Source organism: Monodon monoceros, unplaced genomic scaffold, assembly GCF_005190385.1.
Source record: "Monodon monoceros isolate NGI ecotype Baffin Bay Population unplaced genomic scaffold, NGI_Narwhal_1 Super_Scaffold_12, whole genome shotgun sequence".
Lineage (NCBI taxonomy): Eukaryota > Metazoa > Chordata > Mammalia > Artiodactyla > Monodontidae > Monodon > Monodon monoceros.
Genome location: NW_021703768.1, coordinates 80,098,500 through 80,164,342, shown reverse-complemented (window position 1 = coordinate 80,164,342; position 65,843 = coordinate 80,098,500). Strand labels below are relative to the sequence as shown.

Sequence of the window (65,843 nt, the reverse complement as noted above, 5' to 3'; positions counted from 1 at the left end):
AATCAATTTTGTAATATTTTCACTACTCCCAAAATAAAGCCCATATTTTTTAGCTGCCACCCGCCTTTCTTCTATTCCCTCAGCCCTAGGCTACCACTAACCTACTTTCTGTCTCTATAAATTTGTCTGTTCTAGACATTTCATATAAATGGAATTATACAAACAAAGTTGAGCACTGAGGGTTGAACATAATATTCCTTTTTGCTAAACTGTAAGTTCCTCTAGGTAAGGAAATATGACTATTCGGACTTGAATCTCTAGCATTCAACAATGTTTTGAACTTAGTAGATACTCAGTATATGTTTGTTAAATGAATAACTCTTCCCTTTTATACTACACTCAGTCCAATTTTCCTACTCATTAAGATTCCTCTTCAATGTCAGTAAGTTATTTTATAAATTGAACTCATAATCCTACCCCATGATTGCCAAAGAATGTCGTTCTGATGAGTTGACAAGTTTTGGCACCTTTTTGTCAGGTGATTAGTAATGTTGAAACTTATGTAAGGTTTTATCAATGTTATACACATGCATATGTATTTATATAGGTATTTACACATTAAACAGACTAAACATTCTTTAATTTTTGACCCCGCTGATTCAAACAAGGATGATAAACTTCCTTTTTGTAATAATTAATTAATTATTGCTTAATTAATAATTAAGCAAAGTGTTTGATAAGATTACAGATGTACTATTTACTTTCTTATGACAATATTCTCAAATATTTTAGATGTCTTGTTAGCAAACAATTAAAATGGTAATTTGTAGTATTTACTATTCATAAAAGAAGGTTTGTTTAATAGGCTATTTAACCGGACTTTTTTAGCATTTCCTTTCAAGCAAGTACTATAATTTCATGTAAACCATACAGCAACAGTAAAACATTATTGGGCTCGAGCATCGTCTCACTGGCAAGTGTGGGCTTTCTGGTTCCAGTGAGCGTGGACGCTAATGAAAGCTCCACCCCCCACTGCTTGGTGATCACAGTCTAACAACTCCACCTCTCCCCTCAGTCTTCTCACATCTCATGGAGTTTACAAGGTGCCTGCATGGTGTCTGAGACATAATAAATGACCAACAGCTATTAGATCTCTGTTGGAGGCAGGATTAGTCCAGTTCTAGAATCAGCTCCTCCCCTTTCACACAGCCTCCACCTCGATATTCCTAATAGGTAAGTGTCAGAAAAAGTGGTTACCATAGCTTGAAGTCTTCCTGATTGTAATAATCACATCTGTCAGCTTATTCTCAACTCCTCTGTTCTTTGTTTCTTCTAATTTCAGTCCTAGCTCTACTCTTGAGGGATCACTAAGTTGAATTTCAGCATATCTTCCCCCTTTTCTCCCTCCCTCCCTCCCTTCCTTCTTTCCCTCCCTCCCTCCCTCCCTCCCTCCTTCCTTCCTTCTTTCCCTCCCTCCCTCCCTCCCTCCCTCCTTCCTTCCTTCCTTCCACAAATACTCTATTAATACATAGTGAGTGCCAGTCTTCTCTAGGGACAAAACAGTAAAAAAAAAAAAAAAATCTCTGCTCTTATGGAGTTTACATCCTAGCAGGGGAGACACAATAAACACATAAACATGAAACACAGTATATTGTAAGATAGTGAAGAAATAAACCATGCAGGGTTTGGGAGTAGAGAATGAGGGAGAGGGTATCATTGTGGATGGGGCAGTCATGGTGGGCCTCTCGAGGACTGAATAAAGTGGGCCACACCATCAATGCCCTAAGAGCTCTCAAGTGTCAAAACTTCACAGAGGCCTGTCGTGTAGTGGAGATGCCCGCTGCCATCCTGTGTTATGATCGCTTACCTGGCTGGTTTAAGCTGGGCCAAAGAGATCCTCAGTGAATATGAACTCTCTGTAGGTAGATGGAACCACAACTCTGTAGTTTTACCAAGAGTTCCTGTGAAGTAGAGGAATCAGCCTGCAGCGTGATAGAAAAGAAAAGGCATTTAGAGTCAGAAGCAGAGATGAGACCCTCACAACTTTCCAGACTCTGTTTCCCTCCTTGTGAGCCTGGCACCATTCCTGCCCTAGATCCATAAGATGCTCTATAACTTACAACAAGGCCCTCCTTTCCCCTTTCATGCTTGGTAGTTTGAATTAGATTTTGTTGATGAAATCAGGCTCTTGATTCCTTCTTACTCCCTCCAATGCCCGAGGGATATATAATAAAATGTAAAAGCAAATATATAACAGAAGGATGTGAAGGTTAATTTTATATGCCAATCTGATTGGGCTAAGGGATGCTCAGATAGCTGGTAAAACATTACTTCTAGGTGCGTCTGTGTGTATCTGGAAGAGATTAGCATTTGATTCAGGAGGCTGAGTAAAGGGATCCATCCGCAGCAATGTGGGCAGTCATCAGCCAATGGGGGGCCCAAATGGAACAAAAAGGTAGAGGTAGGCAAATTCTCTCTCTTTTCTTGAGCTGGGACATCCAACTTCTCCTGCCCTTGGATGCTGGAGCTCTTGGGTCTCAGGCCTTCAGACTCTGGGACTTAACACCAGTGGCCCCCGGTTGTTAGGCCTTCGGACTCAGACTGAATGACACTCAGGCTTTCCTAGGTCTCCAGCTTGCAGACAGCAGATGGTGGGACTTCTTGGCCTCCATAGCCATGACTCAGACTGAATGACACTCAGGCTTTCCTAGGTCTCCAGCTTGCAGACAGCAGATGGTGGGACTTCTTGGCCTCCATAACCATGTAAGCCAGTTCCTATAACAAATCTCTTCATATATGTGTTCTATTGGCTCTGTTTCTCTGGAGAACCCTAACTGCACAAGGATATCTGATTCCTCCATGTCACTGCTCTTCTTCATAACTACTTCAAGCACTGCCTGCATTTCTGTATCTCTATTCCATGTTTTTATTTGCTGTCTACAACTTTTCTCAGTCATCCCTCCTTCACCCTTTACTTCTTAGTCACATTTTCCATTTTCTCTTTCTTTTTTTTTTTTGCAGTATGCGGGCCTCTCACTGCTGTGGCCTCTCCCGTTGCGGAGCACAAGCTCCGGACGCGCAGGCTCAGCAGCCACGGCTCACGGGCCCAGCAGCTCCGCGGCATGTGGGATCCTCCCGGACCGGGGCACGAACCCGTGTCCCCTGCATCGGCAGGCGGACTCTCAACCACTGCGCCACCAGGGAAGCCCCATTTTCTCTTTCTTATTTCTATTATTTTTGTAGTCTTTTTCAACACCTTTTCTTTTCATTAACTTTTTTCTGTGTGGCCTTTTTATTGAGTGATTCATCTCCTCTCACTTCTTAACATTTGAAAAAAATCCTAACATCAGAGAGCAGAAGGGCTTGCTCAATCAAAGACTGCTAGCTGCCATGGTAGGTCTCTTCTCTTTCCTTCCTCCATTTTCTCCTACAAACAATTCTGAGAAGATAGGAATGTGTTAAATTGGCCTAGTCTGAACAACTAGAAGAGATCTGTGGGTAAGAGTTCAGTTTACGTGTGAGTACTGAAGGCCTTGCTAGCAAACCTTCTACATGCAACCCAATCTATGAAAACATGTCAGTGTCCTTTCCCAAAGTTGGATACTCTCTCCATTGGGACTCTTACTTGCTGAGATATATAACACATGACCAGAAATCTCTAGCAATTATTTCACTGGTAGCAGCTTTTCTTCAGAGTTCTTCCGGTCCCCAGGCCATCCTGAATCCCTGAGCTTGTGTCCAGGTCAAGTGGTTGCTCACGCGTCTGAATTACTCTCTTAGTAGAGTCCTGGAAGAGTCTACACTGAGATTTTGCGGGGGGACGGGTCTGCAGTGAGGAGGTAGACAGGAGGCATCTGGGATGCACAGCTCTTGCTTTTGGTCTTACCCATTCCCCTAGGAGCCATGGTACAGAGTTCATCACCCTCGTGGATGTGTCTAATCTCAGGCATCGGCAGAACTCTGACCCAGCCCTAAATTCTGGAATGTTCACAGGGGCCTACATGCAAACTTAGCTCTAGAAATAGCTCAAGAGTTTGCCAGTTCCTAAAAGTAAACAAACAATTCTCCACCTTAGGTACATTTTTATGTAACGTATGTTGAGGGCTAGGTCTGTACTAGGTGCTGTGCTGAGCACTTTAGATATGGTAACATATTTAACTCTCATAATGAATGTCTGAAGTGTGAAGTTCTATATGGCTTGGCAAATCTAAGGCTGCACCCTAGTAGAGTATGTGGATTTGAACTCAGAACTGTGTGACTCCACCATCCATAATCCTGACCGCTATGCTATGCCACCTCCTCTAAGGAAGAGTATATAAAACACATGTTTATGCACCAAAGAACCTGTGATAATGGCCCTGTGGCTGCAAATGTAATCAGGATGCACTCCATATTTGTCATTCGGGTTTGTGAGCTCTTCCTGTCCTGTTGCCATGTTTCCTCCCAGATCCCTAGATAAACTTTCACCTCTTTCCCAGCCTCTAACCATCACCAAAATTTCCATCTTGACAGGATACTGAGAATCTTATATTCTGTGCTATCCCAAGTTATTTCACCGCTCTTTCCTTTTCCTTCCCAAGAAGGAAGATGAACATCCATGCGGTGACTCTGGCACAGAATCTTTCCCGTGTACTTAGAGTGAGCCAATCGATAGCTCCCCACAGACTTCACTGCAGCCATGGCCAGCAACGCATAAACGACATTGTTATTTGGCAGATCCAAAAGTGCTCTTGGGAGAAAATGAATTTATCGTCCCCTTCATCCTCCCCTTCAATGACTCCTACCTTACTGCTTCTTGTTAGAAGCCCCTGGAAGCAAGTCCTTTATGCCATCAAATAGCATCATTTCCCTTGGTAGTGCTACATTATTGATTGAGATAATCCTGGTTTTTAAAACGTCATTTAAGGTAGGTGCAATTCATACTTGGTTAATTTGTGTGTGGTTTGATCTATATCCAATCTGATAGCAGAATGTTTACTTTTTTTCCTTCTTCTGGAGTTGGAGTTTTCATTATTAAAATAAAAAATGGGTCCTAGAACTGTCACCCATGAAGAACTCTCAGAAAACATTGCCTGGTTACTTTCTTCTGGCTAGAGTTTGATGGACCTACTTTAATACATTTTAGCTGACAGGACTGGTTTGTTCAAGTGGTTTGAACATCATTTTAACGAGGCCAATGGCATACATTCTACCTCTGTAGGATCTGTTAGTATATTCTCCTGGGGCTTGGATGTCCAGTCTCTTTGTAAATCCACACACTGCTCACAAGGGAGAGGACGCACACAGACATCCCCACTCCAAGCACATCACAGACATCACGTTTAGGGCACAAAGGACTGCGTTAAGCATCGTGCCTACGAGAGATACTTGGGGAAAGAAGAGAAGTAAATTCAAAGGAAAATACCATCTAAATAATAATGTGAATATGACTTGTCCATTTAAAAGACACACAGAAAATAGATGGAAGCAGAAACAATATGGTGAGCTAGGTAGTGAAATAACAAAGAACTGGGAACTGCTTGCTGTTTCTTGAATGTCTTTTTTTTGCGTTACGCGGGCCTCTCACTGTTGTGGCCTCTCCCGTTGCGGAGCACAGGCTCCGGATGCGCAGGCTCAGGGGCCATGGCTCACGGTCCCAGCCGCTCCGCGGCATGCGGGATCTTCCCGGACCAGGGCACGAACCCACGTCCCCTGCATCGGCAGGCGGACTCTCAACCACTGTGCCACCAGGGAAGCCCTGTTTCTTGAATGTCTTGATTACATTCTCTACGAGAGAGGGAGATGCTCCTTGGTTCACATACAAATAGATAACTGTTTATGGGAATAGGGGAAAAACTGTGGCAAAGTATCTTTGCCCAGAAAGGGCGGCAGCAATCCAAGACTGTGTTATTCCAGGTGATTCCAGGCAACAGGATGCTGCTAACTGCTTTGGGTACCAAAAAAAAAATTTTTTTAATAAAAAATAAACAAAAGAGAAAACTGAGATAACTAACAGGATTCTTAATATTTGTTAGTCACCATCTGCAGTTCAAGACAATAACGACCTCTTTTTAAGATTTTTGGACAGCTGCTCAAGTTTCAATCCCTGAAAAGCTGGAGGTCTGGACATGAATACAGTGAAGAATTTTTTATTTTTAAGCATAGACCTCATTGTGACAGATTATTTCGTAGTGTTCATTCAGTACAGACATAAGCACTATGTACTCAGTGGCTGCTAACACTGTCATCCTACTTCATGTGTGTTCAGTTGACATAATTTTCCTTTTCTATTTGTTCTGAACTGCCACACATAAACACTAAGTATAAGGATTAACTTTCTCTTTAAGAAATGATTATATATGTTTTCCCCAATCAGAATTCGCTCCATTTAATATTCTACCTAGTAGCACTAACAGTGCTTTGCTGTGCCTTCAGTTTGGGTTTAATTCTTTTTCAAGCTTTTCTACCCTTCGGCATGTTTCGTGAACAAAGACTAACTTACAGTCTTGTGATGTCTCTTTCTGGAACACCCAAGAAGTGGGGATTTACAGAAGTTTCCAAAGCCAGAAAATCCTGCCCCTCAAGATCCTCCCCACCAGTTGTTGCCATCCAGGCTGCCTTCAAAGAACCAAATGCAGGTCCCATGTCTGCAGGGGCCCAAAACTAATACTAAAGACAGACCTTTGGGATAATACTGACTTATCTGCAACTGCTTAAAATTTAAAAAGGAAAAACCACAGTAGTGATATAGTTTAGAAAATGAGTCTGTGTTCAAGTTGTACGACTTACTGTCAGTAACCATAAAGGATTTTGCACAAACACACCCTCACTCCCTTTCTTCTGCTATTTCTCGGCTCTTCCAGCAGGTGTCACTATAATCACAGAACAAACATTCCACAGGATGGTATGTAACTTTATTTTTCTACCATAATAATTTAAAGTATTTACACACTGCACACTCACTGTTTTACACAGATACTTATTCATATACCTATGAACCACATCTAAAGGTTTCTTTGCAAAGACTCTACACACTATGGGAGTTTCCAAGCATAACAAAGAGAAGGACAAAAAAATGTTTCGAGTCTTTTAAAGACAGCCACGTGGAGCATCTGTGAAAACCAGTGTTTTCCCACAAGTTTAAGCTCCCCCAGAAGACGTTTGAACAGCTACATCCTACCTATGTGTTAGTATGACCCGACACTCTTCTGGTTAAGGAGGATTTCAAAAACCAACACGTGCAAGTAGCATTTTCTTTAGACATTCTACGAAAGAAACTGGAGAAGATAAACCAGGCCCTTCTCTAGAGAAATACCTGTATTTCTGAAAAGTTATCTGTGGGGAGGGCCTCAGTGTCATACAGAGATACTGACTATAAAGGGAGAACAGCTAAATACACTGGTACTAATAGTGATGTAGGATGCTTTTAAGCATCCTTTCCAGGTAAATGATATGGCAAAACAACCCAATTTTCTTTTCCCAACTATTAGCAGAGGTGGTTGTTTTGCTTTCCCTGAAAAGGACAAAGGTATGTTAATCATATACACTCTAAACCCAGATACTGTAGAAAACTTCTACTGTTTTTACTTCACTTTTAGACTATTTGCACAAAAATAGTGGTTAGAAGTACCCTAAATATTTTTCCTTCATTCTACTCAAATTACGTCAAAATTACTAGCTAACTATAGCTTCTAACCTGGCACAGGATTCTGTAAGTGAACAAAAGAAGTCACGGCTCAGAGCTGATGGTAGGTAGGCTCCCGGTCCAGCTCTTATACAAGGATAACAGGTTTGGGTTTCAACCCTCTGAAAGCAGGATGCCTTCATGATTTTCCCAGACTGGCCAAGATTATTCTCTCATATACCAGAAGATGGTCGAGAGGAGGTTTGCCACCTCTGGATGAACCCACATCTCCATCCTATGACTGATATATCAGTTCACGAAGAAATAGAACTTCACAAAATGACATCCTCTTTCCTGCCAGTCTGGGCCTCTAGCAGTGCCACTCATCAACAGGACATGGCAAAAGGAAGAAATTACCTGGCCAACTAAAACTAAGCAGAATCTTGACCCAAATTGCTGTGAAATTTAAAGTTCACTAACTTTTGTTTGCATTTATGTAAATGATTAGGGTAAAGTATAAATATTACCACTAATTCTTGGAACCATACATTTACATTTTAGATGTAACAACATAAACCTACCTATCCTGGAGTTCATGTTCTCAGTTACTGTTCTTGCCTTTTGTTGGTGGTGTTTTCCTTTTGCAAGAGGTGCCAACAATGGAATTGAAGAGGCAAGGAGTTTCTCATGTAGCTTGGTGAAATTACTATAAAGTAAGATGACTAAATAATAGTCACCTACAGATGTTAAGAGGGAGAGTATCTGATTAAATCGAGAGGCCACCTGGGGTGCAATACTGCCCAGTGCGAATGTCTGGACTAACCAGCACCCAGAGTTAGCTACATACAGAGTCAGGCCAAGGAAGCGCTTCTGTCATGAGCGCCCCAGTCCACTCCATTATGCACACAGATGTGTCAAAGGCTGTGAGGAAGGCCTCAGTGTGGAGGGCAAGGAAGAGGAAAACTTTGTGATGGGATCTGGGCCTTGATGTTAAAGCAAGAATCTAACAAACCCCATTCCCTGGGGTCCTAAAGTGAAACTGAGGAGGGCTTACTGGGCGTGAACACAGGCAGCAGTGTGTTTCTGAGCCCAAACAGCCAAGGAAGAGAAGGCTAAGAATGTGGGCTTGTACAAATTACAGAGATAAGAGCAAGAGGCATGATCACTCAATTTATGTTTTTGCGTTTTGTTCGTTCAATGTACAATAGAGTTAAAAGAGGGAAAAGCTACAGTTTACACAGGGACACAGGATGACAAAATTCTGAGAGCTGCCGGGGTCTAGCAAGATGCCTGGTATTTATCTATGAAATTGTCATCACTAGCCCCTTCTGACCTATAAAAACAGCAGTTTTCATTCAACCTACCATACTATAAGTGCTCAGATATAACAATCCTAGTTAATAAGAACGGTACTAACATTCTCCCCACCCTCCGAAAAAGTGACAGCTGTAAGAGAGGGAGAGGGCCTAGAATCAGTGTTTAAACAGCCAAAAGCACCTGGAGGGGGGTTAACTGTCCTTCCACATCGAGCGAGGGCAGAAGAGGGTAAGGACCTAGTTCAAAGGAATGAGGCAGCTGCACCAGGAGGCGGCAGGGAAAGGACAGGAGGGCGCAGCCAGGAAGAGCTACAAACAACGTCGCCGGTCATCTTCAAAGGGAACGCTGCGTACGGTGTCTGTGCACGTGTACTATATACATACTAACCAGGTACACACATAAATATTTAATATATAAAAAATAAAGTGCTTTCTAACAGGTCCCCAGGCAGGGACATTATAAAACATTTCACAAAACTGCAAAACAAAATCGATACAATCAAAGAACACTACATCCAACAGACGTGAAAACAGTCAAACACAATATGTACAATCAGGTGGGTGTCCCAGGACAAACATCCTGTCATATACATGGTATATACATATATACTCTTTTACTCAATATATTATGACAATATATATTTTAAAATTTTGTTGTAGACAAAAACAGAAACAAAAGACAACCCCTACAAAAACACGATAAGGATGGAGCTCGCGAGGCCTAGACTGACAGACAAATGGCTGTCTCCACGGGGAGTCCCGAGGCCACTGCTTGGGAAAATGTGCCAGCGTTCTTTCCTGGGGTGCAGTGCTGCCACGTCTTCCAAGGCACTGTGGGCTGCGGCGGTGAAGTTGGCATCCCCCGTGGTGAGCAGGTCAAAGACACAGGACTGGAAATAGATGTCCTTCACCGGCATCTTCTCGTGGCATTGAGCGTTGGCAGTCTCCAGTGTGTAGCCAGGCCAGGCCTGGGCCGAGGACGTGTGAGGCAGGCTGTGTCCTAGGATGGCAGACACCTGGCCCTGCCCGTCATCGATGCGCTCGCTCAGGGGGCAGCCGTTCACACACAGCTGCAGGTCCTGGCTCTCCTCGTAGGACATGGCCAGGTCTTCAGGCATGCGGACGGCGAGGGTCAGGTAGCGACCCAGCTGCCGCACGAACACCGTGGTCCCTATGTAGCGAGCGTGCATCTCCACGTAGCGGCCGCTCTCCCTCTCCACGATACGCAGGCTCTTGATGTCGCCGTCCCCTCCACTGGTGCTGCCATCCACAAAGGCAGCTGGCAGGTCATCTGTCACAGCTTGGTATACTTTCTGGTCTGTACACTCGCGGTGGGCTTTGAAGATGATGGTGATCTGTGGGAAGGAACGCGTACAAAGTTTAACACGATGGGAGGGATACAGGGCGGTGCATCCTTGTGTGGCAAGAGCTGCTCTCCATTCTGGAGTTGAATGGCTAGAGGCAGAATCTCCAGACTAGGCCTCTTTGCTTCTGCCTTGCAAGTGAATGGTGTCACTGTTAGGGAAACTTTTAAAAGTCCTATGTATTTGGAATGATAATTTAACACAGATCCGGGGAATGTGCCTCAGGAAAAAATGTTCATTTTCCTAAGACAGAACAATGCTGTTGTTGGGATACAGGCAATTTTTATTGGTAATTTATATCTTGTCTCCTTCCAAAAACAGATGAGCTGTGGTAGAGCTCTGAGAAAAAAAGATTCCATTCTCAGTTATGCAGAAGCTCTAAGTGGCTTAATTAACAATAAACCTACCAGAAATTTTTTTTTTTGTAGTACACGGGCCTCTCACTGTTGTGGCCTCTCCCGTTGCGGAGCACAGGCTCCAGATGCACAGGCTCAGTGGCCATGGCTCATGGGCCCAGCCGCTCCGCGGCATGTGGGATCTTCCCAGACAGGGGCACGAACCCGTGTCCACTGCATCGGCAGGCAGACTCTCAACCACTGCGCCACCAGGGAAGCCCCCTACCAGAACTTCAGTTTCTAAAAGGTTTCTCCCTTGGAGGCTAAAACCATATCCCATGACTCATCACTACAAACTTACTTATAAACACTGAGGGAGGAAATGGAAAGCTGAGGAGGGGGCCATCCCAGCAACAGCTACCACTCATGTGCCTCAGGAAAGATTTCTCTTAAGTCCTTTAATCAAATGTTTCACATGACTGACTAATCGCTGTGACAGCAAACTCACTTAGCAAATGCAGCTCCCAAGCACTGGCAGACTAAATACCCTAAACCTAGTTACAGCAAATGTTTTCCCCAAACAGCACGATGGCCCTTCGACTTCTCAGAAATCTGTTCCCCAGTCAACTCTCAACCCGCCAAGTTAAGCAGACAATTCATGGAGAAAAAACTACTGATAATACAAAAGCTTCCCTTGAGTGAACCGATTTTATTTCCTTAATTAGAACAATTATTTAAAAAAAAGAACGTTGAGCACCTTTGTCTCAAACATCCTCAACATCTCTGCTGCAGGGGATGGAAAGAAGATGACGAGGAAGACACAGGGCCTTCTGGGTCACACAGGTGGGAAAACGGTCCCCAAGGGGGAAAAAAGACTATGCTTTGAGATCTGAGTTACTGTCAATAACTGAGGTAACAGCTTATTCTTCTTTTTTTTTTTCAGAGAACTATTTTATTTTAAATTAATTTTTACTGGAGTATAGTTACTTTACAATGTTGTGTTAGCTTCTACTGCACAGCAAAACGAATCAGCCATACAGCCTATCCCTCTCCTTTTGGACTTCCCTCCCATTTAGGTCACCACAGTGCATTAAGTAGAGTTCCCTGTGCTGTACAGTATGTTCCCATCAGTTTTCTATTTTATACATAGCATCAATAGAGTGTATGTGTCAATCCCAATTATTCTTTCTTCTTGAAGAAAAAAAAAAGTATCAGGTGACTTCAGTCAAGGAGGGAGGTAGACAAGCCAAACACTCTACAGATTACTCTGGATGGAGGGAACCTTCCACCTCCTGCAAGGGGGCTAATCAAAACAATAGACCCTTGTTTAAAAGGCCATGCCGGCCCCTCCCCACCCCGCTCTCTACAAGTCCTCACCACCACCCTCAAGTTTATGTCCGAAGGGCTTTTTCCCCAGCTCAGCCAGCATTTGCTCACACTATTTAATTCCACATGTTACCACCAGTGTTACCTGACTGGAATTTTCCAGCCTTTTCATTTCTCTTCAGCCAGTTATAAAGCCACATCTGAACCAGCTGCACTGTAGCAACTGGTTAAATTCATATCCGTTGTTTGCAGCTGCAACTAAAAGCCAGACAATGCACTAAGAAAATGGTTGGTTTTCTCCCTTCCTAATTACCCTGAGCCACAATTTAATTTCATGACCAGCCTTCTCACATTTCAACACCTTCCTAACAACCTGAAGGAGGTGTACCAGAGATGATTTCAGGAAATTTGTTGTGCATCCAACCATACGGCCTTCCAGAGAGTGGGATTTTGAGCTAGATATCTAATGGGACTATAAAATAGATTTATTTGGTGGCTCTAAAGACAGTTTGACAAGTGCTTTTTTAAGGTAAGCTGGGATCCCTTGGAGGTGAAAAAGATTTATTCAAGTAAATTCTGCACCTGAAGAGTTGAAAGTTAATACACACGGCTACAATAAGAGTAATAGACTTTTCATACAGCCACTCTCCTCATTTTCAACTAGAACATCCACACTCAAAGAGTAAATGAACTCTTCTACAACAGCTAGGCCATTTGTCCTTCCAGTCTAACAAAGCTCAAATTTAAACCAACTTGGCGTTATCTGCAAGAATTAAGTACTTTTTAGTTCACCTTAGTTGAAAAACACAGAGGAATTAGTTTTGTTGGGACAACACACCAGAGAGATCCAATTCCAAACAAGTTTCTAAAAAGGCAAGCAAGGGTCAATATTAAGATGAGTGGAATAGTTCCAGCTCTCACCAAGCCCACCAATTCCAACTCAGGAGTCATTTCAAACACTCTCACGTTATTGTCCTCTGCTATGCCTGTGACACTGACAGCAACTCCCATTACTTCTAGAAGATCAAGTAAAACTTAAAGCTTGACCGCTGCATACTATCTACACTTACAAAATATTCCAGTTTACCTAATGGATTTCTGTCTGTCCAATTTCCTAGGAGTGATTTTCTCTATGAGACAACAAAGCTGGTATTTCTCTTGTTGTTCCTCCTTTAGGTGAAATAATTCGCTCGGAGCATATGTATAGAATCAGCCCTTGAATCAAGATGCTGAGGGTAATGAAGCAACCTCAAAGCCTGAGAGAGGTTTCCTGAGTGGTCCTCTGTAGTTTAAGTAGGTACTGAAGAGATACCTAGAGATATAATCAATGTAGTAGAAAACACTAGGTAACAGTTTCACATGACTTAAGTTTTGTAATGTAATTTCATTCCTCATACAATTAATTACAACTCGAGGTCTTAAAAAGCAGGCACTCAGCCATGAAGGGCCAGAAATTCATTTCCAGATTCCGTCTCCCTCTTCAGGAAAAAAAAAAAAAAAAAAAATTTTTCCTCCCAAAAAATTTTAATTTTAAAAACACTCAAAATTTAATTGGAATGTTTGGTAATTCCACACGTTTTATATTTCCAACTAGCAGCTGTCAGAGGGTAAAAACAGGACATTCAAAAATGTATTCTAAAGCTCTCAAACAGATAATTTAAAAACACCAGCTATGCTGCTTACTTTCTCCCCTCTATGAACTGATCCATATGCTGTAATAACTCAATTGGGCACATCTGTTCTATGCCACACCATTTATTATTGATGGATGGCATTTCTGTGCATTTAAAACACCAGTGCCTTTTGTTAAACCTCCCCCGCCCAGCCCCTCCCAACCCTCACCTCAGACAAACTACTCCAGTCCCCTCATTCATTTTTAATGTTTCATTCCCTGAGATCTTTACCACCCAACGGGTCTCTTAGGAAGAGCAAGACAGCAGCTACAAATCAACCTTTCCACACGAGTAAGGCAATAAGTATTTAAGGTTTGCTGTGAAATACCAATATTTAGAGGGAGCTGCCTCTCCTTTCTACCAGGAAAGTAAAAAAAAAATTAAATGAAAACGACGTAGCCCAGAGAACCAGGCATTGCCTTGGCAATGCACAGACAGAGCTTCCTCAGGCTCGACAGCCTTGCAAAGTGCTGCACAGAAGTTTTCAAACAGTAGAATTCCCCACAGGCTGTGCACTTAACTATTTGTGCTTATTGTATTTTGGAAGAAACATTTATTGGTGTTTAATCAGGCCATCTGGCACTGCAAGTGCAGGACCTTACTAGATTTCTCTAATAGCAGAACTGGACTTTAAGATCAAGGGACTCCATCTCTTGGATTAAGATGGGCCCGCAAACCAAACTGAAAGTCACAGAAATCAGCCTGGAACATACAGAAACAATTTTGATATGTACCTAATTAAGATTCTGCTTGTGTTAAGGAAGCTAAAATTAATTTTATTTCATATAATTAGCTGATAAGTCTACTTCCTCAGATCCTCTGGGTGCAATTATAGGTTGAAAAAACAGGCGACTGTGGGAGAATAAGAGAACGCTGTGCCCATGGCCCCTTTGCTCTTACCAGATCAGTGGAGTACAGCCTCTACACTCAGTCCTCAAGGCTGAGCAAAACAAGAAACCATTCCAAAAGGAGCACATGCTTCAAAGAAATAAATACATGTGCTCTATCTGCAGCTCTAAAACACATAATCTTAACTTCAGAGGGTCAGTTTTTCTAAATGTTGAGGAGTCTGAGCCTAGGAAGCTCTGAAGCACCATAAGGAAGTATCTCGGCTGGACTGGGGAGAACTGGATCTCTCTCCCTTTTGTGGAGCAGGAAACAAAAGCATATTCATCTAGAATAACTTTCTGTTTGAACAGTTTCATACAAAACCTAGGAGAGTATATGTACCATACTTAAGGAAAAAATGTTGCACTGGTTAATAACTGATGTCATTGATAATTTTCCTGAAAAACTAAGAAAAAAAAATCTGTCAGGAAGGTGTGAACTCGATGAACCGAATGTAATTTTACCATTCCAACTCAGCCTACATATCAGCTATCTACCTACAGGAAATCTGAACTTAAGATCTATAAGAGTATAGTTTCTTAAGTAATTTCATTGGAGTAGGACAAGATACTAACAGGAAGACAGTAGTACATGTGTTTAAGAGGAGGGTGGCAGGTTAAAAATCTTACTCTAGACTTCTTTTAAGTCCTGAATGAGATTATAAAAATCTCCTACCTTCTAAGGATATCAAAATAGGTTTCTCTATGCTCATGAGTCTCTTTCCACAGAGCTCTGTTCTAGGAACATGTACAGGATTCCAGAGAAACGGAATGGATCAGACTTATTTATTCTTCAGTGTTGCCCTAGGTAATACATGCAGGAACAAGGGCTGCCTTGGCTGCTGGAGGGGTTCTTGGCAGCAGATGGAGAAAGAAGAAACCAAACCAGAGGGAAAGGACACCCACAGTTGAGGCTGCTAGGGTGGTCCAGGGGAGAAGCATTAAGCTCAGTGGCTGGAAAGAGCATGTGAGAGAGAAAGGGAAGCAGGCCCAGGGATGACACATAAAAGGGACAGGCAAAAAAAATGTCGACTTCCAAAGAGCAATTTCTGTACACTTAAAACAAGGAAGGCTGGAAGTAGAAATAGGCTCAGAGACAGGGAAATCGGCCAGTTTCCTTGTACAGACCAGAGCTGAGTTTGGGAAGGAAAGGCCTCTGGTCCTCACAGTCTTGGCACTCAGAGAACTCCAAAGGGAACTTCTTGTTTGTTGTGTTCGGACTTTGCATTGAGGAGGCCAGCAAATGTAGGAACTCACCACACTCCTAGATGTGAAGTTAGATATGTGTAGACAGTATTACAGGCGGAGGCTGCCACTGTGCTTTAGACCAGAGGCTAAAAATATTCTGAAAGGTGACAGCCAGGGCCAGAGGCAGTAACTCTAGGGGCAGGAATCTGCCCTAGCAAGTCTTGCTTTCAGGGATCTCCCTCCTAAGGGGGGGGGGGGGGGGGGGGGAGGGGGGGATGGGCACAGGGCCAGGGTTCAGCACAGCTGTTTCCCAAACCAATGGGGATTAGGAAATCACAGTCTCATTGATCATTTTTCAGTTTTGGTGATTTAAAATGCAAAAGGGCTTGAAGGTCTCTACAATACACTCACACTCTGTCACTTGGAGGTTCAATTGCAGGTTCCCAGGGGTATTAAAAAAAAAAAGCAAAGCCCAGGAACGAGGTGGTTACAGGCAGTGACCATATATTCCAAGAAACCAGTTAACTGGAAAGTTACAAAACAATATCCTTCTGTCTTCATTTTCCTGAGGCAGGGAGCGGGGAAAGCATGAACACCACATAAATGCACAGTGTGCTTATGTGTGTACTCACGCACACCTTTAGATGGAAAGATTAAACCCTGACCCCCTTTTCAGGAGCACATGCAGAGCAGATGGGAAGTTAGTATTTAAATGCTGTCACATCAATTCTATCCACAGTGTGTATACTAAGTTCCAACACTGAAAGAACCCACCAGCAGTAGCAAAGGTACTTTGGGCTCCAGCTCTTAAAATAACCAGCTAACTGGGACATACAGACCTCCTCTCTCCACAGACCCAACTTCACCTGAAGTTCTTTCTAGACCCGACAGCATCATGTTTTCACTATAAGGCTCTCCAGCTAAATTCTGCATCTTAGATGGGTGCTGCTATTCTTGTTAGTTATTACTTACTGACAAGCTGAGCAGTTTAAGAAGTCCTGAAGTTATCCCAGCCATGAGAACACAAAATTCAAAACAGTGGAAGAGCAAGTTCTACTACAGTCAAAACAAATAAAGACAAAATGGGTAAGGTAGCATTTTTCATTGTTCAACACTGTAGGTAACTATCCCACATTCCGCACAGGCAGAAACTGTTTGGTTAGCATTAATTGAAGCCAACAAAAAAAGTACCAACCATCCAATGTTTCCTTCTTGCCCCTTCCTCTCAAAATGTTAACTCAAAGAAAATTTAACAGGGCAGAGAGAAACATTTGGAAATGTGACAGAAAAACAAGTTCTAACTCTCAGCTGTGCATCAGACTTGGCCTCCTGCCTCTGGCTTAAACTATGAAGGAGTGTGGATTTGTTTTAAAGGAGTAGAGGCCCACAGCACTCGCATGGAATCCTGGCTGGCTCAGGCAGGCGTTGGGTTAATTTCCCTTATAAATGGGGGATTACGAAGGTCCTTTTTGTCCTTCCAAACCACATCTGGCACAGAGGGAGCGGCAGAGAGATTCAAAATATAAAACTGACAAGATACACAGACACAAATTTTATACATTTTTAGAGTTTCCACTAACATCTTCCGTGTTTCTTCATTCTATTCCAGAGAACAGAAAGATGATAAAAGACTCATTACCCAGAGTACATGAATCTGTATGAACAATATAAAGGTGTATCTTGTTTGGAAAGTACAGCATAAAGAATAAACAAGGCAGGCCCATTTTCACCTTACAAAATGATCTTTCACACTTACAGATACATCATGGAGCTAATAATTTCTCCTTCTTTTCCTTCTTCCTTTGCCCACATATACTTTTACCTCCAGGCAATCTGAAGTTTCATATAGTTCTATGAAGCAAAGCTGAATAGTTTCTGGGCCTGAGACCTTACAATCCAGTACAAACGAGAGCTATGCAGGAAACAGAAAAGGACAAACAGGAATACTACCACCTGCAATTATAGCTGATTTCTGCTTTTCTAAAAACTATTCTTTAATGTTTCAATATTATCTCTACAATAAATAAATTCAGGGAGGATAAGGTTATCTAAGACATGTTTTCATGTGTCTTAAAGATGAGATGGAACCCTGAAAAAATGATTTTAACTAAGAACTGGTGATACTGATGGTCAAATTCCCTAGAAAGCTTTCTGGTATTAAATCAAAGATCAATAACCTTTCAACAGTGGCAGCCAGGGTTCTAGAGCCTGCTAGGGTATACAGGAGTGAGGAGACCTGGGTGCAGGTGAGGGGCCACCTGAACAGTGGGAAGTGAAAAGGGAGGCTGTGACAAATCCTAGGAGTAAGAACATTGACCTGTGATGGTGACCAGCGGGGACAGTCAGGCCCTGGGTACAGCAGCCCATCTCTCTGGCCCAACCTCCTGGTCCTTCCTGACACCTGAGACAACTCGCAGCACTTGGAACCAGCTTATAATGTGGGCCACCAATGTTCTAAGAAGAAACCCTGCAAATGGCTTTTTCCTCCCCCCACACAAACCCCACAATTCTCCACTGACTGCTGCAAAGTTTAGTTATGTGCTTAGACTGAGGCAGAGACAACATTCACGTCTGCATCTCCCATGCACAATAGGCCCTTTAATGCTGGGTGTTTCAAATGCAGCACCACATTATACATTTTATCAGAGAAATGAATATAGTATACGAGCTGGGAGCTACAACTGCAAACTTCTTTCCCATCTGTTCTGCAATATGCCTCAACTGGTGTTACTTTTTTTTTTTTTTTTTAGCATTTCTGCAAAACAAGGACCATGACAAGATGCAAATCTTAAAAAGATGGCAAGAATTAGCTGCATAACAGATAATCGTAACAAAACAAAGAGCAACCTCAGATTTTAAGGATTAGTTACAATATATCTGCAAGACAGCTTGTGCTCTCTAGAAGGAAAGGGCTCTATATTTTCAAAGAAACTGCCACGTGTCCCTTCTGTAACAATGTTGCACGAAAGCACAGTGTCCATGTATTCAAAACACAATCTGGCAGAGGGAAGGATAAAGCATCTTCCTTAGTCCACAAAAATAAGAATGATCACCACTGTGTAGCTCACATTGTCTCCATGAAGATACTAAAAACATAATTGGTTACAAAAACTTGGCTACAAAAAAATGCACTAGGCCTAGGGTCAAGAGAGGACAGATTTCCAAACCTTGATCCAAAGATATGCCTAAAAGAGACAGTGGAAAGCCTCTGCAATGCAGGCGCGTCTGCTCTGATTTTGTAACCAACAGATAATGACCCAGAACATTGGTTTACATGCCCACATTTGGTTGTCGAACAACAGTTCATGCTAAGGGACATCAGAAAGGAGCACAGGATCCAATCATGCTCTAGGACTGTACAAGTGAAGAGTATTTTATCATCAGGGAACACCTCGGGTTATACAGTTTGATGAAGATAGTAAGCAAGAATGGGTCAAAGGGACTAAGTCTTCCTGTATCTCTAGTATCATCAACCAGTGGAAGTTTTCAGGAAATTTCCCAGAAAGCAGCTAGAGTTCGAGACTTAGGGATAATTATGGACTTTCAAAGACAGGGTCTCTTACCATGCTTTGGATAGGCACTGAAAGCTACTGCCCATGGGGTCACTGGGAGCTGGTGGCCCATGGCAGCAGCAAGAATTTACAAGGCACCTCAGAGTACCTGTTCAACAGCCACCCGGCTTGGTCAAGCACAAAGAACACACCTCTTCCCCAAAGTCAAACTGCCTGAAGGTAAACCACCTTCTCTCACTAAAGGATGAAGTACAGAAAAATCTGAAGATCTATAAAGGACCTGCAGTCATCTCAATCTCCCCTCCTACTTGCAGTTTTGTTTCACTGAGTTTGAAGAACAGCATACAAAAGCTAGAGTGATGAGAAAGGACATGATTACGTTAAAACAAAAGGAAAAACAAAGCAAAGGTATACCAATTATTTGTACAGAGTAATTTTTTAAAATATTGCCATTGTTTAGGTGTGTAATAAATTCATCCTTGAAATTTTTTGGTTAAAGGAATCATTTTAAATGCACCTGAGAGACTGGTGCTTTTAATACATGTTACTAGGAATACATTTGTAAAGTGCAGAATCCTTTCATAAAATAATTTATACCAAAATCACCTGTAATCATGGCAGATACAATTCCTTATTAAATCCACATAAACAGGGATACATAGATGCACAGAATGAAGTAAAAAGGAGTTGAGACTGAGAGGCTGGCAAAGAGAATGTGGAAGAGAAGGTACAGAAGCCCAGCATCCCCACAGATGACCTGGTTATTTACCTGTGTGAGGCCCAGGAGAGATACTGGCATTGTGTCCCCTCCCCCACCCCCAGCCCAAAACAGAAACTGCTTTTCTTCCCATGTAGCCAGCGCTGCCAGTTCTAAGCCTGCCCCCTCTCTCATCTCTCTCCTGCAGAGTGCCTGCAGGCCAGAAGCTGCCCCTTACAGCCAAAGGTGTAGAAGGTGGCCCAGAGCTGACGTGGATCTCAGCAGAGGTGTGCAGGTGTGCCAGGAACCCTGGCAGCCCCAGGGCAGGGAGAGATGAAAAAATAGCCCTGGTCTCCCCTTTAGGAACACATCTAGCTGGCAAGGTGGCCCACCATACAGACTCCTGGGAAGGGATCCCCAACAGGCTGGTGGAGGGCACGACATAAACCCAGTGGCCCTGAGAAGGCATACCTGCACGCAGCATGACCGACGTTTCCCAGGGAACGGGGAGAGAAAGTAGACAAGGGAAGATGAGGCCAAACTGTCAAGCACTGCAGGTCTTGCTGCCCTACACTCACTGCTTGCCATGTGGATAAGGAAAAGTCTTAGCTAATAAATGACCCCTTGAGTATACAGGTGACTCTGTAGTTTAGATTTTTTTCCCCCCAAGCTTTGTCTTTTCGTGATGAGGTTTGAAACGTGGGTGTTTAGGGGCAGGTAGAGCTCACAAAGACAGCCTTGAAGATGACTTGCTTAGGAAGCCAGGTTACCAGGACTGAGTTGCCTTAGGGACTTCCCTGAGCAAAACACCTGAGTCTAGTGCTTCAGTTTAGTGCTGAAGGTGGTGAAATGAATGTTTGCTTAAATACTATAATTTCGGCATTACAACCAGCCAGCCTCTATGATATGACATCATTGGTCAGTCTTTAAATCTAGTGACACTGAGCACATAGGTCATTAAAAATGCTTGACCACAGGATGACACAGTATCCGCAATGTGCAGTGCTGGGTTATCCAATGGCTGGTCTATGTATGTATTTAAGGTCTCAGTAAAGCTGGGACTCATATAAAAAATTCTTCTTAAAGGTTTCTTGAAAACAGTATTACAGTAGACATCAAGGAAAAAAAATTAGATCTTTTTTGGAACTTATTTCTTATGTACTTTTTTGTCTCATTGTTCTTATTTTTATTGCCATCATTTTTTCATTGCTTAGAATTTTTAAAAGGTTTCATTTTGGCCCTGGGTTGGTAAAAGGAAATTGCAGTGCAAAATTTTAGGCCTTTGTTTGGTTTCACCAGCAGAAGCCATACCAACATGGAGACAGGCCCTCAACAGTAACCTTCCAGATGCTTTTGGGGGCTTTGGAGAGAGTTACAAAAAGAAGAAGGAAAGAAACAACTACTAGAGGTCATAGAGTAATTTGTTGCTGAACAGCATGGTCACCAGATGTGGGGAAATACTTTCCAATAGTGCAATTAAAGACCAAACATTCTCACTGTCTGCTTGAATTTATGTTAGAGGATAATTTTTCCCCTCTCCTTTCTGGAATGGGTAAAATCTTTGATCCTTACCAAAGTGAGGGAGAAAACAAATTGTATTTATTTATTTGCTAAAAACTATGAGAGATTCAACCACAACTGAAATAGAATGATCTAAAGTCCTTCAGTGTCAACTATTCCATTTATATAATGTTAATACTCATAAGGTAACCAGTCGTCCCCAAATATTTTCAACATGATCAGTAAAAAGTATAAAATTTTGAAAGGTTGAACACCAAACAGAAGTGACATGTGACTGGATGGAAGGCTTGGAAATCAAAACTTTGGGCTTGTGAAAAGAAACAATATAGCTGACCCCTGAACAACAGGAGGACTAGGGGCAAAGACCCCTTTGCAGTTGAAAATTCACATATAACTTTATAGTTGGCCCTCTGTATCGAGAGTTCTGCACCCAAGGATTCAACCAACCATGGATCGTGTAGTACTGTAGTATTTACTACTGGAAAATAATCCACGTAAGTGGACTGGTGCAGTTCAAACCCATGCTGTTCAAGGGTCAACTGTATTTTCCCATGCACACAGCACTTATTAATCTCAAAAGTATCGTTTGAAGGATACCACTCCAAGCCCTCAATTATTTACACAATGATTTTGATGATTTTCTACATTCCTAATGGAACTGTCTTCTTGAATTTTCAGTGTTATGTCTTTCCAAAGATTATTCCCAGGTTTTATATCCTATGACTGCAATAATGATGGATTTTTTGCCCATGGCTTGTCTTATGACTTCATAATTATACTAACTTCATATCATAACATATAGCAAATACATATTTTAATATACAGATAGGAAAAATTACTTGCATACTTGTAAAACACAGAGGAAGAAAAGTTTGAGATATAAGATTTGGAAAGGTAAGCTTGGGCTTTATTGGGAGTTGAAGTGTAAATAGTTTTAAGTTCCCCTAAGATGTCTAGATCGATGTAAGTCTTTGTTCAGAGCAATGACTTCTAATCTTAGATCTGTGACACCCCCGGGGTGTCTCCATACATCTCTGGAGGTGCTGTAAAATTCCCTCCACAAAATGTGAAGTAAAATAATTTAAATTCACTTAATAACTATGCCACATATGTTTGGAGGCAAGGGAGGTGTCCTGGAATCAAAAGAACAGTCGTTAAGTATTATAAAAGCTTGTTCCCTGTCAATTACATTTTAGTCTAAACCAACTGATGAAAAGATAACCAAAGGAAATCAAGCAAGATGAGAAAACCTGTATGTGTGATTTTGTGGCTGGAGGAGACGGTGAAGGAGCTGCTTACTTGGGACACTATTTTCATGGACAACCCTTTTTGACTGCTTTATTTATTAACACCTGAATCAGCTCGGACTGGCAACTGGAAAGCCAGTCATAGCTCCTCTCCACCTACTTGCACTAAGACACTGGTGCCTTAAAATTGGCGTAGAGGATCTCTATTCAGTATTAGTTTCTTTAAAACAAACAAACAAACAAACAACAACCACATACACTGGCAGCTAGACAGGGTAAGTTTAACTTAACTATGTCAGTTTTCCCCTCAGGCTGACTTACATTTTTATCCTGAGATTACATGGGGTTATAAATCACTGCTCTGCAATATCCAATTCTTAACTTCCTTGGTCACCACTAGGTTAGGAACTAAAACACCACTGTGGGCTTGCCACTGAGAAGCTGGCTTATAGCCATTACATTTTACTATAGCTTCCAAGTTCCCAATAAAATTTCCTGATGGGTTACTGCCTCTGGCTTCACAGCGTTCTTTATTCAGAACACCCATTTCAGTCATCTGATAAATCTGAACATGGATTTCTTCAAGAGCCACGCACATCTGCACTTAAAAATGACACCACTGAAAAAATAAAGAACTTTTTTTTCATTAAGCAAGCCTGCCTTTTCCCTAGAGAAACCAACTTCAATGTTTACTTTTTATTTTTCATATCACTGCCTATTTAAATTTAGACCCACATTTTACATAAGCCCTAGAATTCCACTGAGAAATTTTTTACCAAGTAATTTTCATTTAATCCTTCATCCACCCTGCGTGCCAAGATGACCAAGAGAAGCTCCTTTTAAACTCGGTCTTTTGTATCACACTTCAAAAGTTGCCTGAAGAATCAAACTCTGAAAGTTATTGGAAAGAAGAAAAAAGTACACTTGCCTTATCTGTAGCAGTAGCACTGGATCCAGGGACCACAGGCACATTCGTCACTTGAACTGAAAGATAATTATTATCTATGAGTGGCCAGGCCCCTTCCACTTTGCATGTCTGGAAGTGATCCTTGAAAGTTCTAAGGTGAGGATCTCCGAACAAGCCACAAAAAAGGTAATTAGGAGGGTTCTGGTCCCCTCCCCTGTGTTCTCTGGCTCCCGCGTGGCTATGATAGTTACAAGGGTCATGGGTCACTTCAGGGTTTGTGGAGGATGTGGGTCCGTCCTTAGAACAGTTCCTCTGGCTCATGAGGTCACTGATACCCAACACAGCAGAATGGTATACTAGGTTACCACGGCAGGCTTTTGAAGTTCGCTGGGTGCAGCCGGCATAGGCACGCAGAGCCTTGCAAAACTCAGAGTCAAAGCCATCAATGGCAGAGTTCAGGTGTGAAGTCAGGGACACAAAGTCTGTGGTACATTTCTGGATTCGACATTGGGCTGGCTGTTGGCAGTCACCTATGAGAAAGAAGATAAGAACAAACATTTGTTAAATGCTTCACAACTTCTTGAGCTACATGAGAAAATGACATTCTCCTCTGGGAACTGCTTGTTCTATTTCATATACTCCTATTTTAAGAAGGCCTTCAGAAATAGGGCTGTATTGTGCTTCTTGGCCTCTCACAAAGTAAGCCACTGGGAGAAACACTGCATGCAGCTAGTTAACTTGAAACTAAAGCATGGGCCATTGTGAGTAAACCGGAGTCTAGCCCAGGGTTCTTAGGGTAAAATTACAAGGGAATGATAAATGAAATATTTTATCAACTTTGCTATTGTTTATAGATTTTGAGAAAGATGTCTTTGCTTTAAGACCAAGTCAAAGATATGAACTTTGTTTTGATTTTGAAAACTGCATAAGTAACGTGCTTTGGAAATCACCGTCTATGCACAAAACCACGAGTAAAGCCTGCACACCTCAGGGAGGGGAAACTCCTAAATTACAGCATGATTAGTTAAAACACCTTTACCCGATTCTACTATGGCTATAGGCAAAGAATATCAGGAAAAAGTCCAGGTACTAAGTTATTCTGCATTTCTTGAGGAATGTTTATCAACAAATTGCATATAAATTAACACTTAATCTCCTGGTTTCTATCAACACAAAGTGTAAATGTTCCCTTAAAAAAATGAAGTGATTGATTTGACCAAGCTAGGTATTCACTTATCCCATAACATCAACCACACTAGGATTCCAGCTCCTAAACAGTTCACCAGTAAAAGTACACTAAATCAAAAAGTACATAACACTGACAGGTGATCCCACCAACTATGTTTTTTTCCAGAAACAGAACCAGAGACAGAATTATTAGAGTATATATAAACTACCTTTCCCCTAAATCAACAATTCACATAAACTTAATGATTAATTCACATTAACTTAATGATTTAAGTCAAGCTAAGATGAATGAAAAATCATGTGATTACTGCCCTACTATTTAAAAAGTCAGTTTTCAAATTATGGTTTGCCCCTAGCTTCTCATATAAAAATTTGTAAAATCTCTCAAAGCACAAAAAACACAATGAACTGCCAAGACTAGGTCAGTGGTGTGCACCAATCAGTTTAACACTATATTCCTTAAAATGGGAACGCCAGGATTACTGAAATGAGAAACAATTTTCTTTATCCTCCACCTCAAATTTTATACAAATGAACTGTAACGCGTATTTGTATTACTTGCACATCCTTTATAGGTCTCTCAACCATGGAGGAGCCTCAATGTCAAGTCTTAGGTTCCTCATATGAGAAATGAGTAGGTTGTTCTACAGTAAACTCTGTGATCTTTTCTAGGCATAAAATATCTATTGTGGGGGGGCGGAAATCAGTCAGTAGAGTATTATTAAATGTATAATTATTCAAGATTTAGGCATAACAAAACTTCAGGATAATATCAAGATTTAGTAATTTACCTGATAAAGACTTAAAACTAACCCTAATAATCATCTTAGAAAGATATTTTAATCTTTTCAGTAGTAAACTGCTTTTAAATCTGAATAAAATAGCCTGTAATCTCTGCTCATGGCATCAGCTGGGGAAACAAAGGGTAGGAAATGACAACCTCTTAAGGCACTTCCCCAACCATTCTTAAATTTCAAAAACCAAAAAGGGAAAGATATAGTCAAGACTGGATATTTGATTTAACACAAGTAAAAGAGATTAAAATATTTTAATATTTTGGAGCTATGAATTTACAGCTATCACTAAATCGCACTTAAAAAAATCAAATACATCTTGATGTGTTTGGTCCCTTTTATGTTTGCTCATTCCAAAGTTGATATTTATAGAATTCCTCTCTATAAAGTAGATCAAATCATTTTTCAACTATTTTTACTCAAAAAAGCAAAAATGCGAACAAAAAAATACAACAACCCCCAAAATGGTATTAAACCCATTTTACAGATGGGAAAATCAAGACAAAGGGACACTAAAGGCCTTGTCCTGGCTGGATTGTAAACAGCTAGTTTGAAGCCCAGAGCATGGTGCCTTTCCTCAAATCCTGTTTTCATTCCTCCACATGTCACATCTCTACTAAATGCCTGATTCTCAAGACAGTACTTGATAGCTTAAAAAAAGACGTAACTACAGTATTTCTTTTAAAATCAGCTTCACAGTAAGCAGTAAGCAAGAAAATAAAATATGGGCCAAGATCACTCAGTAATGAACAGTTCTTGGACAACATATAAATGACAGCACAAGAACTTTCTGCTAAACTTGCAGTGCCTATTCTTTGTTATGGCCTACAAAATCTAGCCAAGCATACACTTAGTAATAATTATTTCAAATAGTCATAAAATATCAGAAGTAAGACCAGCATGGAAATGCAGATGCAACTGTTCAGAAAGAAAGAGAAAAGCAGAATTTAGATTCCCAGCTCCTTTTTTGTTCCTTTCCTTCCTCCCCCCTCGCTTTTTCATAGCAGGTGGGTGCCGATTCCTTTGAGAAATCTCACATAAAACAGAACTCCTTGGGTTCCTTTGTTTTGGATGAGGTTTCTAACAGACTTTTTGAATAGAGATGATGGGAGGGAGGAGGGCTAAATAGAGAGAAAGTGCATTTGGGTCAGCAGTTTCAGCCCCATCACAGACTCCTGTATAATGACTAATTTGCAGCATACACCCAGAAACATCCAGGCTTCATGAATTTATAATGACAATGCGCACTTTGCCTGTTATAGGCGGTAAAGTAAGCCTCCTGTCAAAATACCAAGACAATGCAGAGCAGAAACAATTTCAAGGATGCAGCCAAGAAGGCCATGAAGTGTATGAGTAAGCAAGGAACTCCCATATTGGATCTCCATTCAGAAAGCGCAGAGGTTTGCTTAAGGGGGGAAAAAAAAAAAAGTGAATAAAAGTATTCTTTTCATTTCCCAAGGGCAGAATTCAAAATCTGCAGCTACAGATCTATTTTTCAAATCAGGTCATCTATGATGTGACAGTATTTTCATTCCGGTAAATGAAACTTACTAAGGGATTTGTGGGTCTATAGCTTTCATTAATGATCCAGACATAAAGACCTCACCATTCAAGACAGTTTCCTCAATGTCCGGACTGCACATGTGAATCTGCAGCCCAATCACCAGTTTATAATAAAAGAAATCAGATATGCTGAAGTGAATTAAGTGAAATGCAGAGCCATATGGGGTGCAGAGGCAAATTATATGGATCCAGGCATCAAACAGATGGTAGCCCATCTGTAAAGAGCACTCGGCTAGGCTCCCTACTCTGAGGAGAAACAACCCCTGCATTTCAATAGCACTGCTCTTCAAAGAAATCTCTCAAAAAGGAGCCCTCTTTTCTATAACCAGATTAACTGCTCCATCCCAACAAGCTGTCCACAGATATCACTCACCACAGCAACTCTGGGTAGAATCTAATGGTGACTTCAGCGTGAGCACATTAGGATACTGAGAGGAGTTTCACATTCCAAGTTCTTGAACTAAGGCACCTTAATTTTCTAAACTTTTAAACCAACTTCTTAGGCCTTTCATGGGCCAGCGAAGAAATCTTCAAGGACCACATTCCAATCCTGTTATAGGACCCAATGGCAACTAAAGGAAACGATATCCAAGTAGTCAAGAGGGACACAGTCCTGCCTACCACTTCAATTTCCATTTCAAGAAACCTACAGTTTGACATTATGGACACTTATTTTTTTCACACAAAACCCTCCTGAGCAGATTTTTTGACACGTCATAAAAATTTTTCCATGTAACCATAAGCAAACTGACTTTATTTTCTAAGGTTCTAAAGTCACTAATTTAAAACCTTAATCATTGTAAACCTTGCCATTTACACTCTCTATTAAGACCTCGGTCTGTTTCCACAAGTGACAGTGTTAAAATGCAGCTGTTACATCACAATGCAAAGTTATGCAAAGTAAATTACGTTGCCTCCTCAAATGCCACATTTTTTCCCCATTACTTAAAAGACCTCCTGGATTTTTAACACTGCTGCTATGACTTAGTAAATAAATAAGAATTACTCCGTACAGTTGGGTGGCATTAAAGTTCAGTATTCTCCAGATCAGAGCGTTGTGACTGCTGTCCTACAAATACAGAAAAAGATCGCGAAGGAAAACTTACCTAATGCTCTAAGTGTGCTCAAACTACAAGATAAATTATCTTTCAATTTGGTATAAAAAAAATTCTTTGTCTAGACCTGCTCCTAGAAGTGGTACTTATTAGTAAAGAGGATCCTAGATTTTTCCCCCAGCTTTATTGAAATGCAACTCACATATAACATCGTGTTAATGAAACGATTTTAAAAAGAAAAGTAGGTTAAAACATGCTAAAAGGCTCATCTTCGCTAAGAAGAACGAAGAAGGCTTACATCGTTAAGAACAGATTCCTCACCGCTGCTTCCAAAGGGGAAGCGCCAAACCTCCAGAAGTCAAGACATCTGTCAGCCTCTCCTGGAACCCGAAAACACGCGGCTAGCCACAAAGCACGAGTTTTTCCAAAGAGGTTGAAAGCTGAATTAAAAGCAGCTTTCGCAAATATGAAAGAAATCCCAGTTTTAAGAAGTTTAAGTTACTTCGAGATTAACCCCCAGGTTTTCCAGCTCTGGTGAAAATCTTTCCATCTGGTGCGATTTCTTCGCCTCGCCGCCACCCCCAACTCCAGAGAAGCAGCACAAGGCTCCTAGTCACCCCACCGAGGCGGCGGCGGCTGCGGAAACCTTATCCCAGCCTGACTTTCAGTAAACACCAATGCAGAGAGCAATAAAGCATCCGGAACATTTGTCTCGGGTGCGCAGCCCCTGCCCGCTTTGATAAGTGGCTGCTGGAGGAGAGATTTATCAACGGTCCGAGCAGAAGGCTGGGAAGGCGGGAGGGAGGGGAAGAGGCCTCTCCTCTGCGCCCCGGGCGCTCCGCTCGGTCAGCGGGTGTGCTCCTGCCGCCGCCCCGCGAGCCCAGCTAAGGTGCATGGCAGGGGCTAGTGAGGCCTTTCCCGTCGCGCCACGCCGCCTTCCGCCCCGGCAAGCGCCTACGGGAGCGGGGGTGTCGGGGAACAAAGCACTCGGCCCTAGAGCTGGCTCCCCTCGCGCGCGCGCCTCATACCTGCGTGAAGCAGCCCGAGGCTGAGCAGCAACAGAAGCAGCAACGCCAGGGGCGGCGGGCAGAGCCGGGGGCGGGGGCGCTGCTCAGCCCCGGCGGCAGCGGCGAGGGCGGCGGCGGCGGCGCAGGAAGATGCTGCTCTCAAGCCCATGCCCGTCCATGCAGGTCTCGTGGGCTCCGGCGAGGGCGGCGGCGCGGGCGCCTTGGCGGGTCCCGGGCCGTGGCTGCGGCATGGGCCGGAGGACACGCCTCGCTTCCTCTTCTTCCTCCTTCAGGCCCGCGTCGAACACGGGCCGCCGCCACCGCCGCAGCGAGCAGTGCGCCGCGGGCGGAGCGAGTTGGCGGCGGCGGCAATAGGGCGCAGTGGCATCGTGGCGGCCGGAGACGGCGGCGGGCGGAGGGAGAAGGGGCGGGAGAGAAGACACAAAGACCGTGAGCGAGTGAGGGGCCCGACCTGCAGCGCGCGAGCGCCCTGGCCGCAGCCAGCGTGGGCTCACCAGGCGTGGAGCTCGGGTGTGGACGAAAACGAGGAGCACGCAGCCCCAAGCAGCGGCCACCGCCGGCCAGGATATCTTTCCGCGTCAGCCCAGCTCTCAATCAATCTCAGCCCCTCACTGCCGCCCCGCCCGTCCTACACCCACCAATCCGAGTCGTCCCCACCCCGGCCTCGCCCCTCCCTCTAGCTCCATTGGTTGAGAGGCGGACGCTCTGGGCCCAGCCCGCCACTCGTAGGGCCCAAAGCGCCCGCCCCTCCGTGCCTCCTCCTTCTTTCTGCCTGCCCAGTGTAGTTTGAGTTCCGCGTCCGCCCGCTGCGAGTCCTGTTCTTTGCGCCCGGGCCCAGCCTCCCTCCGGCTCCCTCCTCTGCTCTCCCTCCACCCGCTTCTGCGATTTACTGTTTCCTCGCGCGCAACTGAAACAGGCGACAGCAACTTTGTCCTGGCGTCGTTACAAAGGCACCGGCCTTTGACCTCTCCTTGAATTAATGTGATCAGGTTCAACCTCCCTCCATGACTTTTATTAAAAATTTCTTTTTCATCACCCTCACTCTGTCCCTCCAGCTCCAGCTACGGCTACGGCTCCTTGGAGGGAGCGGACGCTTTTACCCTGAGCCTTGCGGCAGGTCCCTTCGCAGCCAATCACATCTGAGGAACCGCGTTCCTAGCCTGTTGCGGACTTTTGGTAAAGCTAGCACCCAGTCGCGTTGGAAATCCGAATGTGACCCACGGTCCGGAACAAATCGGATAGGCTGGGAAGGTACCCGCCAGCTCCCGGCGGAGTTCGCTGGCAGCTGTGCGAGGCTCCGGTTCTTGTTCCTTTGACATTTCCCTTCCTGAAAGCTGCGGGGAGGGGTCTGAGAGCGGGCGAACTTCAACGTGTTCGGCTACAGTGTAATTAGATTAATGAGGCTAGTAAGTTTTTAATGCAGTGTAGAATAATTATGCCATGATCTCTTGTCGCTCAGTGGCTTTTCCACAAATTTTCATCGTCTATTAGCAAATTAACCCAATGGCAGGTCGGTTTCTACTTTTGCGATTGAATGGATCCCAAAATGAGGGAAAACCAATTGTCTGCCAGAAAAGAGGTTGCCAGTGGAGATATAGGAAAGCATGTTGTGAGATTGATGATAGGTTCTAATTTGTTATGAGTAGGTGTGAAGTGGTATCTAATCTCAAGAATGGCCTCAAAGGCCGGGAGCCACTTCGTACTGCCCTTGTCTTTGCCCTTCTCCAAACGGCAAAGGGCTGCCATTTTAAATTCACTGATATCCAAGTCACAGTCTGCAACCCTACCTGCTACATTACTTAGAATCTCTAATTAGGAATTTCGTATCAACCACGGACACGTTAATATTCCAACATGTTAAAAAGTGCTAATCAATGGACCAGGATAATTGAAGACAAACCTTCCAACGCTCCAGCTTACTCATTAGACGCATTCTGAATTATACAAACCACTAGGTCCCTAATGAAGGATGCCTATCTATTTTTACTGCAACTTTTCATTACTTACTTATTACGTACTATGATGACTCAAGTGGTAAACACACCTTTCACTGCCCAAGATATAATCCAAACCTTGTGTGTATCTATAATATGCTTAATAGTAGCTTCAGAGTGGCCTGGAGAAATGACATTTTGGGGGGAGTTATCTGATATGATTTTTAGATGATACTGTGTTGTAAATACTGTTAAATCAAAAATTTACTCTCTTACAATTACTACATATTACAAATGAAATCAAGTTAATGAAATACTGGTAAGTGTCTTTTAAATAGTAACCAAATGTGAACGCTATCTTTCAAAGTATTTTGCTAGCAAAGACTAACAGTAAGATGTTTCTTCTTCCTTAACCCAAGATTTAATTCGACCCCTATGAAAGAAGCATCCTACTTTATTGACCATACTTTAAAACATATAACCAAGAGTTAAGGATAAAATTCAGTTTAGTTTGAGTCTTTTCACTCCTGATTTTCTATGATTTCCCCGCCTTTCCTCTTCTCCCTCCTACATCCTGCTCCTTAAGTACACGGATGCTCTAGATTTTATCAACAGAGGGCACCCTCGAGTCACTGCAAATCCTGGTGTCCTGAAATGGAGCTGTTGTCCTTTAGAGGAAAAACTTCATTTTTTCTAAGGCACTTTACTGCTCCTCTGTTGTAAAATTTGACAAGCTTAATATTTATACGCCTAACAATTCACTTTTTATTGCTGCATAAGTGTTCAGCCTGCTAGAGGAAAATGTTAATTTTCACAATTAAACCACAAGGTGGTTCCTATTTTCAAGACATTAGTCTAGTTGACACATTGGCGGGGTAAATTCGGACTGTTAGCAAGATCCCGAATCAGCTTGGGAAGCAAGAGCGTAGTGAATGGTCACTTACAGCGCATCCACTCCCGCAGCTAGTATGCTGCAAGTTAAGGAGGATTTTAAGACTCTACAAAGAAAACTCTGGGGAGGGAGCTAGAACACAAACATAAAATCGATGACTTATAAAAGTTTTTACATTTTAATCAGAAAAAAAATCGTGAAGTGACAGCTTGCACAACTCACAAATCCACCCTGTTTCTTGCCACTTGTACTCTTTCCTCCTGCGTCTTTGTTTTCAGGGAAAAAAAGATGAGACTGGAACAGTATAATTAGGGGACACAGCAAAGCATCCGTGCAAAATGGGTAGAATTAAAACACATGCCAGCAACATTAATGGATTCTAAACAAGATGTGGTTCCTTATCCTGAACATTTACATGATGTCTTAACTGTTCCCCTGTTAATATACAGAATCTCCATTTCCAGAAATCTAACACGAGGTCTCTAACAGATCACCGGGGGCAGAGGAGCCAGGAATCAGACCCGGGGTTGCGATTTGCGCAACCCATTTTAGAGTAAAGGCTCCCCTGCTGTTCCCCAGTCCACCCTACGCAAGGCAGGGGTGAAGGAGCCCGAAGTCCGACAGCCCAGCGGCAAGCAGCTTGTGTATTGTACTTACATCATTCTTAACCCTTCCGTTCCTGGAGGGGGCTTGGCGGGATCAGAGGATCCCTGAGCTCCGGAACACGCAGGACCTGGATGTGAGAGGAGAGTTCCAGAGCCAGGGGTAAGCGCTGCGCCCCCGGAAGGAGAGGGCCTGGGGCGTGCGTGGGGCTCATCACCCGAGCGTATACAACCGGCCCCCGCGATCCCTTCGGGCTCAGCCGCGGCTCGCACCGCTCAAAGCGGCAGGTGCAAAAAGCATTTGGGAGTCGCTTGCCAGCGCGCGGAGGTAATGCGCTTCCTGTCCATTTATCTCAGGAAACCAGCGCAGCCTTCCCTTCCAAACAAAATTAACCTCTCATTACCCAGCCACTCATTCCCGAGAAGGCCTTAAAAGCTTTACCAGCTCGCTAATGTATTTAAGCTTTTCTTCCAGGCAAACAGCCGCTACCGCGACTGCCATCAGCCCCGGGGGTTCCTCTGAGCTCCGCCGGGAGCCAACCGCTTACTTCCCCCCAGCCTCCAGGCTGGGAAACTCTGGCCAACCCAAATCCCAGTTTGTACTAATGGGCTGACCCGACACCCCTGAACCGACTTCATGCCGGAAGCAGCCCAAACAAGTTCTCACTAATTTCACAAGAGCCCCTCGTATCAAGTCCTCAGCTCCCCTATCCTCAAGGAACGGGGGAGGGTACCCGGGAGGAACTTCAGTAGCAAGCTGTCCCCGGGGAGTGGGCGCTGACTCCCCTTTGGAACGCCAGCCCTGTTCGCAGCGGGGGCGGGAAGCACTGATCAGGGGCGTGGGGGTAGTGTTAGCTAGGATCCAGCCGATTCCAAAAGTGGAGAAGCAAAGGGGGTTCTAGGTGTACAAGGGGCAAGAAGGGGCCTTTTGGAGGGCTGGGGTTTTCTCACCCTGGTTCCCGCCGCCCCGAGGCTGGCAGATTTATACCACACAGGTGGACGGAGACCTAAACAAAATAGTCCCGGCCGCTGCCTGCCGCTCGCCCCCCACGTCCCTCTGGCCCACCGCAAACTTCAACAAAATAAACAACTCACCACAGGCATTCCCTTGTCTGCAGCGCGACGCTTGCCAGCTGGGAAAATAAGCCGCAAGCCACGCGGCCGGGGCGCTGAGGGGGGCAGCGCGGCGCCCGCTTCTCTTTCCCAGGTCGGGGCGGCGGTAACCCGAGGCAGGAGGGAGGTTCCACCTCGGGGGCTGCTGTCCCTGTTCCCCGACTGCTGCGTGAGCGCCCGGCAAGCGGCTGCGCCCTTCCGGCTGCCGCGACGTCTCCGCTACCTCGGGGAGGGGGCGTGAGGCAACCCCCTCGATTCCGTCTTGCTTTCTCCAAGCTGCTCTCTCTTCCCTCCGGAATCACAGACCAAACCCAGGGGCCTCCACCCCACCCCTCCACATCTCCCCCTGCCGGCACATCCCGGATCTTTCCAGCGCGGCTGCGGAGTGGCAGGTAGCGGTGTCCCAGAACCCCATCCACCGGCTCCCGCTCTGCTGGCGCCTCTCGCACGTACACCTCCACCCCTAAGGCCTGCACAAAGAGCCTTTCACGCTGCCAGCGCCACCCTCCGCGCCGCCCTCCAGACCGGCTGCATTGCTTTTGCCCACCCGCGGCACCAGCGCATTGCCGCTTGGTGAGTGTGCCAGCCTTCGCCGGGGCAGGGCGGCAGTGAACGTGTGCAGGTTGTTCCTGCTCTGCGCTTTGGCACAGGCACAGGTGCGGTCCCTTGTCCCCCCTTCTACCGCTTTCTCTAGCTGTCCACCAGCGGCCACAAAATGCATTCCTTCCTTTGCATAAATGATCTTTGAGTGTCTTCCTAGTATGTCTAAACTGGGGGAGGGGGGCAGTAGTGGTCCTCTGGATTTTCGCCGAAATAAGGAATCCAAAGACCTTTCCTGTCCATCTAAATGTGGCTTGAGTTTGCAGCTTACGAAAACCCAGGATAACGATTTGGGAATTACGAGGGGAGAGAGGGTTGAGAGAGACATCTAAGACACAGGTGAGGAAGTGTGTTATTAAGAACAAGCCCACGCAATGTTCAAGGAAAGAATCACTTGGGTAAGAGTAGAAGGTATGCAGGGCGAGAGGGAAGGGACTAGCTGATCTTCCAAAGTTGAAAATGAGCATCACAGGTATTCAGCAGTAGCTACTGTTCTGTGCAAGGCCTGGGGCGAGCGGGCTGCTTCTCTTTGTCCAGGCAAATAAATATTCAAGCGTCTTGACCTAGGTATTTCACTTTTTGCCTCCTTAGGAGTTTCTCCGACCCTCTCTAGCTTTTCTTCACCTTCTGCTGCCCCCACTCTTTATAGTTTCTCGGTCTAACGCTAGAGGCAGCATAGGGCAGGGTAAACAGGGAGGAGTGGGAATCTAGTGAGGAGGGTCCAGGAAGAACTTTGTGAATACAGTCTTAGGCAACTGATGTCTTTGGACCTTGGGTCACTATCAAAATGGGTGTGTTAGGGGCAATGGCCGGGTTCCTTCTGGTTCTGAAATCCTATGACGAGAGACGTCTCCTCGCACCCTCTCTGTAGGTTCCCTTTTCCCCTTTGAAGCGTTTACCCACCTTGCTTTATCTTCTCCAAATGCCAATCAAATTGAAAAAAAAAAAAAAAACTGGGGATGTGTCACGGTAAACGTAAGATACACTGAAAAATGCTCTTTTTGCTATTGAGAATTAAAAAAATAATAACCCTCAGCTCCTGGTCCACAGAAACAAGGAATTTTAATGTCCTCACTTGCTTGCCTTTGAAAAGCCACTCCAGCAATCAGCAGAGCAGCAGAGCAGATCTTTGATTTAGAACGTAAAGGCAAGTCTCCTGTGTTTTTCTTTTTCCTTCCACCAACACAAAGACAAGCTGCCACATAAAATAATGATGAACAAGAGTTCAAAGCAAGACCAGAGAGCCAGCCCAGAGGACGTTTTCTAATGCAGCCCCAGTCCTTCAACACTCCCCTGCTAAAGCTGGCTTTGGACAGCACATAAATAGTAGGCAGAAACTGCCAGAATCCCCTTCCCCACCCCCTTCCCATAAATATTGGTCAGTGGAATTTGTATTGTCAATCATCATGTAAATACATTCATCAAATGTTGTCAGTCTTCATGTAAATGCATTCATCAAATCAATACACTAAATTTTTCCTTAGCCTTATACTTTCCAGAATTTTCAATTCACTATTCACTTTGGAATCTTTAGCCTTAGTTCTCCTTCTGGACAACCTTGACTGTTTTGTGTGGAATCTTTTCTGAAACCAAGACAAAAAAAGGTGAAATTTCATAATGAAGTGCTAATTTTCAAACTACAAATCCCTTGCTTCTTCAGTTTTATCAAAAGAATTTTAGAATTGCTTAGCTTTCATAGCAATGCACACTTAAAAAGTTATATATTAAAGAGAATTCTTAAGTACACTTTCATTGGGGAATATAAATTATTGTTTAAACAATAGTGGTGGAGAAACATTTTTAGCTTTTTTAATTCTGTTGCTTTCACTTGTATCAATCACACCCACCCTCATAACTGTCCCATTCATATATGCTAAAAACAGTTATATTTCTTATTAGACACTGTATGTTCCACTAGTAAAAGAACATGGCTTATTTTTTCCTCCCAAAATTCTTTATCTTACTCAATGCTCCATAACTTTTTTTCTTATTTCATTTTAATCTCTTTTTTTTCTCATACCAACCAAAACAAAGACGGGAATAGAAAAGGGACAAAAAAGTTACCTTCATTGTTTGACTTAGCATTTCTCTACTGACTGTAAAGAAACTTTCTAATGATTCAATGTGTATTTGCACCATCCTCTGAATTTCCACTTAAACGTGATAGAACTTCAGCTTTTAAAATGTTCGGTTAATGTATACATTCAACTCTCCAGTTGTCAAGGTCATAGTTTGCTTACTTTTGATATTTCTAAGTTTTTCCTTTTGCAAATTGGAAGAGTCATCTCAATGATCAAGCACCAAATGAATCCATTTTTCAGTATTTGTTTTCCTTTTTATTGCATGTGTTGTACTTCTTTTCTAGTTTCAGATTAATTCAATTTAATATCCTTTATTTACTCATAATGTTTGAGAATTATTATTATTGCTAATAAATTACACTATTTTAAATGTTAGTAGCACCAATAATAAGATTGGTAAGGAATAGAACATATATAAAATAATGCTGGGAGAAAATGCTGTTACACTTTCTACATGTGATTAATTTAGTTAAATGTTATTGAAGTTCATCAAGATCTTTTTTATTTTACAGGATCAGTGTTTAAATTGAGTGAAAACATAAAGGATCTAAGACCTACTTCTGTCTGTAAAAGGGTGAGAATTTGCTTTGCTTTTTTCCCTCTATACAAAGATGTAAGACAGCTGTCTTGAACCATGAGCTCACGTGATGGTTGAAGTAAAGAATTCTGGTAAATTGTAAATTTTAAAATGAAACCCCTGGACACATAGCTAATGAACAAAGAAAAAAATTTTTAAAATCCTTCAAAAGATGAAAACTATTACATTCTATCAGCAAAGAAAGCCTGATTTTTTAGAGAAACCCTGCAATTCTAAACTATTCCTACATACATATACAATAAAGTAGATAAATGAATGTGTATTACATTAATAAATATTCCTGAAAACATATGTGATAAAAAGAAAGTAGACAACAATCTCCTTGAAGTTCTAGGGAAAAAGCTACAATTTTTTGTGGGCTTGCTATTAGAAAAGCTCTTGTCATGAATCGTTTAGCCATCCAGTACAGTGTAAGGTAGTAGAACATGGAACAGCAGGGACTGACCTTTTCCCTACTGTATTTGTAGATTTTTTTCAGTTGTAGTCATTATAGACACCCACACACACACAAATTTTCTAGATCTTGTAATATGTCTTTAACATTAAAAAAAAATTTTATACAATTTTAAAGGTTATTTTCCACTTACAGTTATTACAAAATCTTGGCTATATTTCTCATCTTGTACAATATATCCTTGAGCCTGTCTTATACCCAATAATTTGTACATCCCACTCCCCCACCCCATATTGCCACTCCTCCCATCCTCACTGGTAACCACTAGTTTGTTCTCTATATCTGTGAGTCTGCTTCTTTTTTGTTCTATATAACATTTGTCTTTCTTTGACTTATTTCACTTAGCATAATGCCCTCCAAGTCCATCTATGTTGCTGCAAATAGCAAAATCGTGTTCTTGTTTATGGCTGAGTAGTATTCCACTGTATGTATATACCACCTCTTCTTTATCCATTCGTTTATTGATGGACACTTACGTTGCTTCCATATCTTGGCTATTGTAAATAATGCCACTATAAGCGTAGGGGTGCATGTATCTTTTTGAATTAGTGTTTTTGTTTGTTTTTTGGATGTGTACTCAGCAGTGGAATTGCTGGGTCATATGATAGTTCTATTTTTAGTTTTTTGAGAAACCTCCATACTGTTTTCCACAGTGGCTGCACTAATTTACATTCCCACCAACAGTGTACGAGAATTCCCTTTTCTCCACACCCTTGCCAACATTTGTTATTTGTGTTCTTTTTGATGATAGCCATTCTGTCAGGTGTGAAGTGATATCTCATTGTGGTTTTGATTTGCATTTCTCTGATGATTAGTGACACTGAGCATCTTTTCATGTGCCTATTGGCCATCTGCGTTTCCTCTTTGGAAAAATGTCTATTCGGTTCTGCCCATTTTTAATCAGGTTGTTTGTTTTGTTTTGTTTTGTTTTTTGATGTTGAGTTGTATGAGCTGTTTATATATGTTGGATATTAACCCCTTATCAGTCATATCATTTGCAAATATTTTCTCCCATTCAGTAGGTTGTCTTTTCATTTTGTTGATTGTTTCCTTTGCTGTGCAAAAGTTTTTAGGTTTAATTAGGTCCCATTTGTTTATTGTAATATAAATCTTAAGAGACAAAGTATATATCCCCCATATATTCACTTTCTTTTACATTACATTTGCTCTATAAAAGATAAACTTCAAGGAGCTGGAAAAGAACCTTTTAAGAGAGGTAAAAAATTGTAAAGTTACTCTTCTGTGAACCAATTTAGACCTACCATGGTAATTCATAACTTCTTTTAGAGATGAAGTCTCTATTCCCACACTCACCTGTATACAGAGTGGCAAGAACATTATAAAAATATGACAGAATGGAATATGCCAAAATCCTTAAAATGTCATGAAATCTATGACATTTGGGAAATTGGATAACCTCAATTCTAATAGCCAATATTACCAATTAAGAGTTTAAATAATAAAAAAACTAAGTGTGTTCTAATATATGAATGTTATGTTTATACCTACCAATATCAGAGAAAATTTCAAGGAGATATATTTTAATTCAACTTAATAAATTGAAAAAATAATGGGACCAAAGAAATCAGTGTTCAAATAATCACAAATACAAAAATAATAAGTATTTTCCTTTTTCTTCTTTTTTTCTCATATTTCATCATGCCATCCTTTCAAGTTGTCTAAGCCACACAAAGAGACTCAGGCAGTGTTTGTGCCAGAAGTAAGGTTAGATTGGAGCCTGAGAATGAACCCAGGGATAAAAACAGTGCATGTTCATCAGATGTTTTAGTGAAATAAATCTGGCTGAATTCAGGAGTGGGGCTTATTTCACAAGAGTAGGAAAGGATTCTCAGAGGTCAGGCTCTTGCTGTTGAGTTGTTAATGTGCTCTTCAGCTGTCCCAGCTGGGACTGTCCATCAACTAAGAATGTGAGGAATGCATGACTGGTGCAGGGATCTATGTGAAATAGATGAAGTTTCTCTTTCCCCTGCCCCCTGGTAGGGGTGCCACAAGGGAGATGGGGGATACAACCCCCCCTCCAGACCCCCCGGTAAACAATCAGCATCCAGGATACGTACTCCTTGTTACAGAAAGGATCATGCACAAATATAATTCCTTTCTTTTAATCCTTCGGTTAAGCAAATGATTTTTGGGCACCCACCAGTGAGGCTGGCAATCCTCTAGATCCCGGGGATACTGCTGAAAATAATTCAGACAAGGCTCTGAAGAATGTACATTCAGATGGTGGGAAAATAAACAGGTAAACAAATCAATAAACAAAATAACTTTAATAATGCTATAGAGTTTAAGGAACAGGGTGCATGTTAGCAACAAGGGTGAGAAGGAGTCACCATTAATGGAAAGGGCTTTCTGAGATATCATGGAAAGGCCTGTAATAATATGGGGGAAAGGGTTCTAGGCAGAGATCAGGGTCTCAAGGTATGAACAATCTTACAGTGTTCAAGGAATGGAAAAAACTATGGCAAAAAGTATTTTACCCGGGAGAATTTTTAGCAATCTAAGGCAGACTTCTTTGGCACTTGAATGAGGGAGATTTCTTGGTTGTTCCCAAACCTCAGGAAGGTAAGAAACAGAAGAAGCATTTATTTAATTACTATTAGGAGTGACACCTTGTGTCTGACTCCGACGTAGGTGGGACTGGTTGGGCTCTAAGTGCACTCTCATAACCTCCCTCTGAAGCACAGATTGTTCTCATTTTGTAGATGAGGAAATTTAGATCAAAAGATTGAAAAACCTGCCCAAAGATACATAATAAGTGGGTGGTACAGGGTTTGAACCAAGTTTTTCTGATTCTAAAGTACAGTTTTTTTCCATTAGACTTCATCGCTCTATGTTATTTATGGACAGTCCTGGCGTTAGAATGCACAGAGATTCATCATAAAGTTTTTGCGCCCCTGACAAATAAAATGAGTGTAATTAATAGGAGAATTAAAAGGTGAACTAATTGGGAAAAAACATTAAGAATTACTTTTAGAAATTTAAAATTAAAAATGTAGTCCTCTTCTAGCCTAATCAAGAATCTCTCCTCAGTAGTGCAGAGAGCCAAAGATTTTCTCAACTCATACTCTGCCGCTCTATATAGCTCTTGTCAAGACTTGAATGAACTTTCTTCACTTGATTAAATGTCCAGTAGCCTATGGCTTGATCACAGGAATACAGGTTTGATGCACACGCTTTCAATGGGATGCCTATACGTTTCTAGGGAATTCACAAGCAGAATTATCTTACGAACATAATCGTGCCTGTTTCACAACGTAGCTCGTGCCATTTCCTTAGTAAGGGCTGTGTGACTATGGAAATGCATGAGTGGTGTCCATGGTGCCAGGTACACAATAATATTAGTGGTTTCCTACCACATCCAGAGCCTGGAAGGAACACTAGAGGTAATTATGTGGAAAAAGTCTGATATAATCACAATGGAAAATAATCCGAGTTATCAATGCACAACTTCATTAGTGTACCCATTATTACTTTTAACAGAGAGCTAGTACTGTTTTATCCACTGTTCATTCATTCAGTCAGTTGGTTATTGAGCCAATCATTGTTTCCATAAACATTTATTGAACTACCTACTATGTGCCCGTACTCTTCTAGGCACTAGGCATATATCGGTGAAAGAAAAAAGAGTTAAGAACTGAGAAATATATCAATGAATGAATCATAAAAATCCTCCCACCTAGAAGGAGAGACAGAAAATAAACATAAACATGAGGACGTTGTAGAGTATATTAAAAGTAGTAACATGCTCTGGGAAAAATAGAACATGATAGTGAGATATGGAATGCTGGTTTGTATGTATAATTTTTAAAAGGGTGGTTAAGGTGGGCTTGGCTGAGAAAGTGACATTTGAGCAAAGACTTGGAGGAGTTGATTGACCCACGCAACTATCTGAAGGCAGTTCAAGGCAGAAGCAACAGCCAGTGCAAAGATTCTGAGGCAGGAGCATACCTGGCATTTTTAAGAATGAGAAGAGAGGCCAGTTTTGTCAGAATGGAGTGAGCAAGGGAGAGTTATGAGTTTAGATACATTAAGCGGCCCCAGATCACAGAGAACTTCAAGACAATTGTAAGGAGTCTAACTGAATTTGGGAACCCTAGGAGAATTCTGAGCAGATGAACGATTTGATTTGAATTTTAGGAGTTCACTCCTGTAGTTTTGCTGAGAATTTACTATGACCAGGCAAAGGTGGAAGCTGGGAGTCCATTGAGATGGTTATTTCAATAATCTGTGTAAGAGACGATAGCAGGTCAGACCAATAGTGGTAGCAAAGGAATTGCTTAGAAGTGGTTTGATTCTGGATATATTTGGATGTTTGAATCAAAAGGCTTTCTTGATAGATCAGATGGAGATGTTAGGGAGTAGTCAGGGATCCCTCTAAAGCTTTTGGCCTGAGGCACCGTCAAGATGGAATGCCATCAACTGAGCTGAGTTGGAACAGGTTGGAAAGACAAAATGCACCAGTTAAGGAGATGATGTTATTCAGTCTGTTGCAGTAAGGAGAAAGTTCATTAATGAGGACCATCTCAAAAACAAGGAAGGGGCCTTGAGGGAGAGGCAGGTACAAAATGGAGCCATCAGGTCATCTTATGGGAGTCATGAGGAAGGATGGAGAAGGCTCTTTCTCATCTGATTCATTTGAGGAAGAGTGGAGGTGAGTTATCTTGATATATTTGAGAGCAGGGTGGTGCTTCATGGTTAGCCATTTCTTCGAACACAAAAGAGTGGGAGCAGAGGGCTCAGGTAAAGTTAAATATTGTCTGTGAGGAAAAGCAAGAGTTTAGTTTTGGACTTATTAGGTTTAAGATTTCTGTTAGATTTCCTGGTGAAAATCTCTTCAATATTTCCTTGCCTGACATCAAGATGTTTGCTGTATCCAGCCCTGAATTCTCACACTGCATGTAAAAACATGTAATTTGAATAATCAATTTTATTTCATTTCAGTAAACAGATGAAGTCTATGAATTATTTTTTTATTGTATAAGTGTTTTTGTTTTTGTTTTTTGTGGCACATGGGCCTCTCACTGTTGTGGCCTCTACCATTGCGGAGCATAGGCTCTGGATGCGCAGGCTCAGCGGCCATGGCTCACGGGCCTAGCCGCTCCACGGCATGTGGGATCTTCCCGGACTGGGACACGAACCTGTGTCCCCTGCATCGGCAGGCGGACTCTCAACCACTGCGCCACCAGGGAAGCCCAGTATTTTTGTTTTTAACAGACTTCATATTACTAAAATTATTTTAATGAAATTGGAACCAAATTTTCCTTTATCTGACACTTCAGATATTCCACATCTCAGCGATGGGATCCATGGATCACGAAAGACTGTAGGGTACTGGTCATGATTGATTTCATATTCACACCTACTTATGTGTATCATATGTTCTTTCCCCTGTAGGTCCAGTAAATTAGAAAAAACATACCTATCTTTAGTAAATTTGCCTAAAGATACATGAAAACCTTTTTGATATCTATATACAATAAAATACATAAAATGGTTCATTTGATTATAGTGTTAGAGGTTAATGGTCTGGATTTTTCTCACATGTCCTGCCAACACCTAGAGTGCCTCATGTTTCATATGAAATTCAGGACAGCCAATTTGATCAAAGCAGTCAGAGAAATGGTAGGAAATGTAGGCCTTTTGGGGAAAAGACTAGAAAAAAGTAGATTGTAAATTATATGTATATGGAATGAGAAAAGAGTGACGATAGAGACGTTTTAGGTAGGAAAGAACATGTTGAGTTTAGAAATCTTAGAAGTTAAATTTAAGGAACAAAAGATAAAAAGAGTGAGAACAAACTATACTTTGGCCCAAGGACAAAAGGCACTTGTGAAATGTTATAAAATATTATAAACAAGCTTTGTTTGCAGGTTTGGGAATCTGATTTAGACTATCCCCTTTATTCTGGGGAAAGAATGACTTGATTTTAAACTAATCCATACTTGGGATATCTTTTGTATTACCTGTTTTTGGCTTTAGAAAGGCAATAATTGTAACTATAACTAACATAGGAAATTAGCTCAGAAACCAATATAAACTTCACTATTATCTCAATGAATTCTCATAACAATCTTACAATCTGATATCATTATTTTCTGCATTGTACAGATAAGAAATTTAGAAGGTGAGGTAACTTACTAAGTCATGCTACCCACCCTCCCCTCACCCCACCCCCCGCGCCAGGAAAAAGAAGGAAGTTGAAGAGGTAGGATTCAAACCCACGTCTATGACTCTAAAGTCTCTTATAGAGCTGCCATATGATCCAGCAATCCCAATCCAGACAAAACTATAAGTCAAAAATGTGCATACACCCCTATGTTCATAACAGCACTATTTACAATAGCCAAGACATGGAAGCAACCTAAATGTCCACCAACAGAGGAATGGATAAAGAAGATGTGGTACACATATACAATGGAATACTACTCAGCAAAAAAAAGAATGAAATAATGCTATTTGCAGCAACATGGATTGATTTAGAGATTATCATACTAAGTGAAGTAAGTCAGAAAGAGAAAGACAAATACCATGGTATCACTTATATGTGGAATCTAAAACATGATACAAATGAACCTATCTTCAAAACAGAAATAGACTCACAGACACAGAGAACAGACTTGTGGTTGCAAAGGGGGAGGTGGGGTGGGAGAGGGATGGATTGGGGGTTTTGGATTAGCAGATGCAAACTATTATATATAGAATGGAGAAACAACAAGGTCCTACTGTATAGCACAGGGAACTATATTCAACATCCTGTGATAAACCATAATGGCAAAGAATGTAAAAAAGAATGTATACATAGGTAAAGCTGAATCACTTTGCTGTACAGCAGAAACTAACACAACATTGTAAATCAACTATACCTCAATTTAAAAAAAAAAGCCTCAGACATTACAAGTCAATCTTTCTCTTTTATTTTCCTAAAAATAACTCAAGAGAGGGCAGACAGCAAAAGCAAGAACTATAATCCTGCAGCCTGTGGAACGAAAACCACATTAACAGAAAGATAGACAAGATGAAAAGGCAGAGGGCTATGTACCAGATGAAGGAACAAGATAAAATCCCAGAAAAACAACTAAATGAAGTGGAGATAGGAAACCTTCCAGAAAAAGAATTCAGAATAATGACAGTGAAGATGATCCAGGACCTCAGAAAAAGAATGGACGTAAAGATCAAGAAGATGCAAGAAACGTTTAACAAAGACCTAGAAGAATCAAAGAACAAACAAACAGAGATGAACAATACAATAACTGAAATGAAAACTACACTAGAAGGAATCAATAGCAGAATAACTGAGGCAGAAGAACGGATAAGTGACCTGGAAGACAGAATGGTGGAATTCACTGCTGCTGAACAGAATAAAGAAAAAAGAATGAAAAGATATGAAGACAGCCTAAGAGACCTCTGGGACAACATTAAACACAACAACATTCGCATTATAGGGGTCTCAGAAGGAGAAGACAGAGGGAAATGACCCGAGAAAATATTTGAGGAGATTATAGTCGAAAACTTCCCTAACATGGGAAAATAAATAGCCACCCAAGTCCAGGAAGTGCAGCGAGTGCCATACAGGATAAACCCAAGGAGAAACATACCGAGACACATAGTAATCAAATTGGCAAAAATTAAAGACAAAAAAAATTATTGGAAGCAGCAAGGGAAAAATGACAAATAACATACAAGGGAACTCCCATAAGGTTAACAGCTGATTTCTCAGCAGAAACTCTACAAGCCAGAAGGCAGTGGCATGATATACTTAAAGTGATGAAAGGGAAGATGCTACAACCAAGATTACTCTACCCGGCAAGGATCTCATTCAGATTTGATGGAGAAATCAAAATCTTAACAGATAAGCAAAAGCTAAGAGAACTCAGCACCACCAAACCAGCTCCACAACAAATGCTAAAGGAACTTCTCTAAGTGGGAAACACTAGAGAAGAAAAGGACCTACAAAAACAAACCCAAAACAATTAAGAAAATGGTCATAGGAACATACATGTCGATAATTACCTTAAACGTGAATGGATTAAATGCTCCAACCAAAAGACACAGGCTTGCTGAATGGATACAAAAACAAGACCCATATATATGCTGTCTACAAGAGACCCACTTCAGACCTAGGGACACATACAGACTGAAGGTGAGAGGATGGAAAAAGTTATTCCATGCAAATGAAATCAAAAGAAAGCTGGAGTAGCAATACTCATATCAGATAAGATAGACTTTAAAATAAAGAATGTTACAAGAGACAAGGAAGGACACTACATAATGATCAAGGGATTAATCCAAGAAGAAGATATAACAATTATAAATATATATGCACCCAACACAGGAGCACCTCAATACATAAGGCAACTGCTAACAGCTATAAAAGGGGAAATCGGGCTTCCCTGGTGGTGCAGTGGTTGAGAGTCCACCTGCTGATGCAGGGGACATGGGTTCGTGCCCCGGTCCGGGAAGATCCCACATGCCGCAGAGCGGCTGGGCCCGTGAGCCATGGCCGCTGAGCCTGCGCGTCCAGAGCCTGTGCTCCACAATGGGAGAGGCCACAGCAGTGAGAGGCCCGCGTACCACAAAAAAAAAAAAAAAAAAAGAGGAAATCGACAGTAACACAATAATAGTGGGGGACTTTAACACCTCATGTACACCAATGAACAGATCATCCAAAATGAAAATAAATAAGGAAACAGAAGCTTTAAATGACACAATAGACCAGATAGATTTAATTGATATTTATAGGCCATTCCATCCAAAACAGCAAATTACACTTTCTTCTCAAGTGTGCATGGAACATTCTCCAGGATAGATCACATCTTGGGTCACAAATCAAGCCTCAGTAAATTTAAGAAAATTGAAATCATATCAAGCATCTTTACTGACCACAACGCTATGAGATTAGAAATAAATTACAGGGTAAAAAATGTAAAAAACACAAACACATGGAGGCTAAACACTACATTACTAAATAACCAAGAGATCACTGAAGAAATCAAAGAGGAAATTAAAAAATACCTAGAGACAAATGACAATGAAAACACAATGGTCCAAAACCTGTGGGATGCAGCAAAAGCAGTTCTAAGAGGGAATTTTATAGCTATACAAGCCTACCTCAAGAAACAACAAAAATCTCAAATAGACAATCTAACCTTACACCTAAAGGAACCAGAGAAAGAAGAACAAACAAAACCCAAAGTTAGCAGAAGGAAAGAAATCATAAAGGTCAGAGCAGAAATAAATGACATCAATAAACTGATCAATACTAAAAGCTGGTTCTTTGAGAAGATAAACAAAATTGATAGATCATTAGCTAGACTCATCAAGAAAAAGGGGGAGAGGACTCAAATCAATAAAATTAGAAATGAAAAAGAAGTTACAACAGACATCACAGAAATACAAAGCATCCTAAGAGACTACTACAAGCAACTTTGTGCCAACAAAATGGACAACCTGGAAGAAATGGACAAATTCTTAGAAAGGTAAAACCTTCCAAGACTGAACCAGGAAGAAATAGAAAATATGAACAGACCAATCACAAGTAATGAAATTGAAACTGTGATTAAAAATCTTCCAACAAACAAAAGTCCAGGACCAGATGGCTTCACAGGTGAATTCTATCAAACATTTAGAGAAGAGCTAACACCCATCCTTCTCACACTCTTCCAAAATATTGCAGAGGAAGGAACACTCTGAAACTCATTCTATGAGGCCACCGTCACCCTGATACCAAAAACAGACAAAGATACTACAAAAAAAGAAAATTACAGACCAATATCACTGATGAATATAGATGCAAAAATCCTCAACAAAATACTAGCAAACAGAATCCAACAACACATTAAAAGGATCGTACACCATGATCAAGTGGGATTTATCCCAGGGATGCAAGGATTCTTCAATATATGCAAATCAATCAATGTGATACACCATATTAACAAATTGAAGGATAAAAACCATATGATCATCTCAAAAATGCAGAAAAAGCTTTTGACAAAATTCAACACCCATTTATGATAAAAACTCTCCAGAAAGTGGGCATAGAGGGAACCTACCTCAACATAATAAAGGCCATATACGACAAACCCACAGAAAACATCATTCTCAATGGTGAAAAACTGAAAGCATTTCCTCTAAGATCAGGAACAAGACAAGGATGTCCACTCTCACCACTATTATTCAACATAGTTTTGCAAGTCCTAGCCATGGCAATCAGAGAAGAAAAAGAAATAAAAGGAATACAAACTAAAAAAGAAGAAGGAAAACTGTCACTGTTTGCAGATGACATTATACTATACATAGAGAATCCTAAAGATGCCACCAGAAAACTACCAGAGCTAATCAATGAATTTGGTAAAGTTGCAGGATACAAAATTAATGCACAGAAATCTCTTGCATTCCTATATACTAATGATGAAAAATCTGAAAGAGAAATTAAGGAAACACTTCCATTTACCATTGCAACAAAAAGAATAAAATACCTAGGAATAAATCTACCTAGGGAGACAAAAGACCTGTATGCAGAAAACTATAAGACACTGATGAAAGAAATTAAAGATGATACCAACAGATGGAGAGATATACCATGTTCTTGGATTGGAAGAATCAATATTGTGAAAATGAGTATACTGCTCAAAGCAATCTACAGATTCAATGCAATCCCTATCAAATCACCAGTGGCATTTTTTACAGAACTAGAGCAAAAAATCTTAAAATTTGTATGGAGACACAGAAGACCCCGAATAGCCAAAGCAGTCTTGAGGGAAAAAAATGGAGCTGGAGGAATCAGACTCCCTGACTTCAGACTATACTACAAATCTACAGTAATGAAGACAATATGGTACTGCACAAAAACAGAAACATAGATCAATGGAACAAGCTAGAAAGCTGAGAGATAAACTCACACACCGATGGTCAACTAATTGATGACAAAGGAGGCAAGGATATACAATGGAGAAAAGACAGTCTCTTCAATAAGTGGTGCTGGGAAAACTGGACAGCTACATGTAAAAGAATGAAATTAGAACACTCCTTAACACCGTACACAAAAATAAACTCAAAATGGATTCAAGACCTAAATGTAAGACTGGACACTATAAAACTCTTAGAGGAAAACATAGGAAGAACACTCTTTGACGTAAATCACAGCAAGATCCTTTTTGATCCACCTCCTAGATTAACGGAAATAACAACAAAAATAAACAAATGGGACCTAATGAAACTTAAAAGCTTTTGCACAGCAAAGGAAACCATAAACAAGACAAAAAGACAACCCTCAGAATGGGAGAAAACGTTTGCAAACAAAACAATGGACAATGGGTTAATCTCCAAAATATATAATCAGCTCATGCAGCTCAATATTAAAGAAACAAACAACACAATCCAAAAATGGGCAGAAGACCTAAATAGACATTTCTCCAAAGAAGACATACAGATGGCCAAGAAGCACATGAAAAGCTGCTCAACATCACTAATTATTAGAGAAATGCAAATCAAAACTACAATGACGTATCACCTCACACCAGTTAGAATGGGCAACATCAGAAAATCTACAAACAACAAATGCTGGAGAGGGTGTGGAGAAAAGGGAACCCTCTTGCACTGTTGGTGGCAATGTAAATTGATACCGCCACTATGGAGAACAGTATGGAGGTTCCTTAAAAAACTAAAAGTAGAATTACCATATGATCCAGCAATCCCACTACTGGGCATATACCCAGAGAAAACCATAATTCAAAAAGACACATGCACCCCAATATTCATTGCAGCACTATTTACAATAGCCAGGTCACGGAAGCAAGCTAAATGCCCATCAACAGACGAATGGATAAAGAAGAAGTGGTACATATATACAATGGAGTATTACTCAGCCAGAAAAAGGAACGAAATTGAGTCATTTGTTGAGACGTGGATGGATCTAGAGACTGTTATACAGAGTGAAGTAAGTCAGAAAGAGAAAAACAAATATTGTATATAAATGCATGTATGTGGAACCTAGAAAAATGGTACAGATGAACCAGTTTACAGGGCAGAAGTTGAGACACAGATGTAGAGAACAAATGTATGGACACCAAGGGGGGAAAACCGTGGTGGGTGGGGATGGTGGTGTGCTGAATTGGGCAATTGGGATTGACATGTATACACTGATGTGTATAAAACTGATGACTAATAAGAACCTGCTGTATAAAAAAATAAATTTAATTAAATTTTAAAAAAATTGAATAAAATGTACTTTGATGGGATTTTTTTCTTTCTTTCTTTCTTTTTTTTTTTTTTTGTTATCCTTCAGAGGATGTTTCTAATCAGGAGGGTTAAAAGCCGTAAAGTAATTTGACATTTTAAATTGGATAGAAGAAAGAACTCTGTTATGTACCTTTTATTACTGTCCTTTGTTCTGAGAATAAGAGGTAATTGACAGAACACTTGAAGCTTTCCAATCATCTACCCTCCCATGTCTGGTTTGATAAGTATGTAGTTTGCATATACATACTATAACTTAGAGCTGTAAGAATTCATGCTATATTGAGGTGACTTGTGTCATCATTGTTTTAGGGTTTTTGTTTTTGTTTTTGTTTTTGTTTTTGCGGTACACGGGCCTCTCACTGTTGTGGCCTCTCCCGTTGCGGAGCACAGGCTCCGGACGCGCAGGCTCAGCGGCCATGTCTCACGGGCCGAGCCGCTCCGCGGCATGTGGGATCTTCCCGGACTGGGGCATGAACCCGTGTCCCCTGCATCGGCAGGCAGACTCTCAACCACTGCGCCACCAGGGAAGCCCTGTTTTAGGGTTTTTAAAAATAGACTTGATTGTATCATAACTATAAATTCTTAACTGATTCACAGAAGAGTGCTAAGCTTGGTAGTTTTTTATATCTACATTATAGACAGTTAATCATGTATTATTTTGTAGTTCTTGGACATAAACAAAAATTTTATTTATTGACTAAATATGTTTATAGGGAAAGTAGAGACTTTCTGGTTTATTATGTTAACACATCTTATTAATAAAACTAAATAATCACAGAATGATAGAGAAAGGAAATGAATGATGTCACATCAAAAATATATGCAATGTAATATATCTGTCAGCTTTTTTGCTATGGGTCTGAAGGATGAGTCTGAAGGAAAGATGTTATTCAGAAAAATGCTTATTGAGAAACACTTGGTGCTGGAAGAGCAATTCACTTTATTTCCTGTTTATTGTTCTCAAGTCTCCACAGTTTAGTAGCATATATTTTTATTAGTTTGCATTATGCAGCATGTTCACAAGAAAGAGACACAAAGATGCACTGAAACAAGCAAACAGGAAAGTGGATAGGCAGATATACAATAGAAAAAAGAATTCAGAACATTTGAGATTTTACTAAGTAGGGGAACTGGTTGCATGCTGTAGCTAAAATCTATGAGAAAGAGATAATTCAAAATTTAGCATAAGCCTCTCTTTGTGATAAAACATATCAGGGCTAGTTTCAGTGTTCCAGATTAATTTCCCTCTCACGAAAGCATATTTACCGGCCTGCCATTGTCATAGTTCTCCTTCTCAAAATTAAATTCCTTTTAGCTAGCATTTTCCTGTGGAAAATATACATAACAGTGTGCCTAGATGGAATTCAGGGGAGAACAAAAGATGAAAAGTTTTCCAGGTCATGAAAGTCAAACATAAAGACTGTGCTCTGAACTTCAGAGCCTATAATTCATGTGTTTTTTCCTCATTAGGTAGCTCAGTGGATCGCAAAGTGAGATCCTGCTTGTATGAGCAGCTTCAGTATCACCTGAGAACTTGTTAGAGATGCAAGTTCTCTGGCCTCACCTGGGGTCTACTGAATCAGAACATCTGAGAGTGGGGTCCAGCAACCTGTGTTTTAACAAACCCTTCAAATGATTCTGGTTCATGTTGTGAGAACTTTGGGGTTGGGCCCTTGCTACTTCACAGTGTAGCTCTTAAAACAGTAGCAAAGGTACTAGTTGGAAACTATTAAGAAATTCAGATTCTTGGGCCCTGCACCAGACCAGGGAATCAGAATATGCATTTTAACTAGATCCTCAGATGATTTCTCTGCATGTTAAATTTTGGGAAGTGCAGGGCTAGCCATTCTCTCATGGTTTTCAGCCTTGGGTGCATAATGAAACCACCTGGGGATGTTTAAAAACTACCTCCAAGGCTTCCCTGGTGGCGCAGTGGTTAAGAATCCACCTGCCAATGCAGGGGACACAGGTTTGAGCCCTGGTCCGGGAAAAATCCCTACATGCCGTGGAGCAACTAAGCCCATGCACCACAACTACTGAAGCCCGAGTGCCTAGAGCCTGTGCTCTGCAAGAAGAGAAGGCACTGCAATGAGAAGCCTGCTTGCCACAACTAAAGAAAGCCCACGTGCAGCACCGAAGACCCAATGCAGCGAAAAATAAGTAAATAAATTTATTTTTAAAAAAAGGCTACCTCCAGAGATTCTGATTTAATTGTCCTGGGATGTTGTCTAGACACCAGGGATTTTTTTTCAAAGCTCCCTGGGTGATTCTAGTGGGCAGGCAAGGTTGAGAACCACTCCTTTAAGCTCTCAAACAGAGTGTACTTACTTTTGTTTTTGACAAGCTTCTTTATATGATTTTCAACTTTGCGGGATATCTTAATCTTCAGCTACATAGTAGAAGAAGAATATCCTGGGTAAGAGAAGTGATTATTTCACTTTACTCTAAATGATCATATCACACCCAAAGCACTGCCTTTAGCTCTGGGCTCCCTTCTGGAGAAGAATGTAGAAAAACTAGAGCATGTTTAGAGGGGTTGGACCAAGAGAAGCAATGCAAATCATTCCTCTGAGAAATGGTTACAGGAATTTATAATGTTTAGGCAGCCGGAATGATCTTTTTAAGCATAAATCAGGTTTTATCACGTTCATGCCTGTCACTTGCCTTTGGATTTGGAAAGAAATCTAAGCCTTCTACCAAGTCCCTACATGATCTGGTGCTGCGTACCTCTTCCACCTCACCTCACGCTCCTTGCTCCTCTCATTTCTCACCTCTCCAGCCACTGTTGTGCTCCTAGGTCACTTTGAGAGTTTTCTCATCTGAGAGGAAATTCACCTTCTGTTTCTTCTGCCTAAAGTGATTTTCCCTTGGCTTTTCCCATGGATGGAGCTTCAACTTTCAGGTCTCTACTCAGATACGGTGCTTCCTCATGTACTCGGTCTCTCCTAGTACCTTTCCGGAACAAAAGCCTAGTTAGGTTCTGCCTGATAACTCCTGTGATCTGTAATTACCTTGTTTACTTATTTACTTTCTTGTTTATTACCTTCCTTCCTAGAATGTGAGTTTGATGAGGACAGGGACCTTATTGGATTTATTCGTTACTATAATCCCAGTGTCTAGAGTGGTGCCCAGCACAAAGTAGGGGGTAAATAATAATTCACTGAATGGCTGAAAAATGAAGGAAAAGAGAAAACTTTGGGTACCATGATAGTTATTTTCAAATATTTAAAAAACTGTAACTGGAAAGGAGTCCAGATTTGAATGGCTATCACTAAAACCAAAAGATGAACATTGTAAGGGGACTAATAGATTAAAAAAATTCACAAAGCTGAAAGGAGCAATAGGCAGCCAGAGGAAGAATTAAGTTGTCATAGTAGATGCGTACAGGATTCATTCGACAGAGTTGTCAATGAGGAGAATTGAACATTTGCAAGGTGACTGGTTTCAATGATCACTGATGTCCTATTCAATCTCATGACTCTAAGAAAAAGAAAATGAAGGAGGGCTGCTAGGGACAGGTGCAATGTCAGTGTTGAGAAGATAGAGCAGATGGAGAAAGGCAGGAACATTTCAAAAGTCAGGCTCAAGACTTGAAAAGGACTATAATAGAGCCTGATTTTTGTGTGTGTGTTAGAGCAAACAGCTCTATGCTCATCAGTAGCTCTGAAGGCTACCACTACATCACTGCACAATATCATTCATAGTAACATTTATATTTTCCTTTTTAAACAGTGTGACATATTCATTGTCATTTTTCACTTTGTAAAAATACTGTAAATGTTGCATATTTTATTCATCATTTGCCTTTACTATTTCTATGGCTTTTGAGTATACATCATATAAGTAATCATTTATGAAACCAATCTTATATGAATATCTTTGAAGTGAAATATTCGTGCACCCTTATGATTAGGCTATAAAGATAAATTACTAGTAATGAAAATAATAGTTTCATGGGTATTCAAGTATTTAAGGCTTTAATAATTGTTATTTATAATGATAAATTTGAGTCGTTAATATTCTTTGTTTAAAGAGTCAGGTAAAGTCAGTGATTTATTTTGGAAAGAATTCTACCCAACATAATTAAAAGAGTTTGGGTGTGTAAAATTATGAAGTCAACTTTCAAAAAAAGTCAATTATCCAGCTATGTCTATTCACCAAGGGTCCCATAGCCTAGATGCTACACTCTTTGTCTAAATTCTTTTTTTTCTTTTGGCCGCACCGGACAGCTTGCGGGATCTTAGTTCCCTGACCAGGGATCAAACCTGGGCCATCGCAGTGAAACTGCTGAGTCCCAACCATTGGACCGCCAGGGAATTCCCTTGTCTAAATTTGTTACAGGGATTTATATTGATTGAATAGAAATGTGTTTAATACTATAGATAATATACATATAATCTCATTGGCCTTATTTGCACTGTCTACTCCATCGGTGGAAATGCACTGTCATAATTAAGTTGAACTCTTTTCTAGTAAGGAAAAAGAGATTATTGGGCTAAAATATTTCACTCATTGCTCTGTACTGTATCCATATATTGAATAGATTTTTCAACCTTCACTTCATTTTTTTTTTTTTTTTTTGCTGTACGCGGGCCTCTCACTGTTGTGGCCTCTCCCGTTGCGGAGCACAGGCTCCGGACGCGCAGGCTCAGCGGCCATGGCTCACGGGCTCAGCTGCTCCGCAGCATGTGGGATCTTCCCAGACTGGGGCACGAACCCGTGTTCCCTGCATTGGCAGGCGGACTCTCAACCACTGCGCCACCAGGGAAGTCCCTTCACTTCATTTTGATATTTAGACTTATTCCTCATGTTTCCAGTCAGCAAATCTCATCAGAAGGGTTCAGTGGAAATTCCATAGGAAGACATGGTACCAACCAAATATTAAGTTTATTTCTAAGGGTAGCTTTATCTCACTTTGGATATTCATCTGTTTCTTTTTTGTTGTTGCCATATGCTCTGTGTTATCATTAAACTTTTTTATCAATGAGCTCAATGCTTACAACTGAATTTGGGCAATTAGTTACTGGAATGGCTGATGGAGGCTCTAACAGAGAATTGGAGTCTGACTAATCAACAGGTTTACAGCAGTTAAATTACAGTTTACCATTGCAACTGCCAATTACCTTGTTCGAACTTTGGAGGAGATTTATTAACCAGCTGATAACATGGCCTGTGCTTTTTTTTTTTCCCTATATCATGATGAAATCATCAGGGATCTCTCTGAATCCTCACATCTTCTAGGTTACATTTAATTATCTGTGTTCTTCACTCTATTTAGTCCTTTGCCAAATTTATTGTTTTTACTTTATGTTATCTCCTGAATTTGGTGTTTTTTCCTGTAACTATATCCTGTAACTATAGTCCTCTGTCTCATTCTCATTACCTCTTGCTTGAATTATCAATTAATACAATGTTTACTGGGAATGGAGTTGAAAAAAATAATAATTATTGAGGACTTTCTGTAAGCTAGGCATCATATAGACATGTTTCAAACATTATCTAACTTTTACCAGAAATTGTGGAAGTTAGATTATTCTTCATATTTCACATATGGGGAAACTGAGGTGCCAAGATGTTCTACGCTGTAGACAATATCTAGTTTGAACCTACTTGTGCTTGCTTTACAACTCTCTCCACAGCACCACACACACTATCTCCACAGTTAGTCTAAGTGCCTACTATGTTCCAGAAGTTAAACTGTGTAGGATCTGTGGATATGAAAAGAATAAGATACAATCCTTTTCCTGGGTGAGCGCATATTTCAGAAGGGAAGCAGGCTTATACACGCATAATATAATTCTGAAACACAAGTATATTTGGGAAGGGGTAGAATGAGCAGACTCAGAAAATAAGGAGATGGTTGTGAGGACTGAAGAAAAGAGGAAGTGGTCCTTTTCCTTTGCTGAAACCTGGGTTTCAAAGTAAAAACTGACTGGCGGACATATGGTCCAGCTGGATACAGGGGCTCAACCAATGCCAAGTGGGACTGTGGTTTCTCTATCTCTCATCTCTACATTGTCCTAGTTGACTTTGACCCCAGGAGAACTCTCCCTCATGATCAGCAGCAGGTGTTAATTTTGTGGTCTGTTCTTCAAATGCCTTGCAAAAGAGTACAAACCTTTGTCCTTGGATTCCTAGTAGTGTCTCTTTGTCTCTAATTGGACCAGGGGCCCATCATTGAGTCAATAAGTCTTGCCCAGGGTAATGTGCCATGCTGATTGGCTTAGGTCTGTGTCACACACCATCCCCAAGCTATCTGTGGCAGCTCACCTGGAACCCATGTGCTGAGAGGGAGAATTAGCATCAGGGCACTGTTACCAAGAGAAACACATGAGTCCTGGGTGGTAAAAACAGCCATTCACTAATGTCATTGTTCTCTGCACATGCTGGCTTTTCCAATGTTCTTTTTTCATTTCAGACCCAGTTAAATGCACCAATGCCATCTTAATTCAATTCCATTCAACAATCAAGTACTGAGTACCTGTTTTATGCCTGGACTTGTGTTAGTCCCTGGAGAAATATAACTGAAAGAGACGTGGATCCTACTTTCGAGAAGCTCATAGGCAAGAAAACATTTAACCTCTCTTCTTTCAATAACTAATTTATATTTTCTTGTATTTTATTGACATAATTTAATCTTTTGGCTTCATCAGTAGTAGGTTTATCTGCTTTAGATAGTAGGTTTCTGGAAGACAGGAACTTGCCCTTTTTAGCTTGTTTTGTACTAATTCTCATCTTTTCAGACAACTACTTCCAATGGACATTACTTTTTCAAGGGCTAAAAGGATATTGAGAATTCATGAAGTTTATGTTTAGCTTAAAGTAGTGTCACACACATTGGTAACTAACAGATCAAAGTAATGGGCAGGAACTCAACAACCTTCTTTGTGAACCGTATTACTATTTAACTACTTCTGTTCTTAAAGCACCAGAGTATCTATTGATACTTTTTCCTTAATCTGTCATATAAACTGTCAGATTTTACATATTTTTATGATGCAGCTCATTTTGTCTTCAAAAATTTAAAAAGCTTCTACCAAAGCATGTGCCTTGTGGCATGACCTCCTGATAATCCAACCAAACCTTATCATTATTATTTTTTTTTTAAGGAGACTTCAGGGGCTTCCCTGGTGGTGCAGTGGTTAAGAATCCCCTGCCAAGGGAGGGGACACAGGTTCGAGCCCTGGTCTGGGAAGATCCCATATGCCGCGGGGCAACTAAGCCCGTGCACCACAACTACTGAAGCCCACGTGCCACAACTTCTGAAGCCTGTGCGCCTAGAGCCTGTGCTCCGCAACAGGAGAAGCCATCGCAACGAGAAGCCCGCACACCGCAATGAAGAGTAGCCCCTGCTAGCTGCAACTAGAGAAAGCCCGTGCACAGCAACGAAGACCCAATGCAGACAAAAAAACAAACAAACAAATAAATCTATAAAATAAATAAATAAAAATAAAAGACACTTCAGGAGACACTACAGAGCCAAGAATTACGCGTTTTCATGTTGATAAACTATTTATGAAATAGTCAAGAATATTACTTGTTATTAATTATGTAACTTAAATAATGCAAGCTCTCAAAGGAAATGTATTTTCTGTTTGCCTTAATTATTATTTGTAGCCCCCTGGATCCAGATCTTTGTAATTAGTTCTTACATTCTTTCCAATGTCCATCACGACATTTTTTCCCCCTTGTGTTTGTTAGTATCTATAGGTATAAATATACATATATACATATGTCAGTATGTATTTGTCTATTAAGCTTTATCTGGTTAAAACAAAAACACTGCAAAAACACTAAGACAAACATGAATAGTACCATTTCACAAAGAGGGAGCAGAGTTTAACTCATTGACCTGAAGTCTCTTAATTAGTTTCCCAGGTGGCAGTGGAAAGAAGTCCTTCTTGATGTATGTTTCAAATAAAGCTACTTAAAAGTTTTTGCTTTTTATGTTTATGTGCATGCTATTAGGTGCATACAAGTTCGTAAATATTATTTCTTCTTTGTGGATTGTTCCTTTTATTATTATACACATTTCTTCTTTGTCTTGGGTGATGGCTTTTAACCTTATTTTGCCTGATATTAACACTGTTAAACAAGCTTTTTACAGGTCTAGTATTTTGATAATATCTCTGTTCCTTTCCTTTTATTTTCAATTTTTCAATTTGACTTCATTTTTATGAAGCTTTTTTGAAAGCAAAGTATAGGCTGGAATTAAAGAAAAATCCACAGATAATTGCTACAATTAGAACTTTGCAATTCTTTTTGTGGCAGTTTGTATGTTTGGGCTTATTTCTGCTATCTTACTTTGTATTTTGTGGTTACAATTCTTTTTCTTTTTACCCTCCTTGCTTTCTGTTAGATTGATAATTTTTCCTTATTCTGTTATTTGAAAGCTATAACTTGTATTTTTATTGTTCTAGTGTTACTCTTAAAATGTTGATACATTTTTTTTTCTAAATGGGCCTTCCATTATTTAGTATTTCTATTCTTTTCCCTAAACATGACAAAGGTATTAGTATACTTTAAGTATGCATTGAGCATCCTCCTGCAATTTTATTATTATTATTTAGAATTTTACTTTTTACCATTTAATCCCATAAATGTGATTATTTTTATTTTAATATTATTAAAATAGCTGACATTTTATAAACTTCTATGGTTTGTATTTCTTTTTTTTTAATTTTTAAATTTTATTAACTTTAATATACAGGAGGTTCTTATTAGTCATCAATTTTATACACATCAGTGCATACATGTCAATCCCAATTGCCCAATTCATCACCCCCCCACCCCCCTGCTGCTTTCCCCTATGGTTTGTATTTCTTTTGGTTATTTACATAAAGTTCTTTTAGTGCAGGTCTGTGGATGTTAAACTCTTATAGTCTTTGTCTGAAAATATCTTTTTGTTACTTTCACTACTGAATGTTGGCTTTAATAAGAAGTTAATGATGGTTCAAATTATTGTTGCCCTATATATAATGTGTCATTTTCCTCTGGCTGCTTTCAGGATTTATTTGTCATCTTTGGTTTTCAGCAGTTTGACTATCAAGTGCCATATATAGTTTTCTTCATAGTAGTCCTGCTTGGAGATCCTTGAGATTTCTGAATCTGTAAGTTGATATTTTTATTAAATTTAGAAAATTTTCACCATTTTTTATTCAAAATATTTTTCTGTTTTATTCTCTCTTCTGTTGCTATGACTCCACTTACATATATATATATATGTACACACATATATATACATACACATACATATACATATATATATATATATATATATACACACACATATATATATATTTTTTAGGCCTTTTCATATTGTCCAACAGTCCCCTGAAGTTCTAATCTCTTAAAAAATTAAAAAAAAATTTTTCTATTCTTCAGATTGTATTATTTCTATTGACCAAACTTCAAGTTCATTGGCTTACTACTGTCACCTTCATTCTGCTATTAAACCCATCCAAATATATATTTTTTTAAATTTCAGATGTTATGTTTTTCAGTTCTAGAATTTCCATCTTTTAAATTTATTTATTGTGCTTAAATTTATTTATTGTGCACATATTTTCCTTTATGTACTTGAGCATAGTTATAATAGTTGCTTTGAAAACCTTGTCTGTTATTTCCAATTTATGATCATCAAGGATTGGTCTCTGTTTATTATACTTTCCTCTTGAAAATGGATATTCTCCTGGTTGAGTAATTTTGGATTTTATACTAGATGTTGTGAAATGTTATGTTGTGCAAACTCTGTTATATTCCTCCAAAGAGTGTTGATTTTTGTATTTTAGCAGACATTAACTTGGTTGCACTCAAATTGCAAACTCTGACTTTTGGGAAATCTTAGACTGGGTTCTTCTATCTTTAGTGGAGTCTGTCCAATGCATGCATGTTTCAGGGATTAGCCAGAGATTTGTGCAGAGTCTAAACACAGAATTTGAGGCTTTCCTTCTCCGTTTTCTTTTTTTCTAGAATTCCCCTCCTTCCCGCTTTCCAGTGTCTGTGGTTGCTCTGAACTCTGTCTTCTGATTCCTCAGGCAAGAAGGATTGTAGTTTTTCTACTGGAGTTTTAGCCACCTTGTTCAACATCAACTTATTTTTGCCCTCAGGCTAAAAGTTGTAAAACAAATGGGAACCTCAACCCTTGCTTTGGTTCGCTCTCCAGTGCCTTCAGTTTGTTGCTTTTAGTATTTTGTCGAGAGTTTACAGTTGTTATATGCAGGAGAGTCAGATGCGGTAAAAGCTTACACACCTATGTCATAAGGGGAACTGTGATCAGTTCTTCTTAATATGAACTTGATCTTATATCCTTTGTGCCTACTTTGGTGTCATGATGTCTTGTTATTTCTGCATGGATGATGTACCCTTATTTCTCTTTGAAATCCTCCAAATATTATTTCAAACTCATTTTTATGTTTTATGAAATAAATTCCACTTCAAATATAATTTATTTTTCTCATTGCTTTTTTTCAGCTTCTCATTTTAAAAAAATTTGTTTTAGAATTTGCAGGCTTATTTTGAGTGCTTTTGTTTTCTCTATTCCCTGTATTATTGGGCTGTTTTATGTGTTTTGTTTGTTTTCTTTTTTTTTTTTTGGCCATGCTGCAAGGCTTGTGGGATCTGAATTCCTCAACCAGCGACTGAACCCAGGCCATGGTAGTGAAAGCTGAGTCCTAACCACTGGACTGCCAGGGAACTCCCTGTTTTATGGTTGACTCCACTTAGTTCTCTGGGTGCCCAGTTGAAAACTAGGATTTATAAACATACTTCAATAATATACGGGAGTATGGAAGACCTAGTAAGCAGTTTAGCTGAGCTTCTAGTAGCAAAATTGTACTTTTCCTTGGGCTCACAGTTACCAATAAGCTACAGCCCCCACCAGCAAGTCTGCCAATTTTTTTCTCCTCTTCCTTTCACATGTGAGAGAACTCACATCAGGCCCTGATTTCAAGTAGCGACACTACTGTTCTTATCTTGCATGAAATACTTTTAGCTCCTCTTCTTCCACAGGAATCAAATTCCCGGTGGCTGTTGCTCTATTTTGACCTGGATGGAAACCCCCATCTACTGTTTGGATAGCCTGGATATTATCTTTTCTATAAATCTGAGTATGTCTTTTTGATCTCTCTTACTATTTCACCCATTATTGCTATGTGTTTGGAGTAGATGGTGTTTATAAAGCATGACCTCGTTGCAAAGTTTGACCCTGAAGTTGACAAGTCCTTTTGTCTTGTCTACTATATGCAGCAATGCTTCTATATATTCTTTTGCTTCCCCATTTTGTGTTTGTCAGAAAAAACATTTAGTTTCCTTTCCATGTTCTGCTTAAGCCAGTAGATGCAATCTTATTTGTGTGAAGCAGGCCTCCTGATTTTTAGAATTAAGGTCAAGAAGATGGAGTTAGTGAGTATTTATATGTGAGGTGAGATATCAGGGGGAGGAAGGGATATTTTTGAAAGGGAGACATTATAATTTGGGTGTTAAGATAATAGGATGTGGCCAAGATGGAGTAGGGAGACCCTGTGCTCACCTCTTTCCATGGGCATACCAAAATTATAATTATTTACAGAGTAACAATTGATGAGAATGACCTGAAGATGAGCAGAAAAGATTTTCTACAACAAAAGGTATACGGAAGGAACCACAATGAGATGGGTAGGAGGGGCAGAGGCACAATACGGTCCAGGTAGGCAACCCACAAATAGGAGGTTGATCACAACTGCAGAGGTCCTCCCCAAGGAGTGAGGAGTCCAAGCCCCACATTGGGCTCCACAGCCTGGCGGTTCTGCATCAGGAAGATGAGCCCCGAGAATGTCTGGCTTTCAAGGCTGGTGGGGCTTGTATACAGGAGAGCCAGTGGGCTATAGGAAACAGAGAATCTGCTCTTAAAGGGTACATGCAAAATCTCACACATTCCAAGACCCAGGGCAGAAGCAGTAATTTGAAAGGAGCTTGGATGAAACCCACCTGCTGATCTTGGGGAGCCTCCCAAAGAGGCAGGAGGCAACTGGGACTCCTCTTGGGACATAGACACTGGTGGCAGTCACTTTGGGGAGCTCATTTTACTATGAGGACACTGGTGCCAGAAAGCACCATTTTGGAGTCCTCCTGCTAGCCCATTAGCACTGGGGGCTTACCTGCTTACCAACCACTCAGCAGCAGTCTCAAGACCCCCTGCCCCTGCCCCCAGGCCCTGCAGCTAGTTGCCCCAGGACTTGGCCCCCCACCACCAGCAGGGGGGCACTAGCCCTGGGATCCTCTGGGCCCCACTGCCAGCTGTGCCAGGACCTGGACCAACCCACCAGAGGGCTGGCAACCTCCACACAATGCAGGGCTGGCCACCAGCTGGCTGGGGCTAGAGCTGCAAACCAGGATGCCCACAGTAGTTGGCCCTTCCACAACAGAAGGGCAGGCACAGTTCTCATGGGGGCACCCCTAGAGCATATAGCTCTGGTGATCAGAGGGGAGTGTGCTGCTGGGCCCCATAGGATGTCTCCTACCTAAGGCCACTTCTCCAAGAATCAATCTACCTAATACATAAAAATCAAAACAGAGAATTAAGCAAAATGAAGCAACAGAGAAATATGTTCCAAATAAAGGAAAAAGATAAAGCCCCAGAAGAAAGACTAAGTGAAGTAAAGATGAGCAGTCTACCTAATGAAGAGTCCAAGGTAATGCTCATAAAGTTGCCTGACAAACTTGGGAGAAGAATGAATGAACACAGTGAGAATTTTAACAAAGTGTTAGAAAATATAAAGAAGAACTAAGCAGAGCTAAAGAATACACTAACTGAAATAAAGAATACACTAGAAAGTATCAATAATAGATTCGATAATACAGAGGAATAGATCAGGGAACCAGAAGACAGAGTAGTGGAAAGCAAAACCCAAGTAGTGGAAAGATTTCCAAGTAGTGAACGGCTACCCAAGCTGAATAGAAAAAAAAAAAAGAATTAAAAAAAATGAGGATAGTTTTTGAGACCTCTGAAACATCAAGCATACTAACATTTGCATTATATGGTGTCCTGGAAGAAGAGAGAGAGAGAGGGGCAGAGTACCTATTTGAAGAGCTAACAGCTGAAAACTTCTCTAACTGGGGAAAGGAAACAGACATCCAGGTCCAGGAAGCACACAGAGTCCTAAACAAGATGAACACAAAGATCATACTAAGACACATTGCAATTAAAATGGCAAAACTTAAAGATAAAGAGGGAATCTTAAACACAGCAAGGGAAAAGCAACATCATGGGTAACCACAAACCAAAAATCTGTAATAGATATACACACACAAAAGAGAAAGGAATCCAAACATAACATTAAAGATAGTCATCAAATTACAAGGGAAGAGAGAAAAAGAAAGGAAAAAAAAGAACCACAAAAACAATCAGAAAACAATCAGCAAAATGACAATAAGTAAATACCAATCGGTAATTACTTTAAATGTAAATGGACTAAGTGCTCCAGTCAAAAGACAGAGTGGTTGAATGGATAAAAAACAAGGCCCATCTATGTGCTGTATATGAGGCTCACTTCAGATCTAAAGACATGCACAGACTGAAAGTGAAGGGATGGAAAAAATGCAAACAGAAACTAAAAGAAAGCTGGAATAGCAATACTTACGTCAGATAAAATAGACTTTAAAACAAAGACTGTAACAAGAGACAGAGAAGGACATTATATAATGATAAAGGGATCACCAGAACAAGAAGATATAACAATTGTAAATATATGGGCACCCAACATAGGAGCGCTTAAAAGCAAGTATTAACAAACATAAAGGGAGAAATTGATAGTAATACAATAATAGTAGGAGACTTACACCCCTTACATCAATGGATAGATCATCCAGAAAGAAAATCATTAAGGAAACACTGGCTTTGAAACACATTAGACCATACGGATGTCTATATATTTATATGTCTATGTGTCTATGTCTATATCTATATCTATAATGTATATTGCTATACATTCCAGCAAGTCCACTTCTGGGTATTTTTCTGAAGAAAACACAAACACTAATTCAAAAAACATATATGTACCCCTATGTTCATCACAGCATTATTTACAATAGCCAAGATATGGAAGCAACCTAAGTGTCCATCAACAGATGAATGGATAAAGATGATGTGATATATATCTACAATGGACTATTACTCAACTATAAAAAAGAATGAAAATATGCCATTTGCAACAACATGGATGGACCTAGAGGGTATTATGCTAAGTGAAATAAGTCAGACAGAGAAAGACAAATACCATATAATTTCATTTATGTATGGAACCTAAAAAGCAAAAACAAAGGAACAAACATAACACAACAGAAGCATACTCATAGATGCAGAGAACTGATGGTTGCCAGAGGGGCGTGGGGTGGGAGGATGAATGAAATAGGTGAAGGAGATTTAAGAGGTACAAACTTCCAGTTACAAAATAAATGCATCATGGGTATGAAACGTACAGCATGAGGAATATCGTCAATAATATTGTAATAACTTTGTATAGTAACAGATGGTAACTAGACTTATCATGGAGATCATTTTGTAATGTACAGAAATGTCGAATCACTATGTTCTGCATCTGGAACTAACATAGTGTTGTGGGTCGATTATACTTCAATTAAAAAGAAAATGATAACAGACTGTGGAGTCCAAGAATGTGGGCTACAACCTGGCTCCACTGTGTACTAGCTCTGTGATGCTGAAAAGGTACTAAAGTTCAACTTTGGCAATAGAATTCCTATTAGGGAGAAAATTTTAATTTTGGTTCAGCAAAAGATCTTGATAGGCCACTTGGAGTAGATGATGAAACCCTTAATGTATGAGTAACCATATTGCTCCAGGGTTAAATAAAAGGATGGTAAATTTCTCTCTAGGAGAACATAAAATATATGTTTTTTGCTCTTGAAAGGGTATGGGTATAGAACATGGTGGTGAGTCTAAGACATAGTGGAGGAGGACTGAGCACTGGAAGCTCTCCAGTGATGGTGTGGCTATAAGATACCTTAAGAATAAGAATGCATAATGTTCACTGTAAAGTTGCTTGTTTACCTGGACTATGATTTTCTCTTGTTTCCACAGACCCCAAACTTCAGGTGATGACACTAAACACATCCTTGGCTTATATGAAATTTTTGTGTATTTATAAGTTATAGTGAGGCAGTCCATAGACTGAATGACATCATCAGAACAAGTAGAATGAATCAGAAGTGAGCAGAAAGCATATAATCCTTGGGTATTTGTATCAATCCCAAAAGGAACTTCAGATTTCTATAGGGATTTGAGCCTATTATATTAACTAGGAGATCCCAAGTCAACACGTTGTTATAAAAATGAGGTAGGGGTGGAAGGTAAAGTGATCAAAGCCCTTGACTGAGTGGGAGATAGTAAAAGATCAACTTAAGGCAGCCATGGGATCACAGTGAAGTGCAACTTGAGAGTATCCCCAACGTCTGATTAACCATAGACTAATTCTGACCAATTAGAATTGGTCAGATATATTTACAATTGTTATATCTTCTTGTTCTGGTGATCACTTTTTCATTATATAATGTCCTTCTCTGTCTCTTGTTATAGTCTTTGTTTTAAAGTCTATTTTATCTGATATAAGTATTGCTATTCCAGCTTTCTTTTGGTTTCTATCTGCGTTTTTTCCATCCTCTCACTTTCAGAATTAGTCAGAAGATTAGTCAGTATTTACAGAAGATTCTTGGTTTTTGCAGTAGTAGGGTTCTCTAAAGTTGCTACAAACACTGAATTAATATGAATACTGAACTAGGGGAAAACAGGGTTAGATTCCTGTGAGCCTCTGGTCACATTGACCTATGTTGTGATCGATTGATACATAACCTTCTTTTATGTGTGTTTCTGTTTAAAGACACCTTATCTAACATGTGTTGTTGATTCATTAACATTGAGCTCATGGCCACCAGTACTATAACTTGGCCTGAAAAGGGCTTATCTAATATATGCATTTTCTCTTTAAGGCACATTAAGCCTTCCTGTGCTCAGCAACACTAGACAGAACTTTATTATTTTGCTTGGGGATATTTTAAATAGTGAAATGACCAAGAAAAAGCACAAAAATGTGAAAAATATGGCACTAAGTAGACCACAGGAAGGACACTTCTTTATAGTATGAGAGCTGAAACAAGAAGGCAGAGTGTCACCTT

At 40.8% G+C, this 65,843-nt stretch overlaps 1 protein-coding gene across 1 annotated transcript; it reads right to left on the bottom strand.

Moving 5' to 3' along the window:
- Positions 1 to 8,149: 8,149 nt before the first annotated feature.
- RGMB (repulsive guidance molecule BMP co-receptor b) lies at positions 8,150 to 29,375 on the bottom strand. The gene is made up of 3 exons (XM_029217642.1): positions 29,145 to 29,375; positions 23,538 to 24,046; positions 8,150 to 10,214 (listed from the first exon to the last, which is right to left on the bottom strand). Exons 1-3 carry the CDS (start codon positions 29,290 to 29,292, stop codon positions 9,546 to 9,548), a joined length of 1,326 nt encoding a protein of 441 aa, XP_029073475.1. The 5' UTR covers positions 29,293 to 29,375; the 3' UTR covers positions 8,150 to 9,545.
- Between the last annotated feature and the right edge of the window lie 36,468 nt (positions 29,376 to 65,843).

Excerpts from the sequence above, each read along its gene's own strand:
- RGMB (XM_029217642.1), bottom strand. The coding sequence starts at position 29,292 with ATGGGCTTGAGAGCAGCATCTTCCTGCGCCGCCGCCGCCGCCCTCGCC. Across the intron at positions 24,047-29,144 it reads CCTCGGGCTGCTTCACGCAG|GTGACTGCCAACAGCCAGCC; the intron begins GTATGAGGCGCG and ends TCTTTCTCATAG. Across the intron at positions 10,215-23,537 it reads GTGCTACTGCTACAGATAAG|ATCACCATCATCTTCAAAGC; the intron begins GCAAGTGTACTT and ends TCCTTCCCACAG.